This window comes from Suillus bovinus (genome assembly GCF_016758785.1).
Source record: "Suillus bovinus strain UH-Sbo-P2 chromosome Unknown EDB93scaffold_59, whole genome shotgun sequence".
Classification (NCBI taxonomy): domain Eukaryota; kingdom Fungi; phylum Basidiomycota; class Agaricomycetes; order Boletales; family Suillaceae; genus Suillus; species Suillus bovinus.
In genome coordinates, this window is record NW_024542115.1 from 659 (window position 1) to 61,606 (window position 60,948).

The following is a 60,948-nucleotide window of genomic DNA, read 5'->3' on the forward strand; positions in this document are numbered from 1 at the left end:
ACTGTCTTCCCTGAATAGTTGCCTACCATGCATAATATGAAAGTTTCAATCAGCATGTTGCTGGCTGGTGCTCTTTGTTCTTTGGCAATGGACTTGCTGTTACAAAACACATGGAATATGAGTAGACCTAATCTATAGGTCTCATGCATGCTCTGTGAGTATGCATGGACCATGACATCATGTATGCATTGAACGTCTGTGGCTGTTAGTGAGAGTGGTTTCCTTGAGCATCTTTTGCAGCACGTATTGTTGTTGGGTGCCACAGGTAGAGCCTGTCTTTTGCTGGACAGTGCAGGTGCAGGTGTGATGACATGGGGGTTAGGCTGGGGCTATATGCTGGATTGTTTGCTGTAAGGTTAGTGGGTCATGCTCTGTAGTGTGGTGCTTACTAGCTTTGCCATGCTTGGAGGAGTTCTGTTCCTCTGACTTTAAATTCACGGTTGATGCAAATGCACCACTCACATTCTTGTCTCTCGTGTTTGTCTCTCATTGTGTGAAGTAATTTGTTGGAGGTGGGGCTTGAGGCAATGACATGAGTGTCAGGATTTGAGGGTGGGTTGTGTGTATGATGAATTGTGAGGAAGAGGTGGAGTTCTGAGGGAATTGGGATAAGAGGGAGGCATTCAAATTTGGGGGGATATATCCTGTGAGATGGGTCATCTGTGGGATTCTCTTTGCTTGGTATATACCTAGTAAGAATCCAGTACTTGGTACTGGAAGTGACCTGATGAATCCGCTTGAAGACTTTATTGCAGGCTTGGTTCTTGTTGCATCCTTTCCACCATCCCTTAATGACACCACGGTTATCTCCATAGACTTTGAAATAAGTGCCAGTGGTACAAGCACTCATGATTGTCTACACAAGGAGTTCAAATCTAATGCTCTCCACCCATCCAATATCCCAGCCATCTTTCTTCCAGCCTGATGAGAGTTTCTATGCACGCTATTTTTCCATTGATAGTAATGCCAATGCTATGGCCAGAACTAGCATCTGAGTAGGCAAGAAAATCGATAATGATGCATGGACCTGGGATTGGGGAGATGACATGGGGGGAACTGAGAAGTCCTTCCCACCATCTAATGTTGCTTGCAGTGCTACGTGGGGAGTTTGTGCCATGTGTGGGTAGTCTTTGAAAATTTCCAGTATTTTTTCCAGGGTTGAGAGGTAAGCATGGCCTTCTGGCTTGATGAGGCATGTGTGGAGGAGTTTACTGTAGAGTTTCTGGACTTCTTGCAGTGTGTGTGTTCTGCTCAATTGCCAAGATCGGACAGCCTTGGAGTATTTGATGCACTTTTTTTTGGATAAGGCAACTATCTGGTCTTCGATGTTCCATGCAAGGCCACTGTATGGGGGCTCGTTGCTAAAGGGTTCATCTTTCGACATCTCCCATATCGTGTCCATCTTGGACGAGGTGTCATTGATGTCTTCCATGCTGTATGTAAATTGGCTGTCTTTGACCAATCATGGTGATTGTGCTGACAAGTTCCGGATGGGGAAGTGGGTATCTTCATTGAACTCTTTCAGTGATCTATCTGGTCGTGTTTGGTGAGTATGTACATGTAATTGAGGGTATCCCACCTGAGAAACCTTATATGAGTCCTTCTGGGATGGATGAGTATCTGCAGAGGAGGTCTGATTCAACTAATAGGCAGAGCAAAGCTTCCGTGTTATAAGGTGTGTGAGCTCTAAGCCTTCTCGCTGCAAGGGCAAGTTTGGGCTCTGTGTTCCTTGCCTCTGCAGCTGGAGCATTCATGTAAGGTGTCATGATTTGTCTCTTGACAACTTCCTGGGCATTGCCATTTGTGGTAGAGGGGTAGGCCTTTGGGGTTGATGAGCCATCCATCTTTTGCCTGTCGACAGTGAGTGTTGGCTCCGTCCCATAGGTGATAGGATTCGCAGTGTCTGATGTCATGTGAGAAATGGCCGAGACAAAGGGCACAGGCAGATAGGCTATGTGAGCCTGTGCCCTAAGAAAAACCCCTGTGGTACTGATTGTGGTTGTGATTTTTATCTAGTGAAGTGGTCCTTGACTCCTTTTGGTTCTCTGTTCTTCATGGCAGAAACAGGAGCATGGGTTCTGGCTGAGAAGATCATGGGTGCTGCTGTATGAGTTGTGATAGCAGGACCTGCAGTGTTGGTTTACCGGAGGGTCTCTGCTCATGGTCTGTGGATTGGCAGGTAGTTGGCGGTCATTTATGTTGTGGGTGTGGGCATCTACAGCATGTGTATGAGCAACCGTGTGGAGGTGGGCACAGGCATCCATGTGGGTTGTGGGCATCCATGTGGTTGTTATGGGCATTCATGAAAGTGTCATCATGGGCAGAGCAGAGATAAATAAGTTGGTTGTTCAAGGTAAGTGTGTTTGAAAGGGGGGGTGTAATATGGATGAATGCAGTTTAGTATGTCTATCTGTCTGACAGTTTGAATTGAAACATACATTGAGCCAAGATTGGGATCAGATTTTGTTCCAGAATTCCTCATTGATCACCCAAATCAGATTTTTGTTGATATTGCCGATGTTGAAGCCTTCATCATGTTTGAGGTGATTATGCCAGTCTTGATGTACACACAATGCATACATCAGTACAACAAGGTCTCCAATATCACTGTTGTTTCAGATCAAGTGATTCTTGAGGTGCCAGAAGAATCATGAGAGAGTGTCAATATGCAATTGGTGTTACAAGAACATCTAGACGCTTGGGCCCCTACCATTTTTCTCCTAATCCTCCTCGTATCAGCCCTCGCATCATACCCTTACCCCGACCTCACCCTTGTCATCCTTGTCATCCTCGCATTCCCTTTCGCCCTCTACCTGTCACTTCAGCAAAGCCAGTACATTTGGCCGGACCCTTTCGCTGACGAAGCATACCCGTGCTCCGTTTCACCACCTGACTGATCCTGCGGACAGTCCCCTTGCCCTTACCGTCTGGACGGTAACCTATGACATGATGCACGACGCATCCCCTTTGCCCCGTTTCCTTTCTTGATCTCTGACTCGGTGCGCAGTCGCACATGCGACTTATACTTAGATCCGCAGCTGCACGATCGTGCCCCTGTGCGTTTCACTTCTTATTTCGATCTTTGACTCACTTTCTTATCTAGCACGTTCTACCTCGACTGAACGTGCCTTCCTGTTATAGTTATACCCTTTACCGATTGCCTCTCCCGGTAGTACGAGTTATCACCCACTAATACGTCTCCTGTCCTCTATATAAACTCGCTACCATGTACCATATTCCTTAACTTGAATCTACTTGGTTCTTGACCTCCTACTCTCACCAGAGTGATCCTTCTGCCTCGCCAGCAGTCTATATTCTATCTTCTTATCTGCTCTTCGCGGATAAGCCTATAGTCTCGACCTTTACTCATCGACTTCGTCGACGAGTAAAGCCCCTGTTAACTAGTCGGACTTCTGTCCTTCTAATTAACGACGATCCTTACGATTAACCTTCGGGTGTCGTAAGCCTAGGCCGATATAGCTTATCGTCTCGCACCCGCGTGACATAAGCTACCCGATTTGGACATAGGTGTCAAATCGTACTTGCCGAAGACACGCCAAGTACGACCCCTAACCTTGGGCTAGCCCAAGGACGTCCACAGACCGTTGACGACACAAGCTCTGTTTGAGCGTCGCCAACAGATACCATCCAAGTCGTAACAATTGGGGCCATTTTGCCTTGCTGATTTGGACTAGGGACAGGTTCTTCACCCTCAGGAATATTGAGAACAGGAGTTCATGGTCTGCAATTGCTACCTTGGATGCTTTGAAGGCTGAGGACGGGCACAAAGTGAGCTGGTCATCCACCCTTGTGATGCTCAGGTCGTTTTTAGCTATGGAGCGTGAGGATCTAAGAGCATCCTTGCAACTATCGGGGAGAAGTACCATAGTCCTACATATTCAAAATTAGTGAGTTTTTGTATTGCATATTGCGCAGGATGAGGGTTTAAGAAATCTCCTATGGATGATGCTTCATCAATTCTGTTCATCTTTTGCTTCTTCTTCTTCTCTGCTTCTAGATGTTCCTTCTTGGCTTTGGCTTTGTGTTGTGTGTGCTTAGCTTCTTCTTGGGCGGCTTGTGCTCTTTTGGCTTCTGCTAATGCTTGTACTTCTTTATTATAGTATTGATTCCATTCAGCTATTCTTGTGTTGTCGCCATTTCGTCATGTCTGTTCCAGGCATGCCACGATTTGCTCTTCAGTTTGATTCATTGCAATGGCCAGGTCTGTATGAATGCCATTGTACAGGACTCCAGCAAAGTCTGGGATAACCTCAAGTGTGGGTTTGCGGCTATATTTATTCTGAATTTATTTTGGGTGGCTGAAGTGTATAGTAATAATTGATGTAATCTGTTGTATGATTGTCTCGGAGGAAAATATGATTGAGCTGTGGGAGCTGTGCAGCAACTAATGGTGATTGCAGCACAGGAACAAGAGGTTTGATGCTACACCTCATGTTCGCACAAAGACCTTACTCTAATCTTCCGCTCATGCCTCATTACATAATAGAGTCCCAATGTGAATGAGGGTAGAAGAAGAACATCAGTGTAACCATATGCAAGGGCAGGAATGAGATGAACCTTGTGAATGACTTGCTGTGCATCCAGGAAACCAAGAGCCCTAGAATCATCACTTGAGATGAACCCCAGTTGTTTGAGTCTCTTGGCCTTCCAGCCAGCAGTGTAGGGATGCCGTTCAGTTCCAGGATTTTGATCAAACCACCAGATCCAGAAAAAGTCTATTTGCTATGGTGCATTAGAATTTGAGTGCTCACCAGTGTGAATAATGAGTGCATGAAATATGCCGATGATATGAGCATACCAGTAAAAGTGGCTATTACTGTTGTCATCCTTGTGTGCAAGGAGCATAACATCAGCATTAGTACGAGGATTTAGTGAGTCTTGATCATGGCGTAGGTTGTATGTTGTATAGTTGATGTGAAGGATCTTGTGGTGAAACATTTTCTCACTGATAAGAATGACAGAGATGAACTCTCTCTCATCTCCATTATATTCTAGTCCAAGCAGGCAGGAAAGTGGATGGTCTTTTAGTCAAGGTAGAAAGTTTTTAAAGATCATTAGTGGGCTTTAATTTGGCACAAATCAAACAACTTACATTAAATGCAGGGTCACTTGTATGCTGCCTTAACCACTTGTATATGTTGACAGGATACTAAGTGCCAGTGGAGATATGATAGTGATTTTGTGGATCACTGTAAGGCAGCAGTTCTGAGTCCTCAAAATGTAGTGCAGGAGCATCAGGGGAAGAGAGCTGAAGGACCTTACCCTTCTGCTTGCCTGAAACTTGCTTATTCTGTTTTTTCTTTCAATATGGAGATGCTTTAGCCATCTTGAACAATAGAGTCTTGTGATGTTGCTGTTTAGCTATGCTGGCAGTGAATTTAGCCTTGCTTACTCGAGGATAGAACTATTTAACTCATTGATGTTCACACTCTCCCTGAAATGAATCCATTAGTAAGTGCAGAAATGAAAATAAGAACATACTGGCTGTATTGAGTAATTATTGCTTGAACAAAACCTTTGGATTGCCGCCACATAATCACCAAGGGCATGTGACTTATATGTTTCAAAGTTAAAATGTTATACTTTTGGCCCACTCGTCTGTTGACCAGATGATCAAGATTTTTCGGTGTAAAGACTCATTCCTGACTAGGCTTGTAGATACTGTCTTTACCTTATGTTTGCTATTTTGTAGCTTACATAATCAAGTTACCTCTTCACCAGTTTTCACCACCAGTCAGAGTCTTAGTAGTTTTCCTCTCTCTCTGAGCTTTGAGCTTAGTACAGAAACCCTTTATGGTCGAACACTGTCTTCTAAACAATGTAGCTAGGCAGCAAGACCCAACATTGTTCAAACTAACCATCTGAATTGTTGAACCTTCAACTGGAGCCTACTGCGAGGGTTTCTTATGTTTCTAGGCTCTCATAGCTTATCAGTCATCCCCCAACATCGCCTATTACCCCACCACAGTCATTTATTAGCAGTTTCCCCAGTGTTGATCACCTTCTCCTCCTTCCCAGCGCACTGAAAAGCGATTTTCCCACACAATTTTCGAGTGCGCCTCTCGCAAACTCAGGGTCGGATTTCCCTAGTTCACGCCGTCATTTTGACCCTTGGGTCATCGGATTTGGAGCAGTAGTTGTGGAGATATCAAGTTCTTCGTATTTTTAGAGGTTGAGGGGAGATAAGGGTATCCTAGGTGTTCAAAGGCCTGTCTCTTTTTGTTGTTTTGGCTATCCACCATAATTCAGTGGCTCTATCCATTGCTCCAATTTGCCTTTTGATAGGACTAGCCCTTGTTGTCCTACACCATACCCCTCCTCCTCCCTCACAGCACCTCCACACATTTTCGCATCTCACCAGCCCATTTTGCCTTGCACACCCATTGACCCTATATCCGTTTTGAAGCCCTCGTTCATGGCTTTCATTCACAGTGTATTTGCGCCTTCGCATGCACAGCCATTTGCTTGCTATTCTCATTTTTGTGTTTCCCCCAGTTTTTTGCCCCAGTTTTCGTGTTTTCTTTATAGCACATTGCCCTGTGATTGCGCGCCCTATCACCTTAGGCACGTTCTGACTGCATTTGTCCACTCTTTCCATCTGTCTGATCTTATTTTTGATATACCTGTATACACCCTCACTACTCGCTGTTTTTGTTATTTTTACTTGTTTTCATCACTTCCTTCATATCACCCTCAGTTCTTCACCAAACCTAGTCAACCCTATACTCATTTCGAAGCCCTCATTTGCCTCTTTCCATCCATCTACTCCCTGTTGTCCTCCTTGCAGCCATCATTGTGTTTTTTGTTGTTTTTCAGTTTTAGCAGTTTCTCAGTACCACAGTGGTTCACTTGACACACAAGATGTTAGGGAAACAAGGTGCTGGGATCATTGGTTGTTGTTTTGCCTGACCCTTACTCACCAAAGCGGTTCACTTTGACACTTGGTCAGTGAAACAGGTGTTAGGGGCCCCCAGGTTTTTTTTTGTCTTTTAGTTAGTTTTGGCTTGCATGTGTAGATGACTGGGGACAGTCATGATCTAAAGTACCCATAAGATGTAGAGACTCATTTCTGACTAGGCTTGTAGATACTGTCTTTACCTTATATTTGCTATTTTGTAGCTTACATAATCAAGTTACCTCTTCACCAGTTTCCAGCACCTTGAGTTTGAGTCTTCGTAGTTTTCTCTCTCTCTGAGTTTTAAGCTTAGTACAGAAACCCTTTAGGGTTGAACACTGTCTTTCTAGACAACGTAGTTAGGCAGCAAGACCCAACATTGTTCAGACTATCCATCTGAATTATTGAACCTTCATCGGTCAAGCCACCTTTTGCGACCTTGTTTGCTTTATAATTGTCTTGTGCAGCTTCTTCACTTGGTAGGTCCTTAGTAACATACTTCTTCTTTGTCACATTCATGAAACTTTTCATAAACAGGCCAAGCTGTATCGTTGAGGAGTCCAGGAAGTCAATATTTGTGTTGGTGTATATCTACAGCTTTGCCATATCTGATAAAAAGATGCAATACATGAGCTAAAATCAAGCCCTTTTGAATCTGTCTATCATAAGAACAACTTTGATTTCACTGGTTTTTAACAAAACTAGGCATCAAAAGGAGAGATTCAAATACTGTAATGACATTTACAGTTCTTTATATCTATATCTACCACAATAATGATGCATGAAGCTAATGTGTCATCCTCTTTTTTATGTACCTGAATAATACATTTTAAATTCATGCACCATACTCATTTATTCTATATACCTCAATGGTGCACTTATGTTAAATTTGTCCTCACATTTAATTCAGGTTACAACATCTATGACACTTGGATGGCAAGGCCTTTTTATTACAGAACAACCCCATTGAGAATTATCCAGCAGAGTTCAATTTTAGTGGTGGCTTTTAACATCTGAATCTACCCTTATAATGGCAGACATACTTGATATGACATGATACCTTATTATTATGCCTGGACACACTGTCATTGATGGCAGTTTTTGCAATTGGAAACTGCTTATCTAAAGCCAGATGTATCTGGTTGTAAACTAACATTATAATAAAGTATCATAGATCAATATCATGTCCTAACAATTTGTCATCCGTGATAGTTTTTAACATTAGAATCTGCCTCTATAACTACAGACACACTTAATATGACAGGTAGCCTCATATCAAATCTAGGCCCACTATCATTAATGACAGCTTCTTGAACATTTTCACACCTTTAGACTATTAATTTTTGCATTACTGACACATTTATCCAACTCATCAAAGCTGTAAAACTACTTAAGATGTGATGTCCTTGGATTTTACATTATCTTTTTGTTTATATTTACACCAATGTTTCAGCTAACAATATATTAGAGGCAGGCTTGATGATGTCATAGAAATAGAGTAATTACCAGAAGTAGTTGATAGCTTTCTAATAATATCTGGCCATAACCTCAATATCAACCATCATGATATAGCCCATTGATATTCTACAATCTTTTACAGTTGAATCTGAACTTAAAATTATGCTGCAGCTGTGAGACAATATCATTCTGAAGTATCATGAGTGCCAAATATAAACTATTATTTTTCTTAAATATGAAGTCCTTTAAGTGCTAAAACTCAGTATCTATCTAAAAAAACTATATTCTCTATAGAAGAAACTCCTAGTATAATATCTATTATAGAGTTACCAGAAGTGTCTAAAGAGATGTCCATATTATATAATTTATTTATTACTCCTGAATCCTTTGATGTCATACCATATGATTCATTTGGAATATTCCAGAGACTTACTGCAGCTGTGATATATGTCATGACATCATAGTCATTTATAACATTATATAATACTTTTAATTATTCTGATTGACTAGTAGTTAGAACTTAGTTTCAGTTTCAGTATATGTATATAGGTAGCTTATTTGTAGTCAGTAGTTCTTTAGTTCAAACTGCTTGTTTGTTAGCTTATTGCTTATTGTTACAGATGCCCTTGCTTATTTCTCTTATTGTAATATTCTTAGTTTGAGTCCTAGTCTCTACCCTAGTATTTATTTAATTGTGACATGAAGTGATGAATGATCAAAAGTCAATAAGAGTAATATTGTGAAAATTAATAATATGATTGGTATAGTATGTTGGACTAGCTTGTAAAGCTAAGGAAAATAAAATGTATTGCTGGCATGTTGTAAAGCTTGTTATTTGTTATAGAAGAAAATATTTAAAACTCAATTGTATCTCATTCATCTTCAATAGTCCTAAGTGATTGAAAGTTAATAAGAGTCCTTCTTTCTAATAAGATGTATTTAATCAACTCTATCTCTTCTAGATTATTTACATATTCTAGCATCATTCTATAGTCATTATCAGTGTAATACTAAAACAATTGATCCTTAACTTCATAATTTGATTAATAGTATTTCAAATATTTTTGTTAAAATATAAACTAGGGCAGATGCTTCTGAAGGTGACAATGACTCATATATAGATCAGAGATTAATAGTAGACTAGCATTGATTATCCTAAGAGACATAAATATGTGTTCCGCAGTTTTTATAGTTCTGGATCTTAAAATGTAGTATAAGTGTGTTGAATATATGGCAATATAGCACTTTGTCACAAATTTGATATGGAAAGTTTTGAAAACTGTATCTCAGCTCTAACTATAGTGTATGTGATATTCAACAAAAAATAAAGAGCCAGTCAAAGTGCTCTTACAAAAGGGCTTGACATATTTTACAGTATCATTCACTATAACATTTTATTGCAAGTATGTATCAGTGTTTTTAAGGCCATGGTTAAGGTAAGATTTTAACACATAATGTATGATAGTGGCATTGTTGTGTATATTGCAATAGTCTTCAGCATATTTGATTCAAAGATTAAAGTCCTTGACAAGCTTTATGTCATAATCTAATAACAAATAAATGCTAGACAGAGACTAGGACTCAAACTTAAAATATCAAAATAATAGAGGAAGAAGAAATAATGTCTTAGATTGCAAGCAGTAAGCTAAAGAACTACTGACTACAAATGAGTTATCTCTATATTAAAACTAAGACTGAATCTGAGTCGTAAATACTAGCCAATCAGAATAATTAAAGGTATTGTATGATGTTATAATATGTATTGAAACTACAGTAAGACTCTGGAACATTTCAAATAGATCATGTGATATGACATCAAAGGATTTAGGAGCAATAGATTGAATACATAACATAGGTGTCTCTTTAGGCACTTCTGATAACTCTATAATAGATACTGTACTAGAAACTATTTTTACAAAGAACAAGAACATAGTTTTAAAGATAGACACTTAGGAAAAGACTTTGATGTTAACATATTGTTTAGTAAGAAAACATACAATAAAGATGGTAGACAAATCTAGCTACAGCTTATGGCAGCAGAGTAGAAGGAGGTGAAGGACTGTTTTATAAACCTAATTTCACCTCCAACTCCAGACATAGTTGAAAAACCTTGGAAAGACATTCTTGGCTCCAAAACCAGTTTCTAAAATTAGTTAGAAAATACAAAATATAAATGTGACTTAAAGTACTTTAAAGCCCATGTTTACTGCATATTTCACTATATTACCTATGTATTGGCTTAAACATATGTGAAAATGTATTAGACATGTGTGGAAGTGCATTGAACAAAGTGCTGTTTAATGTGAGTGTGAAAATAGGCTCATATAAACTCAGTACTATGAGTATCACTACAATATGGAGCTTGACATTACAGTATTAAAAGATAGATAAGCAACACTTTTGAGAATGAGAATAAGTTTAAGTGTGAAGAGGTAAGTCATATTTTTAAAAGCCAATGTAAGATTATCCAAATGTATCTTGAGACCATTATAGACCATAATTGTTGAATACATAAATATAAAATATTTGACTTTCTTTATAAAATCAGGATGCTCTGTAAGCATGGCGGAGACATCTAAGTTGTTGACTATGATAGACTCATATAGGGAATCAACTACTGCATGATGAAAACAGATGTATGCTTGATAGAATGTAGTAAGGTTATTTAAGGAAAATTTGAAAGCTTTGGTGAAAGAGAAAATAATAAGCTATAGTTCAATAGGTAAGTTGTTGGTCACCATGAAATAAAGATGAAGAATTACATAATAATAACATGCACCCTATATTCAAGACTTGCATCATAGCTTGCAGTAGTGATACTATACAGTTAGGTAAGTATTGTCCTGCATGATGTGAGAATCTACCTTGATTTCAAACTATGGTTCATATTTTAGTTGTTCCCTTAAGATTTATAATTCAAACATGTTTTTTAAAATGTCTTATCAGAGATAGGAATCACACAAAGACCTAGTTGATGTGAGAAAAGAAAAGAAAATTAAGGTATTGCCTTGTCTTTGGTTTAAGGTCAATAGGCAAAAGTAGTAGCAGTGATTTTCAGATCTGACATCCTACGTAATAAGACATGAGGTACTGAAGACTATGGGAAAACATGTAATAACACTTTCTACAATATTAGCAACATAGAAATGACTAAGTGCACACCTATATTGCTACTAATTTTGCCTATTAACCTTTAGACTTTCTATATAGATAGATAAATACTCTGTAGTGACTCTTACTTACTCATCCACCTGTAACTGGGTCACTTTCAGAATATTTTTGTAGTTCTTTATTGATTTGCAAAATATCACCATTCCTTCACTGAAACACTCTGTCACTCATTATACTTGCACACACCACTTATCACAATAAATTCTTTGTTGGAATATTCAAGCGAACATGCTCGTGTCTGCTGCATGTAGTACATGAGGTAGGTAGCTTATATACTCACTTATATGCAATAATCTACTTTGTGTATGGAATTTATATCGACTGTTGACAGGAATCTATTTCGCTACTCATTGTCTTGTACTTCTAACACAAATTCCATACACAAAGTGATCCACCTTACCAGAAGTTGATCTGTTCATTGTCACTTTCTGCGTACCACCTGTTTTCTCACACACACACTGCATGTAACATGTGTTGCTCACTCCGCTTATTTTTGCTGTTTTCACCCTCAATTGATCATTATCACTCGTTCTCGTTGTCCTGCATGATGTGGGAATCATGCATGAACATGAATACTAGGTGACCCTCAAAAGATAAAGTCTGTTAGCTTAGTCCTCAGACTAGTCAACCCATACCTTGGTTTCAAACTATGGTTCATATTTCCAGTTTTCCCCAAGTTTCATGATCTGAATATGTTTTGACGGAAAAAGTCTAATGTGAGATGGGAATCACATTTAGACCTAGTTGATATGAGAAGGGAAATGAAGGTTAAGGTATAGCCTTGCCTTTGGCTTATTCACTTTGGCTAGAGAAAACCATAGAGAAAAGTACAAAGCCTATAAAAAAACCTATCCAAAAAGACCGTGTTTTAATTCCTGCCAACTGTATTATTTTGACTGTGTTTCAATTCCTGCCAACTGCATTATTTTTTTGACTGTGTTTCAATTCCTGCCAACTGTCTTATTTTTGCTACCTACTTTTCTCTAGTGTTTCTTTACTTTACTTTTTCATTAGGATGCTTTGACTCACCTGACACTTCATAAAATTGTACCCATAGGGTATGATGTCATAAGACTTCACAGATACTCCTGCAGGTATTCTGTTGAAAGATATTATGTCATCAAGCTCTAGATTATTCTACTCTACAATGACATCATTCATGATGTCATTTCCTTCTAGAATATTCTGCTCCACAATGACTCACTCTGACTCACTCATGGAAGGTTCTGGAATCTTTTGCTCCACAATGATGTCACTCTTGATGTCATTATGATGTCATTACTCCACATTCCAGAATGTTCTGCTCCACAATGATGTCATAGCTCCATCTTTCACTTGTATTTTATTCTTTTATTGGGTTTGACCCAATATTTTGATTGGTCCTCCTTATTTTTTATTGTTTGTGAACCTAGGTTACTTTCCCACACAAAATGTATATAAGGAGAGCCCATTCTCCCCCCCAAAAAATATGATCTCCCATTTGTAGCAATCTGCCTCTCAGATATTTCACTTGCAAAGTTAGTCCCTTTGAAGTGAGACAAGTGCAGGGAAAAGAATTCCCTTGAGATTATAAGTTTCTTACCTTAGAAACTTATTAGTGCCATAGACCAAGTGTTCTTGGTCATATATATAGTCTTTGAGACCCCTTTGTCTCATTGCTCTGTGCCCTTTGACTAAGCGATCTTAGTCATCTATCATATTGTTGAGACCACGTCTCACTAGTAGTCCCATAGACCAAGCTGATCTTGGTCAAGTTATAGTCCCCTTTGTTCAAGCGATCTTGAACATATATCGTATATTTGAGACCATTGTCTCACAGTCAGGTGTCCATAGACCAAGCGATCTTGGTCATATTTCGTATATTTGAGACCACGTCTCACTAGTTCCAGTATCCAAGTCCAGAGCCTAGAAGGAGATTTCCTAGGCAAATATATTCCAGAAACCGAATTACATGTCTAGAAGCTTATTCCTAGACAAGAGATTTGAGTTTCAATAAAGAAAAGTAAAGCTCCGGCTAGGTTGATCTTGACAAAGATTAGTTTAGCGAGCCTCCCAAGAACTCACACGTTATCTACCACGAAATAGGAAAAGTCGTAGACCATGTTAATCGAGGAACTGGCAAGCAGTCTTATCCAAAGTGTAATTGTGGTGTCATTACATTTACACAACTTTATATAAGACCCTTGGTTATTAAGACATCATTGTTGTCACTTGTTTCAGTGCCATTCGCATGTCCCACATTTGTTCCCAGTCATTTGCTTGCCGCCATGCCATCTGAAAACTTATCAAAACTCGGTGAAAATAACTATTATGAGTGGAGAATGTTGATAGAAGCTGTGCTGATTCGGAGAGGTTTGATGGATTATGTTGATGGCTCAAAGACAATGCCACTCGGCAGTCCAAACTCCAAGGCTGTGAAAGACTTTTTGAAGAAACAAGCTGAAGCTCACACAGAGATTGTACTTCAGGTTGAAACTTCTCAACTCTCCCATGTTCGAGATTGTAACCCCACTGTCATATGGAAGAACCTTGAAACTGTTCACTGGACTTGTGGATCTGCCACTTGCCAAAAGTTTCTCACACTCAAGAAAGCCGATGACATAAGCATACAGGCATGGATTGCACAAGTGTGCCGCACTGCATTCTAACTGGAGGAAATTAATGTCACTATCTTTGATGAGGACCTCATACTCATCCTCACCCTCAGCCTTTCCCCATCTTACAAGAACTTCATTGTTACCCTTGATGCCACCCCACCTGCTGAGATCACACTTGAGCATGTTATCACACACATCATGAACGAAGAAGCTCACCAATCTCATGGCACCAACTCAAAACCCAGCGATACTGCCCTACTTTCCCATGTTCAGCATTATTGAGTCCTACTCAAAAATATTACCTGCTTCCACTGTGGAGACAAGGGACATTATCAGTCATACTGCTCAAAGAAGACTGATGCCACAACCCAAAAGGAAACTGCCGCAGTTGCTGATGGAGATTTTTCTTGGTAGCTCACTTACTCATACTGCTTCGCTTGAGGAGGACTGTTGGAATATTCAAGCGAATGTACTTGTGTCTGCCACATGTAGTACATGAGGTAGGTAGCTTATATACTCACTTAGATGTAATAATCTACTTTGTGTATGGAATTTATATTGACTGTTGACAGGAATCTATTTTGCTACTCATTGTCTCGTACTTCTAACATTCTTTGTATGTATCTATTATACATACACATTCACCTTATCATACACATTCCATCCATGCTCACATTTTGTTCTCTGTTTCAACAATACTTGAATATTCAGTGTCCATGATATTCCCTTCCCTCAGTCTTTCCAACTAAGACTGAGTTGAGCTACTTACTATGACTCCTCTGCATACTTAGTACTAACGATACATAGTTTTCTCTTTCTCATTTCTAGGTATGAACTTCTCATAGTCAGTGTATAGTCTTTCCAACTAAGACTGAGTTTTCTCTTCCTTGTTTCTAGGTCCAAGCCTCTTAATTCATCACAGGTTATGAGCCCTGGCTCAGACTAGAACTCTCCCTTCATTATTCACTTCCGCTTGTTAATGTCTGAACCTCCTGTTTTTATCTGAACTGAAAAAGGACTGACCTCTATTGCTACTTGACCCATGGATCCTTAATATACCTCTACCACTGTCACTACCATGCAGATCCTTGATATACCTCTACCGCTGAAGATGAGGAATCTAAACTGTGGTTAAAGTTGGTACTAAGCTAAGCAAACACAACTAGACCCGGGTGCGAGTGAAAATGTCAACCCAAGGGCAGTTAACTGGGTAAAGGGAAACCTCTCTTATAAAAAGAGGGACACCAAACTAATAATAGGGTAATGAAACTAATAGACATGTGAAGCGCGAGGCGAGTGTGATACAATTGACGAAATGCAGACGTGCACAATGATGCATGAGTGCGAAGGGTGAAGGGCGAGGTGTGCGATGTGAAGGTAGTGTGTGTGAGCAAAGGCAAAAGGCAAACAAGCAAGAAAGACAAAGGAGAGATGAGGCAAGACGACTGTTAGTAACACCCCAACTAAGGTTGGCTGATGCTAAGGCAAAAGCGGACAACTAATATGCACAACTTAGATAGTCACTGCAAACAACAAGTAAAATTCCCTTGTATCTAAGGACACAGAGAAAGTGGGCAGAAAATCGACCCAGTACATAAGTAATAGAGGGGTATAAGTAAATAGCTAAGCAGCGCTAGGTGCGCAGGTCTGATGTAACGAGCCAAACAGGCTATGAATAGTATGCAAAGTATGTAACAGGGTCTCAGTTACACACAAAGCGCAGAGCCGAGTATTAGCAATGGAAAACAATTAGACAAAAAGGGAATATGATGGGAAAACACACCAATGAACTTCTAAGGACATGGGATGGATGGATGGACAAGTGTGCAGACAATGCGAGTGCGGATGCGTGAAGTGTGTAAGACCGCTGTAGAAAGCTGATTCCTGCTGGGCTCAGCAGAAATCATACTACCTAGGCAACAAATATTTAGGTAGATATTAGCACAACCTAGTCTGCTATACTTGCAGAGCAAGTGCGTTTGATCCTATAGGGGTAGCTGTTTGGTATTAGTTTAGATAGTTAGTTATCAATAATAGGAAGATAATCCAAAGCTAGGAACTACTCGTCCGAAGGGAAACTGTCAAGTCCAAAAATATCGGAGTTGGGTCGGGCATTGGACTATGCGTCAGACTGTCGGGAATGTGTTGGATGGTGAAGGAATGTGTCGGAAGTGTGTCGGATTGTTGGTCAAATGAGTGTCGGATGTGTCAGAGTGTTTTGGAGAAAAAGAGCAAATAGATATTTTGCAATACAATAAAGTACTACTAATATCCAATGACTTCCATCCTACTACTGAGTAGGGAAAAGTAAGTAATGCAATAGGTAGGAAGTACTAGATATTAAATAGTGACTATGTAGAAATTCGGACTGCTATAGGCGAGAGTAGTAGCGATATTTCGGGTCCGAAATCCTATGTAATAGGACATGTGGTACTGCAGACCATGAGAAAACATGTAATAACACTGTATACAATGCTTAGCAAGTCAAAAGGAGTAAATGCGCACCTAGTGGGGATAGATGTGACTGGACAGGACATAGGGAGGACTGGTCCAATGCGTGGGAATGTCGGGTCAGGATCGAACATGCGTCGGACTGTCGGAAAGTGCATCGGGTCGGGATCGGACTGTCGGACTCGGGTCAGGGTAGTCGGAAGTGCGTTGGACAAATACTGTTTGACATCAGTATCAAAATAGCTGGTTCCGAGCCCAGTGCCACGACCATTGTTACACCGCACGCGATATCTGCAAAAATAAAACAAGTGTGCTAATGCGCTAGACGTATCCTAAGGATTAGAGTTGGTGTTTGTATGGAAAGTGGGAGAATTCAGAGGGAAGTGTCTGTGGAGATGCAAGTCTCTACACCCCCATCACCACCATTGATGCTGAAGAAGAGGAATCTAGAGTGTAAGGAAAGATGGTGCTAAACCAAGGAAACACAGAGAGTCCTGGGTGCGAGTAAAGTGTCGACCCAAGGGCACCTATCTGAGTAAAGGAAACCTCTCTTAATAAAAAGAGGGACACCAAATCATTAACAGGATAATGGGACTACTACAGTATAGGACCGGTCGTTTACCCACAACAAATTGAAATGCATGTCACTTTACACTGGCTTTCTTTTTGGAAAATTGTAATAGACAGTAATTCTCTAACATACATGTAAATACTGTGATTCGAAATTTAGAGCTATCGGTGACGATGCTGGTGTGTCGCAGCAAAATCATTGAAAACAACCTTATCTTTGACTTCACAAGTCCTTTACCCACCTCGTTTTAGTAATTTTTGATGTCACATCACACAGCGCGCCGTAAATTTGTAATTCAATAAGGCAATGATAAGATGATGCGACATTGATGCGAGATTAAACAAAAACACACGCTCGTCAACCTTCTTCTTCTCCATCATCATCTTCTTGCTCGCTGTCATAAACCTCTGGCTGAACTCGCTCTGGCCTCGACACAGGTTTCTCAATCTCTCCCATCTTTGGTTTGTTCCACCGTGGCCTCCGTTTCTCCAACTTCGCCAAATCTCGCTCTGCCTCCCACTCAACCTTCTGTGCCTCGAAATTTGCTCTTGTTGCTTTGTTTCGTTCTTTCCGCTCTATCTCCTCTCTCTTCCAATGTGCGAGTTCTTCAGAACGTTCTGCCCTTCTCTTGGCCCTCATCTCTTTATCTCTAGCTTCTGCCTCCATCGCATTCTCGTGTGTGATAACCTGTGCCACGAAGACATCACCAGTGAGCATACGAGGTAAGCCATCACCAACGAGCCTTGTACCCTTCTTCCTCCCTGCTTTTTCTTCTTGTGCTGCAAGCTGACCACGTACTCGATCACAGTATTGGATCTGTAGGAACAGATGCTGCCTGTAAGCCAATCATTTGGCGCTTGGTTTCCTCCTCGCGTTGCTCTGACTCCCGCAAAGCAACTTGTAGCTCGTGCTCCGCCTCGGTTTTCGGAGGACAGTCTAAAATTTTTCTGTACCGTTTGTACTGCAGCGGTGATACTATCTGTGGCATGTACATAGGTACTCGAGATGTCGAGCAGACAGGACTCAAGGTAAACAGGAATGCTGCGGATGTTGTAGCCAAGCTATTGACTGTCATTCGTGCAGATTCATGCCACGGAAACTGCTCTGCATGTGACGGAGTCAAAGGTAAGGGTTGTGGAATTAATGAATCTTGGTTCGAGTCTGACTCGGTTCGTGCTGGACTAGATAACACTTCTGTTGCCCTGCGAATTAATTGGGACACGAGGCGAACTGGTGTTGTTTGGATGAGTGGCAGGTGACCACGGCATGATGTCTCCTGACTTGGTGCCATGACATCCTCCGTGACAACATTTGGGTTGAACGGGTGGACCCCTGTCTTCTCGAATGCAGCTTTGACGAGTTCTGTTGTGAGTGCACGGTTATGAGCATATCCATAGATAGCTAAAAAAATTTGCTTCGAAAGCTCTTCGCCGCGTTCCCTTTGCCACCGGGCTTTCTCCTCTGCCCAGCAAGCTTTCAGTCTGCTGAATACAACAACATCGAGACCCTGGTAGATGTGGGTGCTGTGGGATGGGTAACACAAGACGTGAATGTTATGTGTGCGTGCATATTCTAAGAAAGCACGTGTGTAGTGAGACGAGTGACCATCAACAAGGAGAAGCCGTGCAGAGCCATTGGCTTTGTCTCGAGTATGTTCGTCGAAGTGTTGGATCCAAAGTACTCCGAGCTCGCCATCAGTCCAGCCTTTGGCTGAATATCCAAGGCTAAAGGACCGTTTTAGTAGAATTATTAGGGTTAACAGCCGAGGGTGCTTACGATGCATTTGCAGGGTTTTCTTGACACCAGTTTGTGCGATAACCCTTTCCCTTGAAGATAACACATGGTGGTGCAGTCTCTCCGTCTGCACAGATGCTGACAATTACAGTTGTCAGCTCCTTGCTCCCACTTTGCTGCTCGTACACGGTATGGACACCACTCGCTCCTATCACTCGCTCCTTCCCCTCATCAGCTCCTTGGAAACCAGACTCGTCAAATGCCCAAATGCAATGAGGCTCGATTGGTTTGCCATTATCTCCTGTTGACAATGTATCATGCAGAAGACTGAAATAGGCATTTTTGGTGGCTGGATTAACAGCACGGCCACGGGCACTGTCAAGACCTCGAGCATAGTAGGTGCCCAGCCTATTTGAATGCTTCTCGATGAAACGATCTGTCCAATTTTTGCCGACACCTGTCTCGGGAAATTTGTCACCAAGTCGAGTGTGAAGAATTTCATTAACGTGCTCCTTGAGTCGTTTGTGGCTGAGTGGGAATCCTCGCCGTGCCGTCTCGACAGAATACTCTATTAATCTCTCCGTCTCCTCTGGGGTGAGCCAACCTTTCTCTGCATTGAAGTCACTAAGCCTCCTACCACCTTTTGCCAGATTCGCAAGTGTGCTGTCATTGAGTTTGATGACTCTTCCTGTCTCCACAAGATATTCCTTTTCGACTTCACGGCAAACTGTTCGTCGTCCTTTTTTGTCCTCTGTGGGTTCCTTTGCAAGCTCGGCCTGGTAAATAGCCACTGCCCGAGCCATGATCATGTCATTTTCTTCTCGTAGAATCTGCCTTTTTTTTGTATGAGATTTTGCTCGTCCTACCATGGTTTTTAGTGACACAAATTACAATATATTGCTTTACGAGTTTAGAGTTGGGAAGCGTGACAGCTACGTGTGACACACTCGCTAAGATAAGACCTTCAAAAACTACCTGTGTTCAATATATCCACTCTGTAGAAGGAACAAAGGAGACTTGCACAAATCTGTTGCAGGTGAAAATGATGTTTGAAGTATATACTTTGTATCATACCAGCCACTTTTTCTTTAAAAAATTTATTGATCTACTATTGCTCTGAATAGAATTCACTGAGGAAGAAAAAAACAACTAATTTGTGTCGTGCACAACATCGCAGACATTGCACATCCATCATATACTATAGCAATATCCATTGAGGCCTCATCTTTAATTACTTTCTATATGTCGATACAAAAAAATGAAGAAATCAAAAGTTTTACCTGAGGTGGGTAAACGAATGGGGGTGGGTAAACGACCGGTCCTATACTGTATAGCATGAAGCATGATGTGAAAAGGCAAAGTACAATGAACAACATGCAAGAGCAAAAGGCAATGAGTGAAATATGTGATGTGAAGGTAGCACATGTGAGTGAAGGCGAAATGCGAATGAGTGAGCGAGACTAAGGAGAGACAAGAAAAGACAACAAGTATCACCCCAACTAAGGTTGGCTGATGATATAAACAAGAGAGCAGACTATGAGAGTGTGAGACTTAGATAGAGACTGCAACAATGAGTAAAATTCCCTTAGTAGCAAAGTACAGAGGAAAAGTAGGCAGAAAATCAACCTAGAACATAAAGTATAGAGAGGGTATAAGTAAAATAACTAAGTGCTGCTAGGCACACAGGTCTGATGTAGCAAGCCAAACATGCTAGATATAGTATGTGAGTGAGTAATAGGCACTCAGCTGCATGCAAAGCCAAGCTATTAGTGAGGGAAAACAATTAAACAAATTGAGAATAATATGAGAAAATGCACCAATGGATCTCTAAGGACATTGTTACAAGAACATCTAGACACTTGGACCCCTACCATTTTTCTCCTCATTCTACTTGTCTCTGCTCTTGCATCACCCCTTTACCCCGACCTTGCTCTTGTTATTCTTGTTATCCTCACATTTCCCTTTGCTCTCTACCTTTCACTCCAGCACAGCCAGTACATCTGGCAAGACCCTTTCTTAGACTAAGCATATCCATGCTCCATTTCACCTGATGACTAATCCTGAGGACAGTCCCCTCAACCCTTACTGTCAGGATGATAACCTATAACATAATACATGCCACATTCCTTTGCCCTATTTTCTTTTCTTGATCTCTGACTTGGTGTGCAGTTGCACATTGTACTTATACTTAGATCTGCAGCTGCACAATCATACCCCTGCTTGTTTCACTTCCCTTTTCTGTTCTTTGACTCATTCCACAGTTACATGTTCCGGTTCATCTATGACTCACCTTAAACATGCATCCTCTTTTGGTATTACCCTTTGACTATTCCTTTTTCTGGCAGTACAAGTTACCATTTACTAATACATATCATTCCTCTCTATATAAACTCACTGTCATGTATGTAGTTCTCTAACTTGAATCTACTTGGTTCTTGACCTTCTACTCTCACCAGAGTGATTTCCTTCAGCCTAGCCAGCTGTCTATATTCTACTTTCTTATTTGCTCATTGCAGATAAGTCTCAGTCTTGATTTCTACTCATTGACTTCATCATTGAGCAGAACCCCTGTTATTAGTCGGACTTCTGTCCTTCTATTAACATAGATCTTATGATTAACCTTTGTGTGTTGCAAGCCTTGATAGATATGCTTATTATTAGGCTCCCCATCTTATGTAAGCTACCGGATTGGGCATAGGTGTTCAATCATGTTTGTCAAAGATACACCAAATGTGACCCCTGACCTTGGGCTAGCACAAGGATATTGTAGAGATTTGCACTATTACAGGCTTACAATGCCTTATACTTCAGTTCATACCACCCAAGTTCATAGCACCAACTCACAGCACGATTCCCTAGCCTTTCCTCAGCTATTACCATATCAGGTGACACTTTCCCACGACTCATGATGCCTTTGCATCACTTGCTTTCTTGTGCTTTCATCACCCTATCATCTAGGAGCATCCATCCATTGTCCAGCAGGTCTCCCTGGTATGTATTTTCACATTTTATTCAATATGGCACCATATTAGAGCATGGACCCTGACTTACATACCTTATTACATACATTATCTCCTACTTGGTGAAGATGAGGAATCTAAACTGTGATGTAAGTTGGTGCTAAGCTAAGCAAACACAGCTAGTCCCAGGCGCAAGTGAAAACATCAACCCAAGGGCAGCTAACTGGTAAAGGGAAACCTCTCTTTGTAAAAAGAGGGACACCAAACAACTAATAAGGTACTAAGACTAAGGAATGCATGAAGTGCAAGGTAAGAATGATGCGATGAGTGAAAGGCTGACACGCGAGTGCGAAAGGCAGAAGGGTGAGGTATGTGACACGAAGGTAATGCATGCAACTGAAGGCGAAAGACTTGCGAGCGAGAGAGATGAAAGAGAGATGAGGCAAGATGAGATGAGTGTTAACACCCCAACTAAGGTTGGCTGATGCTAAGATGAAGGCAGATAACCGAAGTGTGTGACTTTAGATAGTCACTTGCAAACAACAAGTAAAATTCCTAGTATCTAAGGACACACAGAAAGTGGGCAGAAAATCAACCCCAAGAATAGAGTAGAGGGATGGTATATGTAAAATAGCTAAGCGCCACTAGAGGCGCAGATCTGATGTAGCGAGTCGAACAATCTAAATATAGTACACAGAGTAGGTAATAGGGTCTCGGCTGTGCGTGTAGTACTAAACCAAGAATTAGTGATGAAAATAATTAGTCAAAATGGGAATATAGTGAGAAAATGCACCAATGAACATCTAAGGACATGGGGAGGACAGATGGATGGGTATGTGGACGATGCAAAGGCAGACATGCAGTGCGTGCAAGGTGTGAGTGGCTGCGTGTGGAATCTGCAAAATAAAATATACTGCGCTACTGCGCAAGATGTATCGTTTGGATTAGAGCTGGAGTGTGTGAGGGAAGTAGAAGAATTTGAGGGAAGTGTCTGTGGAGATGCGAGTCTCTACATCAGCTCAGCTCAGTCTCACTTAGCGAGATACATATATAGGTCCACATTTTTCACTCTTTACCACACCACACCTTACCTTAGTGGAGTTCCCCCATCATGTCTATAGCTAGAGTCAGAGCCTATTAGCAGTCCTTTTTATTGTCATTCATTGAGCCCTTGTCTATTGCTTGTTACATTTCGCATTTTCGCACTTTCGCATTTCGCATTCCCACACTTTCACACTAATTGTGCACGACTTTCCCACGCTTCACTTGCATGTCGCTTGCCTTGCACAGCCACTGCATGACTGTGGATTTGTTTCCTTGCTTCCCCTTAGATCAAAGATGCTTGTCCCTGCAAGCATAGCAGACTAGGCATCGCAATAGATCACTATATCAGCTTCTTGTGTCTCTCCCCTCTATTCATCATTTGACCTGGAGCTGAGTCGATTTTTCTTCAATGTCCTTGACCATTGATGACACACACTCTGTTTGAGTGTCACCAACAGATACTATCCAAGTTCATAACAGACATGGGAAGAACAGGCAGACAGGTATATGGACGATGTGAAGGCGGATGCGCGATGTGTGCAAACACAAGAGGCCACTGTAGAGACTTGTGTCTCCACAGACACTTCCCTCCAAATTCCCACATTACCTACAAACTCCAGCTCTCATCCATAGGATATGTCTTGCACATTAGCACACATATTTTATTTTGTGGGTTTCATGCATGGCCTCTCACAATCGCACACATCATGCATCCATACTCACATTGTCCGCACACCTGTCCGCCCATCCTTCCCATGTCCTTAGAAGTCCATTGGTGCATTTTCCCATTATATTTCCATTCTGTTTAATTGTTTCCATTGCTAATGCTTGGCTTTGCGCTTTGCGCACTTTAATGATGGTTGTAGCACTGGCTGGGCTCATAACCAGCTATTTTGATACTGATGTCAAACAGTATTTGTCCAATGCACTTCCAACTACCCCGATCCGAGTCCAACAGTCCGACACATGTCCAATCCCAACCCAATGCACTTTCTGACAGTCTGATGCATGTCCGATCCCAACCCAACACCCTAACCCGACATTCCCTGCACATTGGACCAATTCTGAACCCATCATCTGACTCTTGTCTATTAGTTTCCAAACCTCCAGATCTGCTTCACATATGCACTTAGGACTTTGTATCAGCTATGTGCAATATTTCTGATATCTCCATCTCGCTTATTCTGCTTACCTATGTATATCTGTCTGAGAATGCTGTCCAACCCTTATACACTGTTATTCATACTCCATCCTCATTTCCCAAGTTCTGTGACATCTGTACTAACATTTTACTACTACCAGAACATAGTTCTACACTCTGCTTACTAGTAGTACAGCGCTTTCCAAAGTACTTATAAACCTGTAAAATACCTATAGTACTTCAGTTAGATTATGAATTGCTACTCAATAACTAAGTTTCCCTTCTCCATAGACTCGAGTTTCATCTCTTGTTGCAAATCCGAGTTCCCTAGGAGTTCCGTCTCCAAAGGACTAATCCACCTCCAATCCTACCCCTATTTCTGGATACTCCAGATTTAGTCCCCTCATTGTCTTCCTTCTATCTTGGACATCATCTGAGTAGTCTACCTTATCCCTGCTTTTGCTTCAGACATCATCTGAGTGATCCCTCCTCATTGCTCCTCTGGCTCCAGACATCATCTGAGCCATCCCCCTCATTGTACCCCACATCTGACTCTGTCCAATCACACACTCTGCACCCCCCTCACTACTTCAGATAACATCTGAGTGGTTCCCCCTCTCAGTCTGTACCTACTCCAAAAAACATGCACATAGTAGTAGGCTGGTTAGTGTAGACATGCTCCATTCGATTTCCATTGGATGCATCTTCCAAGACCCAGACTGTACCTTCCAGTGTCCAGATTTCTGTCAGATATCCCCAAAATCTAGGGCCCGTACTTGGAAAAGGGGTGCAGCGCATGAGCTGAAGCCAAGCCCTTTCAGATTTGTCTATCTAAGAGAACCTTTCTGGTCTTAACACAATCTCCACTAGGTGCACAGTTATTCAGTTTCACTTGCTAAACATTATAGACAGTGTTATTACATGTTTTCTCATAGTCCACTGCAGAGACTCACATCTCCACAGACACTTCCCTCCGAATTCTCCCACATTACCTACAAACTCCAGCTCTAATCCATAGGATATGTCTTGCACATTAGCACACATATTTTATTTCACAGGTTTTGCACATGCCCTCTCATGTTCACGCACATCACGCATCTACACTCACATCATTCACACACCCATCCACCCATCCTTCCCATGTCCTTAGATGTCCATTGGTGTGTTTTCTCACTATATTCCCATTTTGTTTAATTGTTTTCCATCACTAATGCTCAGCTTTGCATGCAGCCAAGACCCTATTACCTACTTTGTGTACTATTTTTAGCTTGTTCAGCTCATCACATTGGACCTGTGCACCTAGCAGCACTTATCTATTTTACTTATACCCCTCCTATTACTTATGTTCTGGCTTGATTTTCTGCCCACTTTCTCTGTGTACTTAGCTACAGGAGAATTTTACTTGTTGTTGCAGTGACTATCTGAGTCTCACGCACTAGTTAACCACCCTTCACCTTATCATCAGCCAACCTTAGTTGGGGTGATATCAGTTGTCCTACTTTGTCTCTTTTTAGTCTTTATCACTTGTTTGCACTTCGCTCTTGCTCGCACGCGCTACCATTGCATTGCACACCTCACACTTCACCTTTTGCACTTGCATGTCCGTATATCATTTCTCACATCGCTCTCGCCTTGCACTTCACGCTGAAGATGAGGAATCTAAACTGTGGTGAAAGTTGGTGCTAAGCTAAGCAAACACAGATAGTCCTGGGTGCGAGTGAAATGGAAACCTCTCTTTGTAAAAAGAGGGACACCAAACAACTAATAAAGTACTAAGGCTAAGTAATGCGCGAAGCACGAGGCGGAAACGATGTGATGTGCGAAAGGTGGACGCACGCAAGTGCGAAAGGCAAAGTGCAAGGTATGTGACGCGAAGGTAATGCACGCGAGCGAGAGAGACAAAGGAGAGACGAGGCAAGATGAGTGTTAACACCCCAACTAAGGTTGGCTGATGCTAATGCAAAAGTGGATGACCAAAGCGCACGACTTTAGATAGTCACTGGCAAACAACAAGTAAAATTCCTTGTATCTAAAGACACAGAGAAAGTGGGCGGAAAATTGACCCAGTACATAAGTAATAGAGGGGTATAAGTAATGTAGCTAAGCGGTGCTAGGCGTGCAGGTCCAATGTGACAAGCTGAACAGGCTAAAAATAGTACGTGATGTATGTAACAGGGTCTCAGTTACGCGCAAAGCGCAGAGCCGAGTATTAGCAATGGAAACCAATTAAACAAAAAGAGAATATGATGGGAAAATGCACCAATGAACATCTAAGGACATGGGATGGACAGATGGATGGGTGCGCGGACAATGCGAAGGTGGATGTGCGAAGTGCGCGAGGCCACACATGAAACCTGCGAAATAAAATATAAGTGCGCTAATGCGCAAGACGTATCCTATGGATTAGAGCTGGAGTTTGTAAGGAAAGTGGGAGAATTCAGAGGGAAGTGCCTGTGGAGACACGAGGCTCTACAACACATTCTACAGTCCTATTATCCTAGTAGTAGTTTGGTGTCCCTCTTTTTGTAAGAGAGGTTTCCCTTGACTCAGACAGCTGCCCTTGGGTCAATATTTTACTTTTACCCAGGACTATCTGTGTTTTCTTGGCTTAGCACCAACTTTTCCCGCAGTTTAGATTCCTCATCTTCACCACAGTACCACATGTCCTATTACATAGGATTTTGGACCTGAAATATCACTACTACTCTTGCCTATAGCACTCCAAATTTCTACATAGTCACTATATAATATCTTGGACTTCCTACCTATTACTTTACTTACTTTTCACTACCTGTTAATGGGATGGAAGTTACTGGATATTAGTGGTACTTATAGTATTGCAAAATATCTATCTGCTCTCCAAGTTCTAAAAGACACATTCAGGATGTGTTTGCAAGTTTCAGGCATCAACCAAATGCCAAACATAAAAATTTGTTGGTCCTTACAGTATGCCAAACATGGGCTGAACCTACAATCCAGTTCAGAAGGGTTCAGGTCAGAACTGAAATTCTGGACTGGACTCTGGCAGCACTATGTGATGACCTCCAATTGACTTATAGTACATTAAACCTACTAACCCTCCCAAAATTGCAGATCCAATTAACTAACTTCTTAACTGGTTATAAAGTCAAGTTATAACTGTTTTAACAGGTTAGTAACAACACTCAGATAAGATATCAAAGCCAGGCTGCAAAATGCTGAATTGACTGGGGAGCATTTGAATTTCATGCATCCACCGCAGCAAAGTCAGTCATTACATCTTGGCAATACGAGGAGCTTCCAGCAGGACTCAAAAAGGTGAAGAGGTTGAATCAAATAGTGTCACCATGTAAAGGTGCAATTGCTTTCTTCTCCAAGTCAGGTTCTATCTCATGCTTAGTAGAAATCTGTGCTTAAGTGAAGAGATTCCACAAAGCTTAAAAAGGAAAGCCAGATATATCAATAAAATGCTGGATGAATTAGATATAGTACTATATAGTTAGGGTAGTGCATGTAGCTCAATTGTCAAGTCCCCTCTATGGAGTGCTATAGTGCTATTAAGTACTACTGTAGCAAACTATAGTTCCTGGGAGTGCTACTACAGGCAACTACACAAACTATAGTAGTCATTGGTAGCACCTGATTTCAGAGCACAAATGACAAAAGAAGTGTTACCAAGCCATGTGACATTACATAACTTCATTATAATTTACATGCAGCAGAGATTGAACAGAAGCCCTCATAAGAGGCCATAGGTACAGCATCAACACCACTTAGCCACAAGACCATTGATATATCTTAACAATAATTGTAATATATACCAATGTCACATGACAAAATGCAAAAATTCTACCGAGTCACGTCACTCAGTGATAAGGCTCCAACCATTTAGTTTACGTTTACAATTTTCAAGTAAATAAACATAAACAGTAAGTAGATGTTTGTAAATGGTTTAAACAGTTTATACACAGTTATGTTTTACTTGTTGAAATCAAAGAGACCCTGCTGGATCCATAGCTTCGCACACATTGACTGTGTCATGGTGGCTGCAGCAAGGGAAGACCACTGGTTAGTACACAAGTGGCATGACTTTGAAAAGAGCCACTCGACAGGAGAAATGGCACCTGGAATGGCAAGGACACCACGTGCAATGCGAGAGAGAGTCGGAAATTCATGAGAATGGTCCTTCGTAGATAGTCAACTAGTTTTTCAAGTCTGAAATAAGAAAAAATGTACCTTCCACCATATAAGAGGCATGCTCAAGGCATTTGGGTTCTTGGCACCCTGTGCAAGGATGGCATAGCGCTTGAACTCGGACTGGATAGGTACTGTCGACATTGGGTGGGATTTGCCATCAGGACACAAATTAATCAGTGACGAAAGAAAAGAATCTTCATCAGGAGAAGCTGATGGTGGAGGCATGTGAGATGCAGTAGGAACAACTCCTGGTGTTGCAAGCTCATAGTGTGCAATGAAATGTTCAAAAATTATTTTTGCTTGAGTGTATCCATTGTCATCAAGGTTACGGAACCACTCGAGGCGGAGCACTGGGTGACAAACTAAGTATGCATAGCGCAAAATCAGTGTTAATGTATAAAATTAGGAGAACTCTACTCAACTAGTTGCAAGAGTGTTGAAATGGTTGTGTCGAGCCATGTTGAAGTAATGGTGAAGCTTCCACAACCCAACTGCACATGCTTGCTGCAGTTTTCTGCTGACATTATCATCTGAGGTGGCTGACTGCAAAGCTGTTTCCATGTGGTGATACATTGGGATTGCCCATGGCAAAGTTGGCGTGTTCAAGCATGACATGTAAAATGTGACCTTGGTGAATACCTGCAGGATTTTGTTGACTCGGCGTGCCATTCTATTTTCTATAGTATGATGAGACTCACCTCAAGAATGTCAGCAAGCTGCTTGAGAAAAGTGCACTCTTGGCTTGATAAATAAAGCTCATCATGGAGCTCTTTCCTTTTGAACACCCATTTCTCAATTGCCTGGTAGTATAGTAATGAAATTTAATACATGTCAAAATCAAAACACTCACCTCATGGAGCATCAGTGCTCTTTGAATCATGGCGTGAGTGTAGTTCCATCGAGTGGCAACATTGTGAATGACCATTAGGGTGCACAGTAGCTTCCTGAAAGTGCCTTGAGGTTACCGAAGGCCTGCTTGGAAATCGTACGGAACTGCTTCCGTCGCTGAGGAGATGAAGCTATTTTCTTCAGTCTCATGAAGCTATGAAAAACTTTGGATTAAGATCTGTGTCATTCAATGATTGTAAACAATGTACTTACCTTCTTTACAGGACTCAATCTGTGGAACTCATTCAAAAGCTTCTCGGCTTCTTTGTCAAGCTCAAGGTCATTGTTTTCGATGTTGTCGCTGTCTTGTTCTTGCTCGAGCTCTTGTAAATCAGTGTCGTTATTGAGGTCGTAATGGAATGGAAGGTGCTTGTTTGGGACAAAGTAGTCCTCCTCCTCAGGATCCCTTGCCTCGTCTAAACTGGCTAGCATTGCTTGAACAACGAGGTTCACAACATGTGCCATGCACCGTATTTGTGCATTTCCTTTATGGAACTGGATATCATAGCGCTCTTGAAGAAACTTGCCAGTTGCTCGAGCAAATGTATCACAAGATGATGCATTATCAAGGCAGACAGCTAGGAAGTACTATGGTCAAGTTAGGACAGCTGAATACTGGTGTGAGACAAGAGGAAAGAACTTATTTTATTCAAACCACCACAACTTGCAGCTGTTTTGACAAATGCCTTTGCAGCATATATGCCTTTGTGCTCCTTGTCTTCAATGTGATAAAAATCAACAAGTCGCTCACAAAGCTCCCACTCATCATTAATGAATGAAGCAGTTGTTCCAGCAAAGGTAAAAACCATTTGTTTCATTGTCCAGTTGTCAGTTGAGTAAGATATCTTCGATTTTAGAGCCTATGACATAGTGATGTGTCATCCAAGCTCGTGTGTAAATGGGAGGTCTTGCTTACAGTAAGTTCCTTCACTAGATTATGACGAAGCTCAATAAAGATTTTCCCAACCATTTTCCAGACAGCAGTATCACTTGGTAGCTCCCATCTGACCTCCAAAAAACGAAATAGTTGTATTATACCTGGAGTTTCACCAGTTGTCCAAGGAAGGTTGTCTTCAATGACCCAGGCAACAAAGTGCCACAGAAAGCCCTCTCATGTTGGAAACATTGGCCTGGTTCCCTTTGCAAGGTAGTCATCCATGATCCTCGCACTCACAGCAGCTGATCCTTTCCAGGTATTTGCAGAAGAGGTGCCATTGTCGATATCAAAGTCAGTAGGGGGTGTTTCCCACTTGTCAGCATGGGCTTGTCGACTATGTGTTGACAAATTTCCAAGATGTGGCTGTGGTCTCTCATCGTCAAAATCAGTGCACCCATCAGTCCATGGAACAGACCTGGTCCTGTAACAGAACATCTAGTAAGTCCTATTGTTTTATTTGAAGTTCATCACAACTGACACATCACAGTACTGGCATTTAAACAACCAGTGTTTTAACCTTGTACCTGGCTTGAGAGTTGTGCAAGGAGTGTGCCAGTGAATTCGGGTACGTGACTGAGGTCCCCATTTACCTCCACCCCTCAACTCCTCTTCTGCTTCTTCAACTGCCCGCAGTGCACCCTGTCCATCAGATTCATCCTCTGAAGAGACATCAATATCATTTATCATCTCAGCGCTGGCAGTCATTTTCGAGTGTTTGGTCAAAGCGGTGCGAGTCTTCTTGCTTCTTTTCTTCTTTGGTCCCCCTTTAGCCCGACTTTTTGACACCTTCTTGCTTGTAACAGCTGTTGTGACTAGTGCATCACTTGCATCTGAATCTGAGTCGGTCATGGTGAGTTTCCAATCATGAGCCTGTTTTTTCTGCTTCATTCATCTCAGTATCTAGATGGCACATTTTTGTAGATACAAGCAAGCTTACTGTATGGCCAGGTAATGCATTATCTGACTCGTCAAGAATCTTATGTCCATCTTCGTCAATAATGTATGGGCAGATGGGAGATTCTGACACGTCTCTGGGCTTCCATGGAACATAATCTTTGTCTGCATCATCATTAACTGACTCTTTACCAGGTTTCTGGATCTGCTTCTTTTTTCCTTCAGCTGCTGGAAGCGCTATCATTTCAGGTCCAGTGGTTGGTGCGGCAGCCTTAGGAACATGGGCAGTTGTAGTAAATCCTTGTGGTGACAGCAGGTAAATGACTTCTTCAACTATGCGAGTGATTTTTTAACCATCAAATCTGGCAGGAAGCATGGGTCCTCAAGATTTAGGCTGTTGAGGTACGTGCAAACTAACCCCATGCCTAAGGGACCTTGTTTCAGGTGATGGAGACGGCCCTGGTCATCCCGGCAATCCTCACTGAAGAGGATGTCAAAACGACGGTTGAAAGTGTGCCATGGATTTTCACCAGTCACAGTGGTGGTGACATGGTGAATTAGATCAATGTTTGTTGCCTCCGGGACTGAGGCAGGCAAGGAATTACAGAGAGTTGGAAGGTTCTCAATGAGGACATGGAGTTTGGCTAGGTCAGCACTTGCAGAATCAGACATGTCGCAAGCTTCGAACTTTATAGTGCGAGATTATGGTAGGAGGCACAGATCCTGGATATCTTTCCATATTTGCACTTATGTTAAAAATTATCATTTCGGGTCTACATCATCACCGGTCGGACAGCAAGCCCAATGTGTCTCGGGACATATGATATCTATAATCTGACATCTGTCAAGGCTCCTTGAGTAGTCATCATCTTAGCATCGTGTCATGAGGAAGTAAACAGTTTACAAACAGATACTAACTGTCTGCACCAGTAGTAGTAAATACACATAAACAGTACACAGATAAACAGTTTAAAACAGTGTAAAAACAGAAACGGTTGGAGCCTTACTCAGTGACTCAGTCCATTCAACTATCAATACAGCACAACTATTCTATTTACCACTACATAGATTCCAGTACAGTAGCTTAATATAATTGTGAATGATAAACCACTTTATTTATTATGTTAGTATATATCTCAGCCATTTTGTTTGTAAATCGTGCTAGAAACCAAAGTTACCAAACATGAAATTTCAACCAAACTTTATCAACTTGTGACTTTGACAGACTTTCATTCAATGTTCAACCTGTGGCTGCTTAAGTCTTATTTACTATTTACTACAAAATTGAATTTTGCTACAGTGACTCCAGGTTACTATCAGCGCCTTCTGTAGCTCTATATAGTCCAGGCTGTGACTACCATAGAACTATATAGTAACCTGGTTGCCTACATAGTACTACAGCAGTTATGTAGCACTATATAGCACTATATAGCTACCACTATGACTCTTGGAGTTTTGGAATTTTCCTGATGTAGAGGAATTTCTTCATATTATCTTTCATCATTTGCCATTCTCCCAGAAGAATGTCTTGTACTAAGGTGTGCCAATTAAATTCAGTCAGAACAAGGGAAGTGTATGATGAAAGGACCTGATTTCATCAATTGAACACATACTGTAGCAGGTATGTCATGCTGTTCTGAATTCATGACTCAGGCCCTTTCGTACTATAGAGAGACATGCATGGATTTTTAGTGCTACAATAAGTGCCAGCAATACTTACCTCCTAATAGCCCATGATTTACACACTAAAGCTTTTGAAGGGTCCTTTGTGTGCAAGAGGATCGTAGGAGTATTTAGTAGTGTTGCGCAGAGCTGTAACTGAATTGGCCGCCGATGACCTGAAGGAGTCTAGACCTGGTGCTACGGTTTGTATGCCACTATTTGGTTAGCGCTCATGAATTTAATATTCGGTCAGGACTGCTGCGGCTGTCCTCCTTCGTTCCCAACCAACGCATCAGCGTTTCGGCATCGTCGCAATCAATGTCGCGCCCCTCAACAAAGCTACTACATCTTAGCGTATCAGTTCCAGATGATATCAAAGGCCGTCGGCGAAGCGGGAGTATCGTCAAGGTTGAAGAAGTCGGTGGGCGTACAGAGGAACTTTTGGACCGTAGCGCGTACCTCAACATCAATGCTAATTGGGTCAATGCAAAGGGTGCACAATAACACTCAAGTAATGTGATCATTCCACTGAACCGCCTGCTCAGGTGCATGGCTCATACATGTCGTCTTGGTCTTCATGGGAAAAATCATTATCGATACTATACCTGGCATGACACAACAGATCAGCTGGACACTCGTTAACCTTATATACCTTAATGTACGCCTCATTCATCCTTTGGTCTGTTCTGCCCTATATTTGACATGCCACGTATCTCCGCAGCTCTCGTATCTCATGTTCCACTGGGTTACCGGCATTCCCTTCGACAACGAGCTTCACGGCGGTGCATATGATGATCTCAGTCTCTGGGAGCAAATTGATGACGGCGCGCAATATACACCATCTAAAAAGTGGCTATTCACCGCGCCTATATTACTGTTCGTCTTATGCTTGTGATACGTCGCATTTTACTCACAGGGCGCGTACCAGTTTCCTCGCTTCAACGCACTACACGAATTACAATCCTTGGCTATTTGCTATCAATCTCACCGCTCTCATCGTACTTGCCATCATCCCAAAACTTCCTCAGGTATGTCGTCCACGTCACAACCACCCGACTCTACACTCAATTCCCGTTGCGTCTAAAACATTGAATATTCAAATATGTGCGCTTTCTTTTAGCTCCACAGACAACGCGTTCGTTTCCTCACAGGTGATGCCTCAGGCGTCTCAACGCCTGTCACACCCTCTTTCCCCAGGATGGACCAGACTCTACTACACGCCGCAAATCCGACCGATGCTCATTTTGGGTGATACCGCTCACCTCCGCATTGTTCAGTACTAGTGTTATATCTTTACGTATACAATTTAGACATGTGCTAGATTCCTGCTTCTGAGCTGGACTTGCCTCTAATTATTTCCTTTCTACCGACAACACCGATATGATTCCACGGGGAATCCCACTTATTGGGCGGGTATGATGTCTTCGCTCCCGCTCGGGGCCGACACATCGTTGTAGTGTGAAAGTCGCAACCTAAACATAATAAGCACATGGATTGCAGTGAAGCAGAACATCCACAATGTGAAAATGAACACAGAAATCCCCTTGCAAATAAGAATAGAAAGACACGGCCACAAGATGAAGGTGCGTAACAATACACCGGTTGTGGCTGGTCGTTGACACCAGTGCGGGAAACTATGGTGTGACGAAGGAAATAAGATACAAAACAAGATCGAACGTACAAATTCCGAAGGAGCATCAAAATAGTCACTTTGCCGACTGCTGGGATGTATATAGATGCCTGTATACAAAATGTTAGCGGCCGTTCGAACATGGACAGCTAGTGGGGACCAATCTGAGATCCGCTGAAATGCACCTTATCCCTTACATCCTTTTCGAAATTCTTGTCTGCTGCGACGTTGATACATACACATCCTTCTTTTAGCCATTCTGTCTTGACCTTGTATGATGCGCTAGGCACAGCACTGATGACAACGTCTGAGACCGCTAGACATTCTTCCAGTGAGAGCGTGCACAGGTGAGAAGTATGGTGCGGAAGGTATTGTCTAGCAGAAGTCGAGTTTGGGGAACGAGGCCGCTTTGTATATTCCTTCAAAACACATAAGCGAAGTAGAAATCAAAGAAAGGCGGGTAGAGAGCTACCTGGATTGAGTCTATATCGACGGAAAACACTCTCGCGCCGTCATTCGCAATAAGTGCGGCGAGAGGGCGTCCTACAACTTCTGACCTGTGCGAAAATCTAGGCGACATTCTTCAGATCCTGACTGCACTAGAGCCTTACCGATTGATTACGGTCACGGTCTTCCCGTAAGCGCGATCGCCGTATGTAAGGATCTTGTTATATACTCCAATATACTCGAGGCATTTGACAACACCAAGGGGAGTGCAAGGAATGATGGATTTCACTGTTCCGGGTGGAGGAATATCGTCTATTACTGGCTGGGTAACTTTTGAAGACGGGATAGTAGATGCGAGCGAGGCAGGCGTGATGAAACGGATGCTGATTATTTAGATTTAGTGATAGCCTTGTAATGTTAGGGTAAATGCGGACATACTTGTGGTATAGATTATAGTGGAATTTCGAATGAAGACCTTCTACATCCTTGAGTGGAGAGACAATCTAGAGCAGCACACTTAGAATTTCGCACAGGTACATGATTTAACCACTGTACCTGCTGCAAATAATGGTCCTACGAAATCATTAGATCAGTTTAAAGTGACGTGTCAACCCATGCTTTCTAGTGCGCACCTGCTGGCCCCCAAATATTGGGAAATACACCTTCGCAATCGCAATTTTCAACAAGCTTTCGATGAGACCTTGCATTAAACTCACCATAATACCATCAACGTTATCATCTTCATTAGCTTCGATGATTGCCTCCTCCACACCATCTCCATCTGATCTCGCTTCCTCTCCTTCATTCTGCTTCAGCGCACTCCCCACCTCCTTAAGAATAAACCTCACTCCAAGCCCCTCACATTGCTTCCTCGTGAAGTCGGCATAAAACCTACTTGGAGACGCGTTAGTTGCCAGGATTCCGACAAGCGTCGGTGTACGAGGCAGGGCTGCAAGTCCATCCTTGACTTCAGCGCGGAAAGTGTCCGCGATAGGGTCAACTTTGAGGAGGATACCTTTTCCAGCAGCGTCTGGGGCCATTCTGATGCTGTTGAGGATAGACGCAGTCGATCTTATTCTGCCCTTGAACAAAATTTGCAACAACTTTGCGATCATCTCCGTCGATCATTTGATAACCACGTGGCCGAAATGACTGTTTTGGGAAGTCTGAACCCAGCACAGACATTACGTAAACAGACAGTAATTTGTTGACTAATGCCAGACCCGATTTTTGAACTTCCCCAAATCTGCTGTTCTAGAAACTATCGACAATATTATATTGCCTGTGGACTTTACGAGCACCCTTTCGACGAAATAAAGCAAGTAAATTTCTGAAGCTTTCTCACAACTCGCAAGGAACACATTATTTCAGCTCAAATGAATTTAGGATGGATAATTCGAATCAGAGGGTTCAGCAGGCGGCAGGTGTTCAAATACCGAGATGCATGAGCGGGCGTAATGCATTCGATGGTATCATTTTTATCATCCTATTCAATGTTCAGTACCACTGCCATCTGCTATTTCGAGAGGCTTGCTCAGTACTCTGCACGATGTGAACAAGGCGAATTTCAAACTCTGCGCTTCGCCTCCAAGAACATCCAGTTTTACTACGTCAAGCACTTAACATTTCAGAGACGCAGTAAAGACTGGTTATGAGTCCAGTTAGTAGTAGGGTACAACTAATACAACCGAATCATGATGGACTCCAGGCTCATAGAAAAAAATACAATATATACCTGTGGAAGAATTCAAAGTTCGTGAACATGTCCACAGAAACCACGCAGAGCATATACATATGTTGGGGTTGTCCTATGTTGTCGCGTCAATTGTCACGAGCGCCGTTGACTGCGACATCCTCGGTACCGTCCGCAGGTGCTGAGGCCGAGTCCTCAGTTACTTCTTCTTCTTCGTCATCCGGCATCTTCGCTGCCCGCTATGTAGCATTTGTTGAGTATATTCCAAATCCTTCACAAAAACAGCCATTCACCTTCATTGCCTCTGCTTCGTTGGAATAGTGCCGTCCTCTGGCTCGCACGAAAGCCGCATGCTTAGCAGCAGCTGCCCGAGCAAATAAATCCATCTCTCACATTGAAAAACCATGAAAACGACACACCTTCTTCATCCATTTCTTCCTCCGTCTCGACTTCTTCGCCTGGACTATCTTGCACAGCTCTTATCTCCGCTTTAGCCTCATTCGGAAGATTGAAGCTCGTGCTCCTGCTGGATCCAGTACTAGCTGATCGTCCAGATGAAGCGCGCCCAGCGCTGCTAAGCGATGTTCTGCGAGAAGATCGCCTTGATGAATCTGCGGTCGGTGATACCGATCGTGGAGAAGACGACAGATATTCCATTGGCGAGGGCATGCGCCCGCCTAGGTCAAGCGATGGAATATCTATTACATACAATGTTAGATCACAGGTAATGAATGATTGATAAAAGAGACCATACCGCCCTCTACTTGGTCTGTTTCAGCATTATACCGTACGTATGGCGTCTTGGGTTCCGTAATCTTCATAAGACTGTCTTTCTGGATCTCAGTCAACGCAAGATTCTCCTCATCCCATTGCAAGCTACTGCACACTCAAGAAGATTAATAAGGACACCGATTAACATCTGCGCGAAGGCTTACTGAGGTTGTGACCCTGGTTGTGGCACTGCGTTCTTGAGGATCCCCTTTGGTTTAGGATTAGATGCTGATCGTGGCAAGCGGGCTGGTTGAGCTGGGTCCTTGATAATCTCAACGGAAGACATGATAATGACTCTTTGTCGTCGCTGTCAGTACTAAGTGTTAAGATGCGGCTGCAGGTGATCGTGGATGTGCCAGAGCCAGCTGGAAGTCATTGAAGTTCCTCCCATCTTTGAGGAGCATGCCATATCAGGCATATTATACCTTTCCTGGCCAAGGGTTTAAAAAGAAAGTGATGCACGATAATGTCCAGATTGTATGTACTCTACAAATGATATCGATCCAACAGGTATGCGAATAGAAATCTACGAATTCAGATTGATAATCGCGTTCACAAGTCTCTCTCCAGCCCTCTCGGGTTCCTGCCTCGCCATCTCGACGATGCTCAAAAGCTTTTTGATCCCAACTTGCAAATGCAAGGCCGCATCCTCCTCCGCGTTGAGGTCAGCAGCAAACCCTGCATCTGCAAGCATGTTCATTGTTTGTTGGAGCTCGTTTTCTGAAGAGAAGAGCTGCACTTCGCGTAGGACTCGTTCGAGTGACGTAAGGTTGGAAATTGGAGGCACGCGCAACTCGGAGTCGAACACGTCGGACAGGCCAAGCTCTGTCAGAAGGGGGCGCAGTGAAGTTGTTGCTATTACAAGTAAACGTTTGTCCTGAGGATATGGAATCAGACATACTCTGCATATATCTGGTAAAATGCGAACCTTGGGTGGCTTGCGAGCAATAAGGACAAGAAGAGTCTGCAAAACAGGATTCGAAAACCTGCTGCCGAGCGACGTCCAGTCTACAGGTGAAGGTTAGCGTACTGAATACAGCATCATGGACGATCCCACCTAGAATTCGTTCAAGGTTGTCAACGACGATGACACTCAGTGGGCTCTTATAGCTATCGGTGAATGTTCTGGTAATAAACTGTATTTTCTGTGCTTCCGAGAATCCAACCATGCGATCAGGTGAAATGAGCTTGATAAATGGGAACTGGGAAGCCCAAGCAATGGATGCAGCCAACACAGTTTTTCCTGACGCAGGGGGTCCGTGGAGCAGTATGCTGACACGCGGTGTTCGTGTCGACCTGGCAACCTGATTGACGAATAGCTTGCCTTTATCGAGGATTTCCTGGAAAAACATTAGCACAACAGATATTGAAGACGCGTGCAACATACTTCAATAATCGAGTCATGATGAATGATCCCGTTCGCAATAACATCCGTCAGTTCCTCTTCCGACACACCATATGCTGGCTTAATCTCCTCAAGTGCCTTGAGGAAATCACTACGATTGACTCTAAGCTTGTCGACGTCCTCCGAAATGCCCGCCATGGTGCCAACCTTGACATGGCGATTGAAGGCAAAACTGGTTGCACTCTTCACGAAGCCCTCAATCTCTGCACCAGAATAGTTCTTCGTCATGGCAGCGAGTTCAGCCAGGTCAACATCAGCGTCCATCACGTTGTTAGTCCGCATTTTAGCAGTGTGAATGCGCAGAATCTGAAACCGTCCGTGCTCATCCGGCAGGGAAATTTCCATGTGTACTTCAAGACGTCCAGGGCGCAGCAAGGCCTCGTCAATCATGTCCATACGGTTTGTCATGCCAATGATGAGTATGTTGTTCAGTTGATCGATACCATCCATCTGAGAGGAGTGAGAAATTTAGCTAGCAAGGGGTTACTGTACATTACCTTTGACAAGAGCTGGTTGACCACACTGTCACCGACACCTGTTCCACTGTTCGTGGAACCACGTTGTTTGAATATAGCATCTAGTTCATCGAAGATGATGATATGAAGGCCACTCTCGTCTCCCTTTTCCTTGTACTGCTCATTTTCAGCACAATCACTCAAGCAGGAACGGAAGCCGTGACTAACCTCTTTCTCAGCATCTGTGAAAAGCTTCCGAACATTTTCCTCTGATGCACCAACGTACTTGTTTAGAATCTCAGGGCCATTTACAATTTTGGGCTCCCGAGCATTCAGCATTTTTCCAATCTGACGAGCTATGAGGGTTTTACCGGTTCCTGGTGGACCATGGAGAAGAATACCTTTCACGAATGACATTAGAAATGTGCCAATTTTTTTTGATAAAAAATTACCCTTTACATGTTGAATTCCAAGCTTCTCGACGAGTGCTGGAGGGAATACGCGTGATGCAAATGCGCGACGGAAGATAGCGCCGAATTCATCATCAAGTCCACCGATACCCATCTCTTCAAATTTGAAATTGGGTGCGATGATAGCATTCGACGGAGCCCTGAACATAAACGATAAGTGGAGCCTAATCCTGAGGTTATAAGACTCACTTCTTCGCACTTGATTTAATCTTGATCATACTATCGCTTGCCTTCATGATGGTGATGTCGGTCCTGTCCATCATAACACCCATTTCCATATGTGGCTGTTTTCCGAATCGCGAGTTGTTTTGCTGATCCAGGACTTCCACCACGCTCATAGATGCAACAGTCATTTTGAGCTTCTCTCCTTTGAAGTCGAAAATGAGTATCTCGCCCGGGGCGAAGACGACACTATTAAATATCTTGATAAAGTTGCGCGAGATCTCATCTGCAGAGTAGGGCTCTTGGTTTTCAATGCGATTTCGTATAAAGCTGACTTGAATATCGATGGATTGGAGAAAGGGAGGTGCTTGAGGTATCATGTCGATGGTGACGTCGTCGCCTGACAGAGATACACCTATCCATTGGCGCTGCGTAAGTCCTATGGCGACTGTACCCGGTCTGATTGTCCCAGAAGTGTCATGGCTAAATCATGTTTAAGATGACTTGAATCGGGTAGAAGATGCTGTACTAACCATGTTGTAAAGGGATATTCCCTTTGCACAGAATCACGATCCACTTTGCGTACAAAAACATGCACACCATTTGGAAAGTCCGAGGGGCAGACGATCAAGCAGTTCCTCAGAGCAAGACCCTCGTTTGGCGTAGTAACTACTGCGTAGCTATAAGTGTAGTCAGTATGAGTATTAAGCATGTAGGGTGACGTAGACATACCTCATTCCCGGACCAGAGCGTGATGGAGGGGGCTTGCGATCGTATGATCTTTTCTCGAAAAGAGACTGGGAAGGGTCGTTGTATGGAGCCTGTGGAGGAAGGTTACGTGTCACGGGTCTTGGAACAGATTCACGAGGAACGCTTGAGTATGACGGGGAAGGCGATGGTTGGGAAGATCGGGAGAAGAAGGACATTATATGATAGTTGTGGTGGATCCGTGCAGCGTCCTGTTCGAAGCTGAGTCCCAATAACCTTGTGCCGTAGTCGTGGAAGCGGTAAAGGGTTGTTTGTATTTGTTGAATTCTAAAGTTCTTGCTAAATAGCAATCAACAACTATAATCCACTCTCTTGGTCGCAAAAACATACATGCACAGCAAACACAGGAAATCCATTCAACTTTGAACTTTGTCACGTAGAATTTATATCAAGATATGACTTCGAATTATATGGACCAAAATAATAATTCTATATAGAAAACAATGTTTGTAACTTGGTGCATGAAGAAGATGCCCACACATTTATAGTATTGCATCATATGTACATCCCCAAGCGGGACAGTACTTTGTTTCATACATGTGAAGCTTATTAGGCCTTGGTCAAACCGAACTCTTGTTCTCACCAACGCCGAAGTGTGAAATTACCAAAATAGGGCATGCTGAGAAGCAGAGGAGATGACTTGAGCTACCATCACTGGCACGTCCAAGAAGTTCGCACACCTGCCAGTGTGAGCAGCCGCAGTCTTCCTTTTCAACTAGCCATGTTCTCTGTTGCACGTATCACCGACAATGATTTTCCGCTGGATCGACGTTCATGTCAATTACTTGGTCCGACTGCCTTGGTAGGTCGAAAATTCTTTCGTCGGAGAGGTTCACAGTGTCACATCATCCATCAGGTTGTACAGGCGCTCATGGGCGTGCTCGTAATACTTTCGCTTGTGTATAAGAGGCATCGTGAAACGCAGAAACGACCTTGGAGAATATGGTTCGTCCTCGTGGCTCATAGCGATGTAGGAGACCACTGAAGTTTTCTACAATCACGCAGGCTCTTTGATGTATCGAAGCAAATTGTTGGACAGATGTTTGTACATGGCGTCAATGTTCTGATTTCCAACCTTGGTTCACATCATAATGCTGGCAATGCCTGCACTTACTACTTTCTCAATGTCCTCATTGATACCACTCTCGGTGAGTGTCGGTGCATTTCACTCTTACCTTCGATGCTCATCTTTGTTATAGGTGTTGCTATTATATATGTCGTGCACCATGGTATCACATACCTCTTGGCAAAGAGACTCCGCCTCAAAGGCTACGAGTCGGGGCAGTATGGTTCCCCACCGTCGATATCCTATTGGGCGCGTCAGGCCGCAGTCTACGTTTTTGCGTTGACGACAATGAAGATGCTTGTTGTAGGGTTGTTTACAGTGTGGCCAGAGATATCGAAAGTGGGGGACTGGTTGCTCAGTTGGACTGCTATCGGTGACAGTGATGCCTTTCAAATCATATTGTGTGTTGTCCTTTCTTCATGTTATCATGGTCTTATCATGCCTTCGTAGCGTCATGGGTCTCTTCCCTATCATTATGAACATCCTTCAATTCTGGCTCATTGATTCCATTGTTAAAGCTTCTTCAAGCTCAGTCGAACTTCTCACCAATTCATCTGACGTGCATGATCGAGAACCACTCTTTCATGCACCAGAAGATGATGAGGACAACGTTCATTGCGACATAGAGAATCCTCGACTCACTTATGCAAGGATGCCAACTGGAGATGACGCAGACACGATAGTTGCATCTGAAGAGTCTAAGGGAAAATACAGTGGAACCGGCTCTCCTTTATCGATACCCCACTCTACAACTTCTTTGGTGCCGCATGATTATCCTCCAAGCGTTGGAAGTCTATCGTCGAGTCACAGTTCCCGCTCTCGGTACAAGTACAAGCGTTCTCCGCCACCTCCACTTGAGTTTCAAACATCTCATATGCCGGCAATCAACTCCCCCGATCCACCTCGATCGCATCTAACTGATGTTGACCACAGCGCATCGGAAAGAGAGGATTGTGATGGGCGAGTATCGGATGAGGAGCGGACACGGATAGAACACACCAAAGGTATTGTCAACAAGATTTGGCGCCGTACACTTGGGAGCTTGTGAAGCACGGTTTCTCTGTTATCATCCCACATTCATTCATTCATTCATCATGTATGATTTCTATTCCGTTGCACCACCCATTTGTATCATATGTTCGAGGATTAATATTACATAATATTAGAGCCTTCGCTCAATTCATTTTTTGATTTTGGACTTGGCGCTGAGTACAACTCGACTTACGTCAGACGTGTCACGACATAAGATTCCCTCCGCACACGCGTTGCCTCGTTTCTCATCCGTGTACAAGCCTTGAACATATAGATGTCATATCCCTAGAAATAATGGTTGGAAACACATCATCAACCTCTATAGAACCTACCTCACAACCAGATGGATCACCGAGTGGCAATTTTACCCTAGAAAACATCCTCGGAACGAACCACGAAGCAGTCGAACACCCACGGCTCAAGGAAAAAGATTTCGATGCTACTGGGCCCGGTCATGGATGGGACGAAGAATCAGCTGTCAGGCCTGCTGCTGACGGGTTCTGCGTCGAATGCGAAGGTGTGTGGTCGATAGGAAGTGACCATGGCGGATCGGGTCGAGCTTACCGCCTATATAGATCAGCCTGCTCAAGTTGTGTGCGATACATGCGTAGATAATTACTGTGAAGTGTGCTTTGCAGCGCAGCACCGGAAGGGGTCGAGGAAGAAGCACATCGCAAAGCCAATCCCAAGTGGCGCCAAGTCTAGGTCAGTGCAAAATGGTGCGACGGATGATGCAAAGAAAAATGGAGAGGAGGTACGGACTTTTTCGGCTTGGCCTTGGTGGATCCGCTACTTACTTCTGTACTCAGCAAGAAAACGATGTTGATATGGATGACTCGGACTCTGATGAAGAACTCGACCGTATATCGGTTGAAGCATCCAAGGCGCCCGTCTCTATGCAAATACTAGGCGCCCAACCTACAATCGGATCCAAGGTTGGCGAGTGGTTCGTCGACCGTTCGAAATACATCCCTCTTCGACTCACGTACGGCGAACGCAAGTACCTACGCCTCCTCGACGCCGCACTTCAGGTGTCCGAGTACACAGATAAAATCGACACGCTGGGCTTTGGACTTTCGAAACCAAAGCGTATCGTGTATCAGATTCGCGAGCTATGTGCAATTCTATCTGGCCTCGTCCTTGCCGCAGACTACAAGCAGGGCCAAGAATTGTTCACTGATCGCGATTTTCAGTCCAACGCGGACTTCTACCAGACTATCTTTGAGCTCGGTCGGAGACATAAAATCATGAATCCAGATAAAATGCGCACGACGTATGGAAAGTTAATCTATTTGTTACAAGTAAGCTCTCTGTGCTTCGCAAACTTTGTTTTATGCAAACACTGCTCTCCCTAGGATAGCCAGTCCCCAGACGTTCGAGACATGCTCAGCTTTTCCTGCGTCAAACCCATCGTATCTGTGTACACCATTCTTGAAGAAAACGATGCTCTCGGCATGTTACGAGATGATCTCATCATGGTTGCCACGCACGAAATCTATTCTGAAGGACGTTCAAGAAGAGAAGTCCAGCGGGATATCAAAAACAAGGAGCGCGCGATTGAGACGCTTTCTTCAAAATACCAGCGCTCGGGGTTAACCCAAGAACAAGTCCGTCAATGCATATACAGCATCGGCGATAACCATGCTTTCTTACGGACGAACCGAGATCCTTGCGAAAAGATGATCGCATACTTGAAGCAATACTTCCATCCAACACAACCCAAAGATAACAAGTCCAGCTTGGCAATACGAAGTGGCAAGCAGGGCGCGAGACTTAGTCACGATCATGCAAAACAATACGCATATGTCCTACAGAGTCTTACCTTATGGCGGGAGATCCTGCATGGTTAGTCTTTGAAGGTGTTATTATTTGTCATGCTAATTCTGTTTGACAGACATGTTCCGGTTATGGTCACTCGCTGAACAGGACTTACTTGCGGAGAATGTACCTTACCGGCTGAGGGATACCGGCCAAGGGCTAAATCGTGTGCAAGCAGCTCCCAAAACCTTCCGCATGATGCACACGATCCTACACCGTGCGCAACAAAGCGTGGGAACCTGGATTGGCTCGTCCGCCATCCATATGGGCGACCATAATGTACCCAACGCACTCATGTTCATCGGTACGTTTTACTATCACAACGCCGCTGCGTCTTAACTTAGACATGCTTTGTGCAGATAAATATTCCCAGATTTACCGGATCCTACTGCCTATCTGCAATACCCTCTCACAGATACCCAACCTTGCAGAAAAACCTGCGCTACGCTCCTACATTGAGGATGACTTCGGCTCAACAGATAATTGTGCGCGCGAGATCCTGTGCGATTTCTTCCAGCATGGCTTCGATGGTTCTGGAGCCGATAACTTCTTTGACGCGGGAAGCTGTATCGACGGCCGTCTGACCAGCGCATGGAATTGGTGCGCACAACTGGAAAAGAAGAGGTACTTCCCTGTATTTTTACTCACAGGTATGCTTGTTGTCAAACTTGATGACTATTTGTAACTGACTGTCTACGTAGGATTCGTTGGATTCGACGGTGATTGGTAAGGGTCAGATATATGCTATTCCATCTGATTGTTCTGTTCTCGGTTAAGTACCGGTGATCTTACATGGCTACGCACTATGTGCATCCCTAGGCTTGTCAATGCCTCACGAGTGTCCAAAAGTATATTGCTTCCCTCACTATGCCTGACCTATGAGTATCATTGCAGTGCAAATCTCGATAGTTCCTAAGTACTCAGATACCAGATACAAACACATGTGATCAGAACGTTTCTACAGTTATTTCACTATCGGAAGAAAAACCAGCTTCCAAGCCTCTCGTGATCATCCCCGTGAATCATCATGTGGCCATGAACTCCACCCTCCTCAGAGCTGGCCAACCAGACACTTCAACAGCAGGGTAGTCGTCAACTTGAGTTGCACTGGGCAATGATAAATGCAGTTCCTCCAAGTGCTCGAAATTCGGCATCAAAGGGAACAGCGCATCCATTATATCATGCGCCACGCCATCGTGATTATGTAGTACTGGCGAGCGGCTGATTGTGAGTGATAGCGACTGCAGTGATGAGCCGTACTTGTTTACGATGGTAGAGAATAAGCGGCTGCAGTCTGTCAGTCGTGCAGGCCCACGAGTGTGCCTGACAGTCAGCGAGCGGACACGCGGACTGGAAATATTGGTGATGAAGGCTTCCGCAAGCCCAGGGGTGCCATGTATTTCCAGCCTCTCCAGATGTGAGAAGAGGGATTGTGGTGTATCCCATATACAGCTAGTAGGAGGGAGCTCGATCTTGAGCTCGATCACGGGTGATTGCGAAAGCAAACGACATAATGATCCGAGGACATTAGAGCTGATGAACGCAGATATCTCCACGCTTCGCAAGTGTTTGAAATGCAGGGGTGGCGTGTCCAAGCGGTTACTGTTGTAGCTGTAGTCCTCGACATGCAGATGTTTCAGGAAGGGTGCATCGCGCGCCGCGTGCGAAAGAGCAGTCTGGATACAGGAATCTTTACAGTTGATGTACGCGGGGCCCGAAATTTGCAGTGATTGTAGTGTTTCAGGAAACAACCGGATCCCGGGTTGTATAGGTTCCTGAAGCTGCATCGACATGGATCGAAGGAAGGGGAAGACGTTGAAGTCTGCTCGGATGGTGACCACACCTGCGAGGAAGTGCGAGGCGCCGCTGTATAAAATCCGCACACGCCTAGCATAGGCATCAAACACTTGCCACTCGTGCATAGGGGGGCATTGAAAGCCCGCGATACTCTCTGCACTGAATTGGTATTCCACCTGTAAAATGCGTCAAATTTATACGAGTCTAAACCCGCCCAAGAATAATACGCACCCAAAGTGTCAAAACACTTGGGGGCAAAAGTGGAATGAAGGGACAGAAAAGGCTCATCCGCCTCCACAGGACATCCAAAGCTGGGTCTGAGAATGCCTTGCAACAACGTGCAAGACGTGAAAGGGACTCTCTATCATCCTCTAGCTGGTATGAGATTTCTGAAAGAATCTCGGAAATGTAGAGAGCACGAAAACTTGAGACCATGGCTAATCGATCAAACTCTTATCATGTACTGGCCAGGATGATGAGTTGGGGTTGATGAAGAGTGAGAAGTGAGGAGGAACTGAGAATATGAGCCACCAGATGTTTTTGATACTGGTACTCTCTCATGAGTGCGAGTGTCTCATTGCTCGAGGGTAACCTTCGCCCATTAGTACTAGTCCATGGATCCCTGTGAATATAATGAATGCAAGTGGAAATCGTGCTTCGCGGAAAGAGGAGAATTTGTCACCTAGATGCAGTAAGCCGTGGGCCTGTGGGATCGTATAGTTATCAGCATCACGCATGGTCAGCAGCATTGCTCAGAATAGATTGCAGTTTCCCCCTGACGCACCATTCTCAGTGCTCATTAATACTCCCACACTGCGTCAGTTCTCATACTCCACATTCGCAGGGACAGCAACCTAACATCTGATCAACACGGCATATTTACTTCCTATAATATGCAGCACTAGGCGCCCCGTTAGTTCTTCCTTATAGAACGACACTGTGTCGCTTGGAGGTAAATAAGTTTGATAGATGGCCATGTAGGAGACTCAGATGCGAGCTCAGGCGCTAGACGAACGTAGCGATGGTGCAGCAACGAGAGGTGGAGAGCCTTGAGTCTATTGAAACGTAGTGCGAGCGCGTAAAAAGCATTGAGAACTGCTTGTAAAAATCGTAGGGGTAGTTCTGGGGCGACTGAATGAGTTGGCAGTAGCTCGTAGACTCGTGACCAGTCTGGACTACGCGTGTTGTTAATTATTAGACGTAGTCAGACTGGTCGATCTGGGAGAGATTTGGCAGGCGAAGCGAGGAGTTTGAAATTTGGCAGATGCCGGTGTGCCGCTTTGGGTAACATTTCTTGTCAACAACGCAAACTCTTTCGTTCGTACCGTGAAAAGTACAGTATCCTCTCAAATACAACAGTACATCGTGCCAGAGCACTAATCGTGGATTAGGACAATCAAAATGATTCCATTCCATGCATTATACCCACCTGTAATGATGTATCAGCAGCCTGAACCTTTGGCTTGGATGATCAATCCTTCCAGCCTCGACGAGGAAGGAAAAATTCTCGCTGTCCTCAAAATACTTCGTGGATTGCGGATGACAGTCATGGACCTCATATTGTATTCAATCTTGGAAAGACCCTCCATGGCAAGTTGGAGAGAAGGTTTCTTTCGAAGCAAGGTAGTACTTGTGCAATTTCTGAATGTGTTGGACATGGACGAGCGAGCGAGTGAGTAACTTCACATCAGTTTATGACCCCTTGCTATTGCAATGGTCATTGATGAGGTTGATGCTGAGATGGAAGCCACTAAGAACATTTTTCGCATGTCATCAAAAGATGTCACCCCCAAACTACTCTCGTTTGATCTCAATAGGCATCTGAGCTAGAATGATTTCGGACGTCACTTGTGATCCTCGAGTAAGAAGATCGAGTCGCGAGAAAGCCTTGAGAACTTGTTGTTGTTGTGTCGTTGAGAGGGCACTCATAAAGTCCGTTGGGAGATTCACAATTGTATCTCGAGCAGCGAGGGATAAAGGTCGTACAGAACTCATTAATATTGTTGAAACTTAACATAGTGTACAATCTGAGCGAGAGCAGACTTGGAGTATAACTTGTGCTATATGATCGGAACTACCTTTGGCACGACTGGCACCTATCAAATTTCAAACTCCTCGCTCCGCCCTGCCACACCACTCCCAGATCGACCAGCCTGGCTACACCACTCGTTTATCCGTGGTAGTATACACCAAGCTGGTCACGAGCCTAAGTAGCTCGCAGGTCCTCTTATGTGGTGGATACTAAGTGTGAATCTAGACAGTATCAGTCTCCTCAGTCAGATGTAATGGACTGGGATTAGCAAGTACCTAGGCAGTATCAGTCTCTATAAGTGATACGTGAGTAATCTAGGTACGGCGTGATGATAATAAGCAACTTACCCTCAGTCAGATGTAACGGACTGAGGGAAGGGGGGAATGATGACTGGTAAGATATATATATGTTGTTCATGGTTGGTATTCCAACCTCTCAACTCCGCAAGCTGTGTCTGTGTTCGTATCGCTCACATGCACGTCATGTGCGCTAACACTCCTCCTCGATGCAAACATGGTGGACACTCCTCCTCAACTGATTCAGCGGAGGCCAAGATAGTTGCGCAGACGTTTGAAGTCTTTTCGAGGAAGTGCCTTCGTGAATATATCCACCAGATTGTCTTTGGATTTGATGTAATGAAGTTTTAGCTGGCCCAATTCAACCTTCTGCCGAATGGAGTAATGTTTAATGTTGATTTGTTTCACGCGCGCATGAAATGATGAATCCTCGGTTAGAACAATACTGCCATTGTTGTCGCATAGAAGGGGAGTCGCGGATAGTTGTGTAAATTCAAGTTTGCCCAGAAGAGAGCACAGCCATGTGAGTTCGGATGCTGCTTCTGATGTGGCGATGTATTCTGCTTCACAGGTGGACAAAGAGACGGTCTTCTGTTGACGGGCACTCCAGGTGATGACCCCACTTCCCAGTGTACAACAGTAACCACTGACCGATCAGTGTGTGTCAATGCAACTCGCAAGATCGCTGTCAGTATAGCCGAGGAGGCGCTGTTACGACTTGGATGGTATCTGTTGGCGACGCTCAAACAGAGCTTGTGTCGTCAACGGTCGAGGACGTCCTTGGGCTAGCCCAAGGTTAGGGGTCTTACTTGGCGACGCGTCGGCAAGTAAGGTTTAACTGCCTATGTCCAAATCGGGTAGCTTATGTCATGCGGATGCAAGACGATAAGCTAAATCGGCCTAGGCTTACAACACCCAAAGGTTAATCGTAAGATCGTTGTTAATTAGAAGGACAGAAGTCCGACTAGTTAACAGGGGCTTTGCTCGTCGACGAAGTCGATGAGTAAAGATCGAGACTATAGGCTTATCCTACGAAGAGCAAATAAGAAGATAGAATATAGACTGCTGGCGAGGCAGAAAGGATCACTCTGGTGAGAGTAGGAGGTCAAGAACCAAGTAGATTCAAGTTAGGGAATATAGTACATGGTAGCGAGTTTATATAGAGGACAGGAGACATATTAGTGGGTGATAACTCATACTACCGGGAGAGGCAATCGGTAAAGGGTATAACCATAACAGGAAGGCACGTTCGGTCGAGGTAGAACGTGCTAGATAAGAAAGTGAGTCAAAGATCGAAAATAAGAAGTGAAACGCGCAGGGGCACGATCGTGCAGCTGCGGATCTAAGTATAAGTCGCATGTGCGACTGCGCATCGAGTCAGAGATCAAGAAAGGGAAAAGGGCAAAGGGGATGCGTCGTGCATCAGATCATAGGTTACCGTCCGGACGGTAAGGGCAAAGGGACTGTCCACAGGATCAGTCAGGTGGTGGAACGGAGCATGGGTATGCTTCGTCAGCGAAAGGGTCCGGCCAGATGTACTGGCTCTGCTGGAGTGACAAGTAGAGGGCGAAAGGGAATGCGAGGATGACGAGGATAATGAGGGTGAGGTCGGGGTAAGGGTATGATGCAAGGGCTGATACGAGGAGGATGAGGAGAAAAATAGTAGGGGCCCAAGCGTCTAGATGTTCTTGTAACAGGCGCGCTGTATGGTCGCCACCAAGAACAAGCGCTACATCACGAGTCCCCTTAAGGTAGCGCACAACTCGCTTAGCTGCCTCCCAGTGGGCACGTCCATAGCTATCTAGGAACTTGCAAAGTTGCTGGATGGTGTAAGCGATGTTGGGTCGTGTGCCGATGGCCAAGTACATGAGAGAGCTGACCAGAGAACGGTAGGGTGTCCATGCCATAAGGTCACATTCTTCTGCAGAGGATGGAGCATGGTGATGGCGGGGGAGATGTAAGCTGGGTTCCATGGGCACAGAGACCGGTACCGCATCTTTAAGCCCGAATTGCTTGACTATGCGGTCGATGAGAGCACCTTGAGACAGGCTGATAGTACAGGCAGGGCGATCACGGTCAATTGCAATACCCAGACAAAAGTGTACAGCACCTAAGTCGGATACCGTCCATTTTGTGCGCAGTTGTTCTTTGAAGGCAGATATGGCGGCTGTAGAGCTACCAACGGTGAAGAAGTCATCAACATGTATCGCAACAAGTATGATACCTGTATCAGTACACCTGTAGTAGATGCAATGTTCGCATTTAAGATGTGTGAATCCCCGGGAAAGCATCGCTTGATTCATAGTGCAGTTCCAGATGAGGCCCCCCTGCTTCATACCATATAATCCACGACGCAGCTCCCAAATGTGGTCGTCCAGCCCCACCTCGACGAAGCCCTCAGGCTGCTCCATGTAGCAAACTTCGTCAGGATCGAGTAGCCTGTAGAGGAATGCAGTCTTGATATCAAGCTGCTCGATTTCCCAGTCGAGGGCTGCACCCAGATGAGCGAGGACGCGGAAAGACTCTAGTCGGGCAGTAGGTGCTGAGGTCTTTGTGTAATCCTGACCCCAGACGGTGGAATAACCTCTGCAGACATACCAGGCTTTGAAGCGAGCGGGCTTTCCGTGTTGGTCTCACTTCAATTTGAACACAGGGCGTCCCTTCATCACCTTTTGACCAGTAGGCACTGATGAGCGTGGGTCAAGCTTGTAGACACCCAAATCGCGAAGAGACTCAAACTCCTCCTGCAGCGCAACTTTCCAATGGGGGGCATCAACGGATGCCATAGCTTCGGCGTAGCTTGATGGATCATCTGGGTGTTCGCTATCAAAGTGGTCAGGCATGGCAGCAAATAGGTCTGCGAGATGTGCGAGCTTGTCTGCAGAGACCATGGTGGCCAAGGCAGCTTCATCAGGTAGGGCCATGGGCATAGGCTTAAGGGAGCGAAGACAATCAGCTGCTGACATAGAGTTCAGAACGGCCTTTTGGGTGGCTGAAGTGTATGGGATGCCTCCAGCCGCACAAAGTCGTTCAGATGGAACAGGGGTGTGGGGGGGTCAGATTGACATGGCACAGGCGATATGTCATCATTGTGAGCATCTGTGACAGTCGCACGCTGAGAGGGGATGGTAGTAGGGGAGGTAGGGCTATCAGGAGCACTTTCCTCGCCTCCTAGGATAACACCCAGGTGTAAGGGAATATCGCTGTCATGGTGAGATTCAATGAAGGAATCATGGTAGGATATGAACACCTTATGTGATTCACGGTGGTAGCAGCGATATGCCTTCGAGTCCAGCAAATAACAAATAAGGACACATTCGACAGACCTGTTGTAGATCTTGGGATTGTGGCGATTCTGGACAAGGACGAATGCGCAGCAGCCAATCTCACACAGATGGGATAAGTCCAGTTTACGAATGAACCAGCGTTCGAAAGGGGTATGACCGGACTGTGAGACGATGGGTGTGCGATTAGACAGGTAACATGCGGTTAAAACGAATTCATCCCAACAGTTCGGAGGTACATTACAAGCTGAACGTATAGCACACGCTTTACCCATTAGAGTTCTGTGGAGGTGTTCGACGCATCTATTTTGGGCAGAGGTGTTTGGTGCTGTGAATTGGTGTTGAGTACCACACATCAGGAGCCACTCACGCATGGACTCTGACTTGAGTTCACCATTGTCGGACCGATAAATTCCAACCATTAGCCCAGTCTCGAGTTTGCATGCACGTTCCCAAGCCAAGAGTGAAGGGAAGGCATCGCTCTTAGCTGCAAGCGGGATAGCCCAGGAGTAGGAAGAAAAATCATCAATGATGTCCATTATGTACTTATTTCCTGCAGCGGACACAGTGTCTGGATGCTCCATCAAGTCGACGTGTACAATACCCAGTCTCCTACTTGCGCGATCTCCTACCCGAACTTTGGGAACACTAGTCTTGGTCTGCTTGCCGAGAACACAAGCGTCACAAATGGGTGGTTGGGTAGAGAGATCAATGGGCATACCAGTGGTGTTGCCTGAGCATGCAAGATCATAGACTGCGCGATAATGAGCATGGCCAAGGCGACGGTGCCATGATTGCAGGGTGGGCTGACGTTGCACGAGATAAGCATGGTCGGCTGATAGGTGCCCACCAGACAAGGCGTACAAGCGACGGGAGGTGAGGTTGCCGGTGAGCATGCATGTCCCATTGCGAGCCTGGACCCAGCAAGAGGAAGCATTGAAGGACACGACACAACGATGAGCTGCGCAGATGGCAGATACGGAGATGAGGCAAACAGTTGCAGCAGGAATGAATAAAACATGGTCAAGCGTCAAGTGAATGCCTTTTGCAATTATCAGACGGATGGAGCCGATGCCGATGGCCTGGATGGAGGATCCGCCAACGCCATTAACGGAACAAGGGGGAACTGGCTGCAGGGAATAAAAGTCTGACTCAACATTACTAATGTGAATGGATGCGCCACTGTCAAGGAAGAATGGAATGATGGATGGGTCGATGACAGTGCGTTGACGTTAGTTGGGAGCTTTGTAGGTAAGTCCAGTGAAAACAACAGTCTTAGTGTGAGTGCGCCAGTCGATACTCGTCTGCAGATCATCCACAGCGGCAAGCAAGGCATTATACTCTTTGTCATTGGAGCCAGGGAGTTCATTAATGAATGCGGAGGGAGCAGGATCATATGCGAGTCCCACAAACTCCTGTGTGGTGGAAGAAGTGGTGGGAGGCACGGCTGAAGGTGTAGTGGCCATATATATAGCCTCGCCGCTGCCATCAAGGAGGTAAGCATGTCCTCCCTGGTCATAGCGCAAACCGCCAGGTTTCCCCATAGCGGCAGTCTTGGCAGGCACCTTGGAGGTGAAGGACCCTCCCTTCATGGCTGCGGAGTCATGGGCAGCACGTTTACGTGCCAGGACTTCATCACGCTTACCCTCCATGGTGCCACCCTTACTGAAACAGTCTTTCGCAAGGTGGCCCCAGCTCCCACACGTAGTACAGCAGAAGGAATGGCCGGCAACATTGCACTCTGAGCAGATTTTGCCTGGGCGCGCATTGTGGCAGTTACCTTTGCTGGATGTAACCATAGCCAGGTCTCCAGGTCCCTTCAGTTTCTCAGTGTCGATGAGTTGTTGTTCGACGTCGAGATGAGAACGAATGTTGGAGGGCCCATAGACAGTAGTGGAGGTGCTGGTGGAGAGAGCATCAGTGATGTGGTTGCGGACATGAGGGAGGTCGTCAGTCATGGCATTCAGCATCATGATGGTAAGAAAATCATCCTCCTTTGGTAGGCCGATCACATATATGCATCTGACGAGGTCACTGATTTGAGTGCTGGTGGAGGACAGACGTTCAGAGCGGCGGTATCATACGGCAAGAGCCTGTTGAATGAGGAGAATCTGGGCAATTGGCCCAACTTTCTCATGACGTGCCTTCAGCACAGACCAAGCTAAGAATGTGTTGGTAAAAGGGTGCAGAAATTCTTGTTCTTCCGAACTAGAACGAGTATGGAGGGCGGCTATAACACAGATATTATTGAGGTCCCAAGTGGCTGCGCCGGAGGGATCAGAGACAGGGTCTGGGTGTGCTATGACGCCAAGTAGGTAGCCTCCACTGTGCTTGAGAAGTAAGTAGTTTTGTAACTTATCTGACCAAACACCCCAATTGTTCTGGCCACGGTCCAGGACCTCGATCTTCTCAAGATCAGTCTGGCTGAGAGTAATAACAGTGACAGAGGTAGTAGACATGGTTGGTGTATTGGTTGAAGAGCTTTTTGAATGAGTATGGGGTTTCAGTCCAGAGCTCCTTGACATTATTGGTGATAGGTTTAGGGAGAGAGACATGAGGGCATTAACACGAGGGGTCCATCCTTATATACGCAGAGAGAGAAAATAGGGGGGGTACGTGCATCGTGTTGGATGTGCTTCTTGCCCAAACAGGAAAGATGAAAATCATCGAAGCGTGATGCGTGCCGAGAATCTGTGGAGTGGTGATGTGCCTCTTCTTAAGAAGCAAGGCTGTCTAGGAGGTTTCCGCTCGCTCGTTTCTTTACGAGTGAGCAGGGCTCATAACCTGTGAATCTAGACAGTATCAGTCTCCTCAGTCAGATGTAACAGACTGGGATTAGCAAGTACCTAGACAATATCAGTCTCTATAAGTGATACGTGAGTAATCTAGGTACGGCATGATGATAATAAGTGACTTACCCTCAGTCAGATGTAACGGACTGAGGCAAGGGGGGAATGATGACTGGTAAGATATATACGTCGTCCGTGGTTGGTATTCCAACCTCTCAACTCCGCAAGCCGTGTCCGTGTTCGTATCGCTCACGTGCACGTCATGTGCGCTAACACTAAGTACTAAGCTTCTGAAGACCCTTGCTGATAAGATGGAATACGAAATTTTCGGCAGAAGCCGGATTGCTACAAATTCACAAGTTGGCAATGATGAGTCAGAACAGGTTCAAATATTTCATTCCTTACTTATTGCAGGAGTGTTGGAAGCTCGAGCTCTCGAGTTTGAGTCATGTCATACGGTGCGTTTGACAAAGTTAAGACTGTAGGAGGGTGTAATTGAAAAGTGCAGATATTTCGACAGCTCGGAGATGGGTAAAATGGAGAGGTGGCAGTGATGATTGCGCAACAGGATATGTATAATATTCGATGTGATGATATTCCACCAATGGCGCATCGCGAGCTTCGTGGGCGATGGCCGGCTGGCAATTTGGACACGGTTACCATCTTTGCAATTTAGATACGCAGGTCCGGATATCTTCAAAGAGCGCAATGCGTCCGAGAAGGTGCCCTTGCACATCAAGGGATTCGGCGAGTTGAAGAGACAGAGATCGTAGCAAAGGGAATGAAGTGGTTCCAGAGCGTATGCAGGCCATTGTTTTGTGACACGATCCAGAATTCAACCTGCGCACTCGGCTGGCGTAAATGTCAAATACCCTCCATTCTTCTTCAGGGTCACCTAGGCACTGGAATTCAGTAAGGGTACACATTCTTGAGTGTAACTTGAACTTGCGTAATCACTTACAAGAATTTATTATTCAATAAAACGGTGCGTCCACCGCATTGGTATTGAAACGTTCGTGCATGAACTTGAAGAAGCGCAAACGATTAGGCCAATGTTGAAGTTGTTACTATACCGAATCACCGATGCACGGGGAGATCAGATCAACGTGCCAGCACCTCGCCCTGGCACTCCACGTCACGGCTCTGGTCACCAGTGACCAGTATGTTATGTATAACTATTTTTATTCTACATTCATTCAATCATGTGCATGAGGGCCGATCAGTCGTCAGTGTCTCCATCAAAGTACTAATAAAGGCCACTAATCCATTGCCATCAAGTCCATTCAACTAAGCATGTCGCTCCTCAAAATACCTCTAGTTCTCTCATCAGCTATTGCAGTCCAGGTAGCAGTCACACCTCCTCATTCTGCATCCGAGGAGGAAGTTGCAGGAAACTTTGGATCTCGTGCGTTTTCTTTTTAAAATGAAAGGTGCTCGGCAAATGATATACGTACGTCTGAGCTTTGAGTATTTCTAGGAGATTTCGATTGAACGGATTTTGGTCGATATCCAGGGGCTGTGCTGGGTGGAGGCATTGACAGAAATAGCTGCCATCATAGCTCGCCACGTCGATTCCTCAAAAATGCCATCAGTTTTGCGAACGATATCGAAAGCTCTGAGCACTCTCACAGACGTCCCCATCACTCCTTCCTTTCTTGTGGGCTGTGGTCTCGTGACTAGTGGTGCATTCATCCGCTGGTTATGCTACCGAACCCTCGGTCGCCATTTCACGTTTCTGCTCAGCATACGTCAAGATCATCGGCTTATCACCACAGGACCTTACGCGATCGTCCGCCACCCTTCTTACACAGGAATGATGATGCTCTGCTTCGGAATCATCATTCTGCATGGCTCTCCCAATTCATGGTTAAGGGCCTCTGGCATATCTGCGAGGATCCCTGGAGTGATACCAGTTGTCGCTGGAACTTCCGTTGTGTGTACAGTGGTGAATTTTGGGTTGTTCAGAAGAACGAAGGAGGAAGATGAGCTGATGCATTCTACCTTCAAAGGCGAATGGGAGGCATGGGCGAGAAAAGTGAAGTACCGGATCATACCTGGCGTGTACTGAAGCCGTGTGTTGAATATGACGGTAACATGCGTTATTATTCTGTTTAAATTTCAAATTATTGCATCCTAGTTATGTATTGTGTGTTGTATTTGCAATTGGTGTGTGGCGTACCAAGTAACTTGATTGTTTTTCTGTTGAGACGCGTACCAAGTCAGATGCAACCAACGACTCACTATGTTATGTCGTACAGTCATTGGGTCAGTCGGACGTGAAAACAAGGCGGGCTGACGCTGACGAACAACAATCCTCTTGAAAACATCCTAAAGTACATATCGTGGAGTACTGCGGACACGGCAGGAAGTGCGGCACTAAAAGATGGGGAATGAGCTCGATGACATACGACACGTGCACCCGCAGTTAGTGTATAAGCAAGAGTGCTAAAAATCGATACCAGGATGACAGTGATATCCCGGCGGCAAGTTTGGAACGAGTTCAGATTGGAGCTCGTCAGGCGGAGGGGTGAGACGAACAAATGCGAAGCTTGTGTTGCCCTCCAAGGGCAAAGATTTTGTGTACATCACTGAAAACCTTTCGAGTGTTCCAGAAAAATTGAATATACTAGTATTGCTTACCTTGTCGAGAAAAGAGCACGTTTTGCTTAGAAAGCATGGGTAGATAGACGGTCACTAGAATCGATGCTAAATGCATCGAAAAGGTCCAAACCAGCGCAGGCGTTTTTGTCGTAGTGAAATCCTCGCATGATTCCTCCCAACAGTGTAAGACCCAAACCATCGCAATTGATATTCCTGCGTGCTTTCTCGTTGTCATCGATAGTAGTTGGTGAGGCCTTCCATATTTCAAGCGGAATAAGACTGTTTGTTGGGCTGATAGAGTGCAAGTAGAGCAAGCTTTATGCCTTCGATTTCATCCGATTCGGCCTCTTCAAGCCACGCTGCCAATAGTAACCTTGCCCTAGAAATACATCAAAGCATGAAATAGAAAATACTTCCCTGGTCTTATTGAACATTCCCTGCAGGCCGGGATGAGGCTCCGCTTATGCAATACTACTAGTCAACATGGCAATTTCCACGTCTTTGGGAAATTGAAACAGCACGACCTGTACCCGCGCTGGCAATCTAGAATGTTCGTTGGAAGAGGATACAATGTGCTTGTGCTGATCGAGATGTCGTGAATACTCAAGCACTAATAATAGCTACAATAAATGGTCCCGGTCATCAGCGAACTGACTTGAAAAATTGCTTACAACTCACATTTCATGCGGGAAACGTCCCAGATTCCTGCCAGCCGGAGTCGGTTTGCTTGCATCAGATGCCATGTCATCCACTTTATCATGCAATAATCCGTATGTCTCACTGACGCACCATTTCAGTGCTGACTCCCACACTGCCGCAGTCTTCTCATGTTCCACGTTCGCATTAACAATAACCTAACACATGATTAACACGGCATATATACTTCCTAAAATATAAAGCGCTGAGCGTCCTTTTAGTCCTTTCGTATAAAACACTATGTCACTTAAAAGTCCAAAAGCTTGAGAGATGGCCATGTAGGAGACTCGACTGTCGGCTCAGGCGCTAGATGAACGTAGCGATTGTGCGGCAACGAGAGGTGGAGAGTCTCTAGTCGACTGAAACGCGGTGCGAGCGCGTAAAAGTCATCGAGAACTGCTTGGGAAAGATCGTATGGGTAGTTCGGGGTGGGTGACTGACTGAGTGATAGCGAGAGTTGCTGAAGAGTGTCGCTGTATTTATCCGCAACAAGCGAAAGAAGTTGGCGGTAATCCGCGGCGCTCGCGGGTCCTCTTGTGTGGTGGATGCTAAGCTCCTGAAGACCCACGCTGGTAAGATGGAATACGAATCGTTCGGCAGAAGCTGGATTGCCACAAATTTGCAATGATGTCAGAGCAGGAAAGACAGGAGTTGAGATATTCCACTCCTTATTTGGGAGGGGTGGGAGCTCGACTTTGAGTTGTGTCACAGGTGCTTCGGAAAGGATGTGGCAAAGAGATTGTAGGAGGCTGTAATCGAAAAATGCAGATATTTCGACAGCTCGGAGATGGGCAAAATTGAGAGGTGGTAGTGATGATTGCGCAACAGAATATGTATAATCTTCTATATGAAGATATTCCACCAATGGCGCATCGCGAGCTACCTGGGCGATGGCCATTTGGACACGGTCATCTTTGCAATGCACATATGCAGGTCCAGATATCTTCAGAGAGCGTAACGAGTCCGAGAAAAGGTGCCCTTGCACATCAAGGGGCTCGGCGAGCTGAAGAGACAGAGATCGTAGCAAAGGAAATGAAGTGGTTCCGGAGCGTATGCGGGCCACTGTTTGGTGACACGATCCAGAGTTTAGCCTGCGTACTCTGCGGGCGTAACTGTCAAATACCCTCCATTCTTCTTCAGGGGGGCACTGAAACTCGGCAAGGGTTACTTCGTCAAATTGACCGTGGTCCTACACATCCTTGAGTATAACGTAATTGCTTCAAAGATTTTATGCTCACCCATAATAACTTCACGGTCGGCGGCAGAAGGGGAATGAATGGCGAAAAAGATCGCACCGAAGACCATAGAACACTGAGAGCAGGTTCCGAAAATGCATGACAACAGCGAGCAAGACGCGCTAGCGTTTTCTTGTCATCTGCGAGGTGATATGAGATGGCGAACAATATCTCTGATATGTAGAGTGCATGAGGAGATGCTAGTTGAGCCATGATTGTCAAATGCTTGATTGCACTTGTGCTCCGTCTCGATACAACTGGGCCATCTTATAAGAGCGAGAACGGCCGGGATCCGCTTGTATGGCACCTGCGTCAATTACATTTCTCTTGGTGACAGTGGTGGCCGGCCGTGGAGTACGTAGGAGTAAATTTAAACATCGATAAAAGAGTACTATCCAAAGACGTCGACCGCAGTCGGATTCCAGGTCATCGAGTCGGATCGACGTTGTTACTACATCATGCAGGGCCCCGCTATGTCGATTTGCCGTCATGCCGCATAGATTTTTCACACTCCGCTGTAGATCAAACTGTAAGCAAAGATCCACCACAGTACATAGTACCTGGCAGCCCTGATGGGGCCTCCGGAATCTGATCCCATTTGACAAACAATTTCCAGAAGGTCATTGAAATCGTTACTGCACCCATGGGGGGCCCCCGTCTTGCAACACTGATGCCGATGACGGGTTCAGATCGATGGAGCACCTCGTGGCACTCACGTCACAACTCTGGTTGGCACCAATACACTACGTAGCACTACTAAAGGTCAGTAACTCGTTGCCACCAAGTCCATCCAACTGGACATGTCACTTCTCAAAATACCTCTAGTTCTCTCATCTGCTATCGCAGTCCAGGTAGCAATCACACCTCCTCATTCTTCATCCGATGAAGAATTATATCATGATGGTCAGACTCTGGTTTTTCTCACATCTTATTTTCGTAAAATGAGATATCCCTCGCAAACCATATCCGTTCGTCCGAATTCTGCATATTCTTAGGAGATCTTCATTGAAAGGATTTTGGTCGATATCCAGGGGCTATACTGGGCGGGGGCAGTGGCAGAGGTAGCTGCCATTATAGCTCGCCGCGTCGATTCCTCAAAAATGCCATCAGTTTTGCGAATGATATCGAAATATCTGAGCACTCTCACAGACGTCCCCATCACTCCTTCCTTTCTTGTGGGCTGTGGTCTCGTGACTAGTGGTGCATTCATCCGCTGGTTATGCTACCGAACCCTCGGTCGCCATTTCACGTTTCTGCTCAGCATACGTCAAGATCATCAGCTTATCACCACAGGACCTTACGCAATTGTCCGCCACCCTTCTTACACAGGAATGATGATGATGTGCCTCGGGATCATCATTCTACATGGCTCTCCCAACTCATGGTTAAGGACCTCTGGCATATCTGCGAGGATCCCTGGAGTGTTACCGGTTGTCGCTGGAACTTCCGTTGTGTGTACAGCGGTGATTTTTGCGACGTTAAGAAGAACGAAGAGAGAAGATAGGATGATGCATTCTGCCTTCGGAGACGAATGGGAGGCGTGGGCCCGAAAAGTGAAGTATCGGATCATACCTGGCGTGTACTGAAGCCGTGTGTTGAATGTGACCACATCATGCATTATTCTCTGTTGAAATTTCAACAGACCCGGAAGTTTTGTATCCTAGTTATGACGTATTTGCGATTAGTTTATGTGGCGTACCAAGTAACTTGTAATCAGAATAAATGGGTTGGAAGATATTTCAGTGCATGTCTTTTGAAGATATGCCCTCAAGTAATATCACATTATGTTACCTGATTTTTGTTTGCTGAGCCTGCATGACAAGTCACAGATGCGACCAACGACTCGCTATGTTATGTAGTACAGCAACTGACAGCTATCGGGTTAGTCATGCGTGAGTATC

General features: G+C 44.4%; 15 protein-coding genes across 15 annotated transcripts; 6 read left to right on the plus strand and 9 right to left on the minus strand.

The window, feature by feature from the left end:
* Nucleotides 1-3,832: 3,832 nt before the first annotated feature.
* Nucleotides 3,833-4,959, minus strand: EDB93DRAFT_1253423 (uncharacterized protein; the record flags this gene model as incomplete). Its single annotated transcript, XM_041453450.1, has 3 exons — nt 3,833-4,110; nt 4,551-4,736; nt 4,773-4,959. 3 exons carry the CDS (start codon nt 4,957-4,959, stop codon nt 3,833-3,835), a joined length of 651 nt encoding a protein of 216 aa, XP_041304548.1.
* Nucleotides 4,960-13,812: 8,853 nt separating this feature from the next.
* Nucleotides 13,813-14,193, plus strand: EDB93DRAFT_1090823 (uncharacterized protein; the record flags this gene model as incomplete). Its single annotated transcript, XM_041446301.1, has 1 exon — nt 13,813-14,193. The coding sequence occupies one exon, from the start codon at nt 13,813-13,815 to the stop codon at nt 14,191-14,193; it is 381 nt and encodes a 126-aa protein (XP_041304549.1).
* A 3,328-nt stretch (nt 14,194-17,521) lies between these two features.
* Nucleotides 17,522-18,158, minus strand: EDB93DRAFT_1106411 (uncharacterized protein; the record flags this gene model as incomplete). The annotated part of the gene is made up of 2 exons (XM_041447613.1): nt 17,522-17,950; nt 17,991-18,158. The coding sequence occupies 2 exons, from the start codon at nt 18,156-18,158 to the stop codon at nt 17,522-17,524; spliced, it is 597 nt and encodes a 198-aa protein (XP_041304550.1).
* Nucleotides 18,159-28,000: 9,842 nt separating this feature from the next.
* On the minus strand, nt 28,001-31,610 carry EDB93DRAFT_1106412 (ribonuclease H-like domain-containing protein; the record flags this gene model as incomplete). Its single annotated transcript, XM_041447614.1, has 14 exons — nt 28,001-28,087; nt 28,259-28,581; nt 28,642-28,858; nt 28,918-29,019; nt 29,070-29,163; nt 29,185-29,261; nt 29,321-29,640; nt 29,859-29,967; nt 30,024-30,116; nt 30,146-30,245; nt 30,282-30,465; nt 30,635-30,923; nt 30,982-31,271; nt 31,373-31,610. 14 exons carry the CDS (start codon nt 31,608-31,610, stop codon nt 28,001-28,003), a joined length of 2,523 nt encoding a protein of 840 aa, XP_041304551.1.
* A 1,308-nt stretch (nt 31,611-32,918) lies between these two features.
* On the plus strand, nt 32,919-33,852 carry EDB93DRAFT_1242134 (ORMDL family-domain-containing protein; the record flags this gene model as incomplete). The annotated part of the gene is made up of 5 exons (XM_041451974.1): nt 32,919-33,093; nt 33,146-33,258; nt 33,322-33,476; nt 33,529-33,628; nt 33,721-33,852. 5 exons carry the CDS (start codon nt 32,919-32,921, stop codon nt 33,850-33,852), a joined length of 675 nt encoding a protein of 224 aa, XP_041304552.1.
* Nucleotides 33,853-34,379: 527 nt separating this feature from the next.
* EDB93DRAFT_1253428 (NAD(P)-binding protein) lies at nt 34,380-35,717 on the minus strand (the record flags this gene model as incomplete). The annotated part of the gene is made up of 7 exons (XM_041453451.1): nt 34,380-34,649; nt 34,703-34,787; nt 34,842-35,060; nt 35,116-35,180; nt 35,233-35,250; nt 35,310-35,339; nt 35,394-35,717. 7 exons carry the CDS (start codon nt 35,715-35,717, stop codon nt 34,380-34,382), a joined length of 1,011 nt encoding a protein of 336 aa, XP_041304553.1.
* Nucleotides 35,718-36,498: 781 nt separating this feature from the next.
* Nucleotides 36,499-37,427, minus strand: EDB93DRAFT_1242136 (uncharacterized protein; the record flags this gene model as incomplete). Its single annotated transcript, XM_041451975.1, has 5 exons — nt 36,499-36,609; nt 36,664-36,734; nt 36,790-37,068; nt 37,125-37,249; nt 37,306-37,427. 5 exons carry the CDS (start codon nt 37,425-37,427, stop codon nt 36,499-36,501), a joined length of 708 nt encoding a protein of 235 aa, XP_041304554.1.
* A 155-nt stretch (nt 37,428-37,582) lies between these two features.
* On the minus strand, nt 37,583-40,680 carry EDB93DRAFT_1165735 (P-loop containing nucleoside triphosphate hydrolase protein). The gene is made up of 10 exons (XM_041450184.1): nt 40,366-40,680; nt 40,167-40,313; nt 39,661-40,116; nt 39,454-39,611; nt 39,230-39,402; nt 39,044-39,178; nt 38,529-38,996; nt 38,199-38,481; nt 38,070-38,149; nt 37,583-38,018 (listed from the first exon to the last, which is right to left on the minus strand). Exons 1-10 carry the CDS (start codon nt 40,557-40,559, stop codon nt 37,668-37,670), a joined length of 2,445 nt encoding a protein of 814 aa, XP_041304555.1. The 5' UTR covers nt 40,560-40,680; the 3' UTR covers nt 37,583-37,667.
* Nucleotides 40,681-41,122: 442 nt separating this feature from the next.
* On the plus strand, nt 41,123-42,515 carry EDB93DRAFT_1090789 (vacuolar membrane protein-domain-containing protein; the record flags this gene model as incomplete). Its single annotated transcript, XM_041446298.1, has 5 exons — nt 41,123-41,203; nt 41,258-41,346; nt 41,407-41,549; nt 41,601-41,868; nt 41,918-42,515. The coding sequence occupies 5 exons, from the start codon at nt 41,123-41,125 to the stop codon at nt 42,513-42,515; spliced, it is 1,179 nt and encodes a 392-aa protein (XP_041304556.1).
* A 278-nt stretch (nt 42,516-42,793) lies between these two features.
* Nucleotides 42,794-45,047, plus strand: EDB93DRAFT_1090850 (uncharacterized protein; the record flags this gene model as incomplete). The annotated part of the gene is made up of 7 exons (XM_041446304.1): nt 42,794-43,016; nt 43,075-43,253; nt 43,309-43,800; nt 43,855-44,344; nt 44,394-44,621; nt 44,677-44,967; nt 45,019-45,047. 7 exons carry the CDS (start codon nt 42,794-42,796, stop codon nt 45,045-45,047), a joined length of 1,932 nt encoding a protein of 643 aa, XP_041304557.1.
* A 295-nt stretch (nt 45,048-45,342) lies between these two features.
* Nucleotides 45,343-46,549, minus strand: EDB93DRAFT_1253433 (uncharacterized protein; the record flags this gene model as incomplete). Its single annotated transcript, XM_041453452.1, has 2 exons — nt 45,343-46,290; nt 46,346-46,549. 2 exons carry the CDS (start codon nt 46,547-46,549, stop codon nt 45,343-45,345), a joined length of 1,152 nt encoding a protein of 383 aa, XP_041304558.1.
* A 9,259-nt stretch (nt 46,550-55,808) lies between these two features.
* EDB93DRAFT_1242140 (uncharacterized protein) lies at nt 55,809-56,583 on the plus strand (the record flags this gene model as incomplete). The annotated part of the gene is made up of 2 exons (XM_041451976.1): nt 55,809-55,898; nt 56,029-56,583. The coding sequence occupies 2 exons, from the start codon at nt 55,809-55,811 to the stop codon at nt 56,581-56,583; spliced, it is 645 nt and encodes a 214-aa protein (XP_041304559.1).
* Nucleotides 56,584-56,960: 377 nt separating this feature from the next.
* EDB93DRAFT_1106420 (uncharacterized protein) lies at nt 56,961-57,859 on the minus strand (the record flags this gene model as incomplete). The annotated part of the gene is made up of 4 exons (XM_041447615.1): nt 56,961-57,103; nt 57,156-57,221; nt 57,247-57,407; nt 57,795-57,859. The coding sequence occupies 4 exons, from the start codon at nt 57,857-57,859 to the stop codon at nt 56,961-56,963; spliced, it is 435 nt and encodes a 144-aa protein (XP_041304560.1).
* Nucleotides 57,860-58,059: 200 nt separating this feature from the next.
* On the minus strand, nt 58,060-59,260 carry EDB93DRAFT_1253437 (uncharacterized protein; the record flags this gene model as incomplete). Its single annotated transcript, XM_041453453.1, has 2 exons — nt 58,060-59,001; nt 59,051-59,260. 2 exons carry the CDS (start codon nt 59,258-59,260, stop codon nt 58,060-58,062), a joined length of 1,152 nt encoding a protein of 383 aa, XP_041304561.1.
* A 587-nt stretch (nt 59,261-59,847) lies between these two features.
* Nucleotides 59,848-60,633, plus strand: EDB93DRAFT_1090809 (uncharacterized protein; the record flags this gene model as incomplete). Its single annotated transcript, XM_041446300.1, has 2 exons — nt 59,848-59,961; nt 60,043-60,633. The coding sequence occupies 2 exons, from the start codon at nt 59,848-59,850 to the stop codon at nt 60,631-60,633; spliced, it is 705 nt and encodes a 234-aa protein (XP_041304562.1).
* Nucleotides 60,634-60,948: the final 315 nt, after the last annotated feature.

Coding starts and splice junctions, on each gene's coding strand:
- EDB93DRAFT_1165735 (XM_041450184.1), bottom strand. CDS start 40,559: ATGTCCTTCTTCTCCCGATCTTCCCAACCATCGCCTTCCCCGTCATAC. Junction 40,117..40,166: donor GAATATCCCTTTACAACATG/GTTAGTACAGCA, acceptor AACATGATTTAG/CCATGACACTTCTGGGACAA. Junction 38,482..38,528: donor ATCATGACTCGATTATTGAA/GTATGTTGCACG, acceptor ATGTTTTTCCAG/GAAATCCTCGATAAAGGCAA.